Source organism: Pistacia vera, unplaced genomic scaffold (assembly GCF_008641045.1).
Source record: "Pistacia vera cultivar Batoury unplaced genomic scaffold, PisVer_v2 Contig252, whole genome shotgun sequence".
Lineage (NCBI taxonomy): Eukaryota > Viridiplantae > Streptophyta > Magnoliopsida > Sapindales > Anacardiaceae > Pistacia > Pistacia vera.
In genome coordinates, this window is record NW_022196060.1 from 197,200 (window position 1) to 269,288 (window position 72,089).

The following is a 72,089-nucleotide window of genomic DNA, read 5'->3' on the forward strand; positions in this document are numbered from 1 at the left end:
TGATGGGTCGACTTAAAATAACGGTTTTGTTGTTCGCCAAAGCGAAGGTGATAAAACGCGTCATAGGCATAGTAGAGCAGTACACATATTATGTGTAGTGGTGACATGTAGTGTCCACTCTAATGATACTGAGATCACACTTGAGGACAATGGTTGGAGCCATTGAATTGTGTGATTGGCTTGTTGGCTTTTTCACATTGAGGTGATAGTGGGAGCTATCAATTGGTGTGGATTAAGTTTGTTGGCCTACCTAATCAAACCATTTTGGCTTGTTCACCAAAGCGAAGGTTTGAAATGGGCAGGATGGGGTCTCGGTCCACTAGGAAAGCCAACGGGGCTTTCCCGAGTTAATAGTGGAGGGCTATTGGCTTGAGTAAAATAGTGGGAGTATCGTTTAATAAAAGACCATATTAAATAATAATGAACTTTATAATAACTTTATCTTTTCTGCAATTGTAGATTCACCAAAAATGAGCATTATGAACCTACGACCGATAATCGAAAAAAAGAAAACAGGTTGGATGGATCCAATTTCCGAACTGGCATCATAATCTTCGGATATACTAAGTCAGAAAAGAAATTGTATACCTTGAAAAGCCATACATGGCTGAGCATGATCCTGATGCCACTCAGGAAATTAGGAAACTTATCAAAAGTTCCTTGATGATGCTGATGCGTACATGCTTGATGTTAGCATCGATGACACCTATGCTGCAAAAGCAGCATGAGAATATGGATGCTTCTTCATAATTCTACACCCAAGGAGCTTTATGAAACAAATGCTCGACATGAGAGGTACAAGGTGTCGAAAGCACTATTTGGGAGTCGTCTGACTGAGGGTGCCCAAGTTGGTCCTCATGTGCTCAAGATGATCGAGCACATAGAGAGGCTTGAGACTTTGGGATGTGGCTTGGATGCAGAATTACAAATGGATTTAATTCTGCAATCCTTGCCTAACTCTTATGCTCGTTCATAATGAATTTCAATATGAACACGATGGGAGAAAACCCTTTCAGAACTTCTGAACATGTTGAGGACTGCAGAGCAGGACTTGAAAAAGTCCAAGCCTGTTTACTGGTTGCTGCCAGTAAAGCAAAGTAATGGCAAGGGTAAGGCTAAGGCCAAACCCACCCAAGCCTAAAGGACAGGTTGCTCTGGTCCTGAGAGTGGCATAGGAAGGGCAAGGTAGTCTGCTTCTTTTTGGCAAGCCTGGCCACTGGAGGAAACACTGCAAGGCTTTCCTCGCAAGCAAGAAGAAGTCAGAGGCTACGACTTTAGGTACTTCAGTTGAGATTAACTTCTCTCCCTCAACATCGGGCATGGACACAGGATGTGGTACTCACATTGTACTGATGTGCAGGGACTAAGGCAGAGTAGAGTGCTCGCCAAGGGAGAGGTGGACTACGAGTTGGAAATGGAGCACATGTGGCTGCATTAGCTGTAGGGACTTATTGTTTATCTTTGCCTACAGGTTTATTGTTGGAACTAAATAATGTTATCACGTACCTTCTATTTCTAGAAATATATTTCAGTATCCGTTTGGATAATATGGGGTATCATTTTGAGATATCTAATGGATTGTTGTCCTTTAGTTTGAATGGTATTCTATTTGGAATTGCAAGGTTATATAATGGATTATATGTTCTTGATTTAAACAATAAAGATATCTCAATATTGAAACCAAGAAAGCTAAACATAGCGATCAAAACCAAACATATCTCTGGCATTGTAGATTGTGTCATGTTAATAAGACTGCATTGCAAAACTTCAAAGGGATGGAGTTTTGGCCCCTTTTGATTTCAGTCATTTGAGGTATGGAGTCATGACTTTAGGCAAGATGACCAAGTCTCCTTCACAGGACAAAGTGAAAGGGCTATGAACTGTTAGGCATCATCCATAGTGATGTATGTGGTCCACTAACAGTTGAAGCCAGAGGTGGATATTACTTCATCACATTTACTGATGATTTCAGTAGATATGGTTATGTCTACCTTATGAGACAATAAATTGAAGCCTTTGATAAATTCAAGGAATTCAGGAATGAAGTACAGAATATGTTGGGCAAAAGTATTAAAGCTCTTCGGTCGGATCGAGGAGGTGAATACTTTAGCTCGGGCTTTTCTGAGTACCTGAAGGAATGTGGGATAGTATCACAACTCACCCTCCTTATACACCCCAACACAATGGAGTGTCAGAAAGGAGGAATAGAACCTTACTTGACATGGTTAGGTCCATGATGAGTTTTAGTGATTTACCTGCATCATTCTAGGGTTATGCCCTAGAGACTGCGACTCACGTTTTAAACCGTGTGCCGTCAAGGCTGTAGATAAGACTCCATATGAGCTATGGAGTGGGCAAAAGCCCAACTTGTCTTATCTAAGGATTTGGGGTTGCGAAGCTTATGTTAAGAAATTGACTTCGAACAAGCTGGGCCCAAAATCTGTAAATGGAATTTGGGGGTATCAAAGGAGACCAAAGGATAACCATTTCTACCACCCAGAAGAGCGCAAAATCTTTGTTGCTCGATTGGTGTCTCCTAGAAAAGGAATATTTTCTAAGAAGTACTAGTGGGAGAAAAGTAGAACTCGATGAAGTTCTAGAACCACAAGATATACTAGACGAAGGACGGGATGATGTACCACAGGAAGTGGTTGAGCATCAGAGGAGGGTACTCCACAACTTGTGGATCAAAGTGAACCACCTCAGGTAGCACAGGAGCTCCATAGATCTGGGAAAGTACGCCATGAGCCGAGAGATACGGTTATCTCGTGACTCAACATGGTGACGTACTAGTCTATCAAACGATGAACCCAGAACCTACGAAGATGCTATATCGGATCCAGATTCTGTTAAATGGCTTGAAGCCATGAAATCGGAGGGACTCATGTACCCGAACCAAGTGTGGTCTCTGGTGGAACCACCTGAAGGGATAAAACCCATAGGGTGTAAATGGGTCTTCAAGAAGAGATGACATGGATGGCAACGTGCATACTAAAAGCAAGGCTGGTTGCCAAAGGTTTCAAACAAATTCATGGCATTGACTATGAAGAAACCTTTTCGCCGGTTGCCATGATTAAATCCATCCGGATTATGCTTGCAATTGTTGCATATCATGACTATGAGATTTGGCAAATGGATGTGTCAAAAATGCTTTCGAGTGGAAACCTTGAGGAGGATGTGTATATGACACAACCGATGGTTTCGTTCTTGATAGTCAAAACTATAAGGTATGCAAGTTGCAGAGATCCATTTATGACTCAAGCAAGCTTCAAGGAGCTGGAACATTCGTTTGATGACGGCGTAAAAGAATTGGTTTTATCAAGAACGAAGATGAGCCCTGTGTCTACAAGAAAGTGAGTGGGAGCGCAGTAGCATTCCTAGTGTTGTATGTCGATGACATACTTCTGATCGGGAATGATATACGAACTTGCAGTCGGTAAAAACTTGGTTATCCAAGTGCTTCTCCATGAAAGATTAGGGAAGAGCCTACATCCTTGGTATAAAGATCTATCGTGATAGTCCAGTAGGTTGCTTGGCCTAAGTCAGAGTGCTATATTGACAAAGTATGAAATGATTCAGTATGGAAGATCCAAGAAAGGATTCTTCCGATGTCACATGGTGTTATCTCTCTAAGGAATTGTGTCTAAACACAAGATGAGAGAGATAGGATGAGAGGATCCCATATGCATCAGCAATGGATTCATCATGTATGCCATGCTATGTACCGGATTGATGTCTATGTGCTTTGAGCACTGTAGTAGATATCATCGTCCAGGTGAGCGTCACTGGATGGCTGTCAACAATATTCTTAAGTACTTGAAGAGGACTAAGGATATGTTCTTGGTTTATGGAGGGGAAGATGAGCTTACTGTAAAAGGATACAGTGATGCTAGTTTCCAAACGGATAAAGACGATTATCGATCGCAATCAGGGTTTGTATTTTGTCTCAATGGCGATGCAGTGAGCTGGAAGAGCTCCAAGCAAAACACTGTAGTGGACTCTACAATGAAGGCTAAGTATATTACATTGTCAGATGCGGCCAAGGACGCAGTCTGGATTAAGAAGTTCGTCATTGAACTTGGTGTGGTTCCTACGATTGTTGATCCTATAGACATCTATTGTGACAACAATGGAGCAATTGCTCAAGCTAGGGAACCACGGTCTCATCAGAAGTCCAGACACATACTCAGACGATTCCATCTAATAAAAGAGATAGTTAAGCGGAAAGACGTGCAGATTAGTAAAGTACATACTGACGACAATCTTGCAGATCCACTGACAAAGCCTCTGTGGCAGCAGAAGCATGAAAGGCACTTGAAATCATTTGGTATGAAATACATGAATGACTGGCTATAGTGTAAGTGGGAGATTGTTAGAATAGATGCCCTAGAGCCAATCAATTATTGTGGAATTGACTCTTTGTAATAATGTTCATTAATCAATAATAAAAGGCATTTTATTCTATATCGCGTAAATCATTATTATTGCAATATGTATTGATATATGTCCTTAGAATGGTAGAACCGTGACGAGGGTATCAAGTGTTTCAAATCTTGATAGTGAGAACCCTATGAGCACATATGGTGGCCATTCTAGAAACGTCCGTAGCCCCAGTATTATTCTGAAGTAAGGGCACAGATAATACGGTAAGGCTATCATAGTGTTGAACGACCCTGTCGAAAGGCAGTGACTGATCTCACTTGTCAAGGTTGTTTGGTGACAACCTGGTGCAACACATGGGTGCTGTTGTAGGCGGATATACCGCAGCAAGTTCACTGGACTGACCACACAGAGGATTCTATATGGATGGTAACCCCAGTGTCTATGGAACAATCCTCTAACGAATGGTGGTGCATGTGATCCTTAGATTGAGATCACCAGAGCGCCTTGTGCACCAATGGTATAGTTTGACACTAGTCTAAAGCGGTTCTATTCAGAGCTATCAGTACGGTGGTGATTGGCTATATCAAGAAGTGTATCAAGACTATGGGGGATTGACAAAGGTCATCACTCGGGTACGGGAGAAGTTATCTTCATGGCGCAATTCGATATGGCAATGACACTGAAATTGTGGCCACAGGTGGATTGAGTTGTTGCTCTATCCAGATTAATACGGGTCATTGGTCAAAAAAATGAATATATAATATCGAGATTAACGAAGGTTGACACTATTCTATGCCTTCGTCTCGTCGAGATAACGTATGATGAAAGGATCATATTGTACGGTAACCATATCGTTGACAGGTAGCTACTTTGCTAAATCCGAATCTATCGGGTGGCCATGATGCTTGCTAGGGGCCAATCTTGGTCTGTGTATTAGTGAGACGATTAATTGGTGTAATCGCGATACATACACTACGGTATGATGAGGAGCCTATGGGTCACACACATAAGATAATTTAAGAGCCAAGAAGAAATAAGGGCGTTTTCGTCTTTTTGGGCATAGGGGTATTTTGGTAATTTCACAGTGCAATTAAATTTGCTGAGGTCGTAGCCTTTATTTAATTTATTAAAAAATTAAATAAGTGAAATTACGGTTGAATGTGTGTTCGCACATATTAAATAAATTATCATTATTGTTAATGTGTAATATATATATTAAATATATTAATTAATTTTAATTGAAATAATGTGAAATAAATAAAATATCTAATTTGGGAGTGTTGGCAACATGGGGTGTTTGGGTTGGAGTCCAAGCCCATTCCATGTGGAAGAGGGCAACTTGGTTTGCCTAAAAAAGAATAGTTTGTGTGTTTTAGTATGAATTTAATTTTGCCTTTTTGAAAAAAAAAGAAAAAACAACACCCCATACACTCTCCCACGCCCCTTCACTGTTCCATTGAAAAACGAACATTTTGTTTTCTTCTTGATTTCTTAAGGCAAGAAGGATCTAGCAAATCCCCTTGGTCTTGTGTAATTGTCTTCGTGTGGACCTTACGGTTCGATTACACTTGGATCGGTAGCAAACACATTCAGAGACAACATTGGTGGAGCCTCCAAACGGGTATGAATCTAAACCTTTGGATTTTTTTTTCTGCAGATTCTATAAATATAAACTGTAATTCTATGCCCTGATTTGGTGGTTTAAGGAACGATCCATGGTTGTAAATTTTTGTTTTCCGTGTGGAACGGGTCGTTTCCTAACAGTTTCACTATCAAGATTTGAAACACTTGATACCCTCATCACGGTTCTACCATTCTAAGGACATATATCAATACATATTGCAATAATAATGATTTACGCGATATAGAATAAAATGCCTTTTATTATTGATTAATGAACATTATTACAAAGAGTCAATTCTACAATAATTGATTGGCTCTAGGGCATCTACTCTAACAACCTGATCCCCAGAGGAACAATCCAGCTACCAATCACACTCGGCGACTACGACGAGGTGACTAGAGTTACCGAATTTCTGGTCGTGGACTGCCCATCGGCCTTTAATGGAATCTTGGGGCGACCTCTATTGAGAAGCTTCAAGGCGGTCACTTCCATTTACCACCTCAAGATGAAATTCCCCACTCCAACAGGGATAGGGGAAGTAAGCGGATCGCAAAGCGCATCTCGCGAATGCTATATAAAAGCGGTACAGATGGCAGACAAGGGAAAGGGCATTTCACGATGTGTACCTCGCCAGGCTATGGCAATCAGTCGGATCAAGCCACAGCCCGATCCAGCGGAGGATAACATAGATCCACGAGTTCAGGAAATTCCTCCTAGTGGCCCGGTTGAGGATTTGACCGAAGTTTCGGTTGATCCAAAAGAGCCAAGCCTAGTATTAAAGATTGGGAGCTGTCTCAACCCTCAGCTTGCTTCCGAGCTGATAGACTTCTTAAAGGAAAACATTGACGTGTTTGCCTGGTCGCATACAGATATGGTCGGGATCAGCCCGGACATTATCTTCCATTCATTGAACATTAGCAGTTGAAGCCAGACCGGTTCGCCAGAAAAGAAGAGCGATGGATCCAGAGCGGTACGCCACACTAAAATCGGAAGTGGAAAACCTCCTCCGAAATGGGTCCATCCGAGAGGCGCTCTACCCGACCTGGGTCGCCAACCCGGTCCTGGTAAATAAGCTGAATGGCAAGTGGCGGACCTGCGTTGATTTTAGCAACCTCAACAAGGCTTGCCCTAAAGACAGCTTCCCTCTGCCGAGGATCGACTAGCTCGTTGATGCCACCTCAGGGCACGAGCTGCTGAGCTTTATGGATGCGTACTCGGGATACAATCAAATCTCGATGTACGGGCCGGATGAGGAGCATACGTCCTTCATTACGGACCGAGGGCTATACTGTTACAAAGTTATGCCTTTCGGTCTCAAGAATGCGGGTGCGACCTATCAGAGGTTGGTCAACCGAATGTTCTCCGACCAGATTGGAAAGACAATGGAAGTCTATGTGGATGATATGCTGGTCAAATCCCAGGTCGCCTCAGAACACATTGCGCATCTCGCTGAGATGTTTGACATTCTCCGACTCTACAGAATGAAGCTGAATCCTCTCAAGTGTTCGTTCGGAGTGTCATCGGGAAAGTTCTTGGGGTATATGGTTAATCAACGGGGCATAAAAATAAACCCCGAGAAGATCCAGGCCCTGCTCGATATGGAGAGCCCGATCAGCAAGAAGCAGGTCATGAGTCTAAATGGGCGGATAGCGGCACTTAGTCGCTTCATATCAAGGCTGACAGACCGCTGCTTGCCATTCTTCAATGTTCTGAAGGCGAACAAGAAATTCGAATGGACTCCCGAATGCGAACAGGTATTCCAGAGTATAAAAGAACATCTAGGGAAGCCACCTCTCCTCTCTAAGCCTCTTCCACAGGAAATCCTGCTCATCTATCTGTCCGTCTCTCAGTTCACGGTCAGTGCAGCTTTGGTGCGGGAAGAGGAAAAGACGCAGTGGCCAGTCTATTAGGCAAGCAAGCGTTTATCGGATGCCGAGATGTGGTATCCAGAAATGGAGAGACTAGCCTTTGCTCTGCTGATCGCGTCCAGAAAGCTGCAACCTTACTTCTATGCCCATACAATCAACGTTATGACTAATTACCCCCTCAGGCAGGTCCTCCAGAAACCAGAAGCCTCGGGTAAGCTGCTCAAATGGGCCATGGAACTGAGCCAATTCGACCTGAAGTACAAGCCCAGGTCAACCATCGAAGGCCAAGCTGTTGCAGACTTCATCTCAGAATTTTCCTATCTCCAGAGCGAGCAACAGCGCAACGAGGTCGTGCAAGAAAGTATGTAGAACCTGTCGACCTAGAACCTCTACGTCGACGGGTCATCGAACAGGAAAAGAGTCGGTGCAGGTTTCCTCCTAGTAAGCCCCGAAGGGGCTTGAATTCATGGTATTCTCTGGTTCGGGTTTAAGGCGACCAATAATGAGGCAGAATATGAGGCCCTGCTCGCCGGGTTGCAACTTGCCAAAGAAATGGGTGCAACCGCGATCAGTATTCACAGCGACTCCATGCTGGTCATCAACCAAATTTTAGGGGAATACCAAGAAAAAGAAGAGAACATGGTCCGCTACCTGAAAGAGGCCAAGGTCGCTCTGGGGTCATTAAAGCATTTTGAAATTACTCAGATCCCCAGAGACAGCAATTCTATAGCCGACGCCTTAGCAAAGATAGCCTCTTCGTTGGACTCAGAGGTTCCAGACAGCATTCCTGTTCGTTTCATGGCTGCTCCGACTATCAACTCAATCGAACAGGCCGTGAGCATGACTCAACCGGATTCCTGGATGACTCCCATTTTTCAGTACCTCAAGGATGGGACTTTGCTAGACAACAAGGTCGAAGCAAGGGTCCTGCGAGCAAGGTCTGCTCGCTACACACTCATCGGGGACCAGCTGTACAGAAGGGGATTCAGTACCCCTCTCCTCCAATGTGTAACCAGTGAAGAAGCAGACTACATTATGAGGGAAATTCACGAAGGGATCTGCGGTAATCACACAGTTGCTCGGTCTCTCGCGAACAAGGTTGTTCGTTAGAGATACTATTGGCCCCGGATCCAGGAAGATACGCACAATTTTGTCAAAAAATGTGACAAGTGCCAACGGTTCGCGAATATTCCACAAGCCCCCTTGCACGAGCTGATAACAATGTCTAGCCCCTGGCCATTTTCCATGTGGGGGATCAACCTTATCAGTCCCATGGCAGTTAGAAAGGGAGGGGTCAAGTATGCTGTGATCGCGGTAGATTATTTCACGAAATGGGTGGAAGCCGAACCACTGGCCACGATCACGACCAGAAAGCTGAAGGACTTCGTTTTCAAGAATATAGTATACCGCTACGGAATTCCCCACACCCTTATCTCGGACAATGGAAAGCAATTTGACAACGAGGAGTTCAAACAGTTCTGTGACGAGCTGGGCATCCATAAAAAATTCGCCTCAGTCGTCAGACCGCAAGCAAATGGCCAAGTTGAAGCAGTCAACAAGACCATCAAGCACACTCTAAAGGCCAAGCTCGGGGCGCCCAAAGGAAATTGGGCTGACGACCTCCCCGAAGTCTTATGGGCGTACAGGACAACTCCAAGAACTTCCACCTCAGAGACCCCTTTTTCGCTAGCCTATGGTTGCGAAGCGATGATTCCTGTAGAGGTGGGAACTGGTTCTCTTTGGAGGGACTTGTACGATGAGGTTGAAAATGAAGCACTTATGAGGGCAAGTTTGGATCTCGTTGAAGAGCATCGCAGCAAGGCTTCGCTAAGGATAGCAGCCTACCAGCAGTGAGCAAAGAGGTTTTTCGATTCAAAGGTCAAGCGAAGAGACTTCCAGGTTGGGGACCTTGTGCTAAAGAAAGTTCTCCTTGGGACCAGAGAGCTGAGTGCGGGGGTACTAGGACCTAACTAGGAAGGGCCGTACCGGGTCGACAAGGTGATCAGACCGGGGACTTACCATCTCAAAAGACTGAACGGTTCCAAAGTACCTCGAGCTTGGAATGTCGAACACCTCCGCCCATACTATCAGTAATCCCGAACTCATCTCTCAATCAGTTCATGTTAATTTCATTTTTAATGTAAAGCTTAATTTTGTTCGCTGGAAACAATTCATATGTGTTCTGTTCGCGTGTAAGAATTCGCATGTAATATTGCTTATGTAAAACTGAATTGTAAATTGAACTTATGTATGAAAAAGCAAACTGCAATTGAAAAGAAAATGTATTTTTATTTATGTACAAACAAAAGTTAGACTCGAATTACAATGGAGTCGACTCATTACACTACGGCTGGTCGGGGGGATCCTTCGAACCAGAACCCCCTGCCTGGTCGGGTCGTTGGGTGGCTATGACTGCCTGATCGTCTTCCTCAGCCATGATCCGCAAAGTCTCTTGCCACCCCTCCGGGAGGTCGAAAATTTCCATATTTGGGTTTCTTAGTCGGAGGGTATAAATACACCCGATCGCCCAGTCAGTGGCCTTTTCCTCCGTCTCCTCTGACTGAATCCGCATTTCCTCAGTCAGTGAAGCAATCTTTTCCCGACTCTCCTAGAGTTCGGCCTCAAGAGCTTGCCTCTGCTGTTCGGAGGCCTCTCTTTCCTGTTCAACTCGCTGGGCCCATATGGAGGTCGCCTGGATCTCCTGGTCCTTCTCCCCGACCACTTTGGAGAGCCTGGCGGTTGTCCTTTGGAGTTCCTTCACATCCTCCACGCGTTGCTCAAGCTCCGCCTTTTGGAAGTCCACCGTTCATAAAGCAGCATCTTTTTGACTCAGATACCTGTTCGTCGCATCAAATGCTTGTGTTCTTTCGGCTTCGACGGACTCCAGGCTTTTCTTGAGCTTCGCGACCTCCTCCTGTAGGTCGCTGGACCCTTTACAGCTCCCAGCCGAGTCCTCTCCATAGACATCCTCATTGCAAGTAGAGCCTACAAGCAAGAAATGGTTAGAAATGAACCAAAAAGGAATTTTAAGAGCAGCTCGTTTACCTTACTCAGATGCTGGAACGACGTGGTCATCAGGTCATCGCCCGTGTCAGCGAACTCATCGTAAGACTCCGATAGTCCACACTCGAGTAGAGAATAGACTATCGGTTGCAGGTACTCGGGCAGGCTTCCCACCGAGTCCAGCACTGGTATGTCCTTTGCCTTGTCGGCGGTAATCGCCTCACTTGCAGGTTCCTTGCCCGACCTCCTTGAGTCCTTTCGCGACCTCAAGGGCTCATCCTCGGATTAGGTCTCAGACTCTTCGGCCTGAACCTGTTTCCTCTTCTTCGACCTTTGGGCCAGAGCCTTACGCCTTGGGCGCGCTGGTGTTGCCTGAGTGACCTGTTCTGCCCTGGTTGCTTCATGCACAAGGGGCTGTGAAAGTGCGAAAGTTTGCACCGGTTGCGCAGGAATGGGGCAAGCAGCTTCGCCGCTCTCTTCCTCCTCGATCGAGGGAAGACGAACGGTCTCAGCGAGGCTGCTCGGACTCCTTCGGGGGCATAGCTTCTGCATGCAAGTGCGTTAGTAAACAAAACTACTCCGCGAGCAGGAAGGAAATCGATGTAACTTACCTTCTAGGGGCTCTAAAGACGCTTTGCTATTGAAAAAACCGTACTTCCGCAAGTTCGCGGTTGTCACGAGCTTCCTCGCGTCCCGGCTTTCCTCAGGAAGAACTCCAAAAGATATGAGCCTGTCCGGGTCATCAAGTAAGTCTTGGCTGGTCGTTCTGTTAACTGCAAAAGAATATAAGTCGTTATCATAAAGCATGCGAACAGATTATATACCTAGCGAGGAAAAACCTACTTGGTGTCTGGAATGGTAGTAGCCGTCATAGCTGAAAAAGAAAAATTTCGTCTCGTAAGCCCCCGCGTTGCTGGGATAGCTATGTATTCCCTCGGTGATGGTAGGTCGCCGGGACAAGTAATATGAATCCTTGTCCCTACTCTTTTTAAGGTAATAGGCGACACCGAGCTCCACCGCCGTTGGCTCTCCCAAGCCGTTTTTGCAGCACGCGATGTACATAACAACGGTGATGACATACGCGTTTGGTGTGAGCTGCATCAGTGCAATCCCGAAATGATCCAGGACCGACCTGATGAAAGGATGGAAGGGAATCGTCCCTCCACCCTTGAAGATCTCCTCGGAGACCGCAGCAAGGCCGTCAGCAGGATGCCGTGACGACTGGGTGTGGTCGAGGAACACCTCTGCTTGGACATTGAACTGTTTCCTAACCCTGTCCAGCTCTTCTCGGGTGAGAACCGAGAAGACGTCAAGGGATGGGTCATCGGGAACTTCCCGCGAGGACGAGCTGGCTCCTTCCTCGGGTCTGGATGTTGACGGTTCCATTCCAGTCTGCAACACCGACAGACACAGTCATTTAGGCCTTCGTATTTTGTCCCGTGCGGCGGTAGGGGACAAATTTCTAAAACCCTAATAGTAACTCGAGCCGCCACCCACGGCTCGAGTCCGGCAACAGTGGCGCATCTCTGGTGGAACACCAGGAGACCCAACGCCGTAGCCCACCAACCAAACAAACAAAAAGAAAGAAAGAAAATCTTACCTTCTGGGATGCATAACCGGGGCCGAAACTCGTTTCAGTCGCCTGAGAAGCGCCGATTGGAAAAGGATAATTTCTGGTTTGCAAAGGCTTATCACTCGAAGCAAAAGGGATTTTCGTGGCCTCATCTGAAAAATGTGAGTTTTTATATGGACTGCGAATCGACGGTTACTACCTCTCGGAACTGAAACGACGGACTTCTCTCTCTCCCCGCATTTAATGCGCCCCACGTCGCATTAAATGCCATGATGGGAGTCATCGTTTCAAATGCGTCGTGCAGTTAAAGCTGTCAAAACGATGCCCAGTCAGCACAACGCATTTAATGCTTCTGGCAGACACTGCAGCGCGTGCAAAGCGCCTGACAGCGTGGATGCAGGTTCATTGAATCTTTCCAAGGCACGTAAAAGAGCGTCCAACGAGTCCAGGTCGTTAAAATGACGATTGTCAGGTCGTTTGGGCAAGAATTGTGCGAGGTCGTGTTTGCCGAAGGTCGTGTCCCGAGCTTCTTCCATTAAGGTCGAAGCAACCAAAACCTCCAATCGCGGCATGACTTAGTTTCCAAGGTTCGATCCTCAAACCTTACAAACTAGGGGGCTTCTGTTATGCCTGAGAAATCAAAGGCTGACGTGGAAGTTGCGTGACGAAACGTGACCTGCTCCCGTCAGAACGGTAAGCACACGTCAGGCCTGCCAAGTGCCCTAGTGCTCCCACGTGTCCGCTAACCTGCTCCAAATCGCGTAAAATTGGCTTGGGAAATGGGTAATGGGACGTAAAGCCGGATTACATCCTGACACACACACCAACCCAAGGATTTAATGATCATTACACACATTTAGCTGGGTATAAGAAGAGGAAGACCCCTTCATTAAGGGGATTGGATCATTTTACATTTGTACTCTCTCTCTAAACAAAGCTTTGTACTTATTTTTCAATCATTTGTAAGTCAGTCCGCTTTAGCGACCTGACCCACCATATTAATACAAATCAGTGGACGTAGGATTTGCTACCTTAGCATCCGAACCACTTTAAAAACTCTCGTTACATTTATTTCATATTGACAATCCATATTCACGTGTGTTCCTAGCCCAATCAACACGGCACACGTGTCAATTAGTTGGTGTCTAAATCACGCATTAACACACCTCATCGTCATCGCTTATAGTGAAGAGAATTTCTCAACCCGGATTGCTTCCATTCTTACATTACTTCTTTTTTAAATTTTTGGTCCATTTGATTTAGAGAATGTTGTATTATTGAAATGGTAGAGTTAATTATTTTTTTTTTTGAAATATAAAATTTGGGGAAGGTTAAAGATTTTTTTTTTTTTTTTTTTTTTTAAGTTTCTATTCTCCCGAATGACCATCCATGTTATTGCTTCCTACATTATATGTAACCACATTGACTTGAAATTCGTGTTGTTTCAGCTTTTTTGTGTGATACATTTTAGAAGTCTGAGCATCTCTGTGACGTAATAGGATTTGAAATAGAGCTGTGGATGATGAGTGGTTCGAAGAGCAAATGTGGATCTGCATTACACCAGCTTTTGATGGATAATTCAAAGAATCGGCTCAATGATCTCCAAGAAAGATTAGTAGTCTTCGGATAGCCAGAAAGGATGGCCGTGTAAATGACGTGGTGGTGTTAGAGGGGCAAGTCAATCAGATTCTTCGAGAGTGGAACTCCGAGCTCGGTGCGCCATCTTTAATAATTTTTGAATCATTACTAGTTCTAATTAAATCATTTGTTTTGTATTAATACACCGTCAGTCAAACCGCTGATTTAATTTTTTTTATCTAAATTTATAGCAAACAGCAGTTAATGAAATCATTGATTCTGACAATATTTAATTGAGATTTTCTGATAATTGGATTATAATTAATAAAAGAAAAATAAAATAAAATAAAAACACCTCAGTCCAACTTCATCTTCTAAGAGTGTTGTTCTTCACTGAGTTTGGAGTACAGAAAAGAAGCGTCAAGTACAGAAGATTCCATGCGGACAACTCACGAAACTTGTTTTCAGAGTTTATTTTCTACCATTAAACACGCATATTCGAAGTTCTTTGCGTCGAAAAGCGGATTATTTGTGTGTGATCATTGTCTAAATCAATAAGTAAAATAATATAAAATAAAAGATAGAGAGAGAGAGAGAGAGAGAGATGATCTTGCCATTAGCTAAGCTAGGAACTCTTGCACTGAGAACTTTTTCCAAACACACAGCCAATCGTGGGAATGCTGCATTCAGCCCAAATTCTGCCAGTTCATTATCAACGTTGCCCAGGTTTTCCTTTTTTCTCTTTTCTCCATTTTTGGTTTTGTTATTAATCTGGGTTTATCTTGAATTTTGCTCTTCAGTTTTATTTTTTATTATTTTTTTTTCCAAAATGTACTTGTCTTTTGTGTTTCATTCGTTATTAATTTGAAGATGTTTGTGAATATTTCTTGTAGAAAACTTACCACTATCTTAATTTGTTGTTATGACTTCATAATGTTTTTATGAGCAAATAGACATGTTCCCACCCAAGGATTGGCGAAATGAACAGTTTCCACCTCTAGTTTCATTTATTTTAAATTCTCACCCTTAAAAGTAACATAATCAATGAACTTCACATATATAGGGGTATAATTACCAAACTGCCCTCCCATCTTCTTCATCTCCCACTCCTCATCTCCACTACCACTGCTGCCACAAAGCCACCATTGATGGTGACTTTTTTACAAATAGATGGTAGGCACTGATGGGTGAGTGGAAAATGCCCTCTCTTTTTTTCAACAATCTGTCTCCCCAAATTCAACAAATCAACTTCAATCAATAGCCAAACAAACTCCAAACAAAAACTCTTGCAAAATCACTCCCAAACAACTCCAAAAATCAAATCAAAGCAACCAAAAGTAAAGTAAAGAACAACCTATTTTGAAGTTCCTTCGCCACTCATGACTCGTCGACGCACCGTCGCACTTCCTTTGCCATTCCCATCGTTGCCATGACTTTTGAAATTCCCTCCCAACAACCCCACCCAAAACCAACCCACCACCTTTCCTTTGCTGTCGCAAACACCATCCACTAGCTAACGCAAAACCCATTCGCGAACGATAGTTTGCACGACACCTATGCGCGCAAAGAAGGCCATTGCACCTCCTCTCCCGCAGCTCCCACTCCCGTCCTCCTGCACCCTTAGTCAACCTCATCACCCAGCTGTTGCTGAACACATCTCACGTGCCTTCGCGCGATAGGGTTTGTTTTTTTGGTTCAAATTTGATTGGAGAAATTGATTGAATGCAGTTTGTAGGGATTTTGAAGTGTATTTGTGTGTGGATTGAAGATTGAATGCAGTTTGTTGGCATTTTGAAGTGTATTTGTGTTGTAGATTGAAGTTATTGGTGTTGATGGTTGTATGGGCCAAAAATCATATTGGACTTGACGAGGACCAATAACATCATAAATATGTGACGACCCAAAGTCTTGGCCCAATGCCGATTGAGACCACACTTAAAATACCTTGGGAATTGCCTACTCTATCAGTTAGGCCATCCCCTAAGTTAAGCTGAACTAAGTCCAACCTATTCGCCAACAGCAGTCCATAACAAGAATTAGAATCCTAATCAAATTCCTCTTTTAATAAGATCTCGGATCTCAGTCAAAGAGGAAAACCTGAACTGATAAAGGCGAAAAATCCAATCTCTTTCTGAAAAGAGAACTCACCTACCAAATAGGACTTAGAGTCCTATTAGAATTCGAACCCCTAAGGTCCACTATATAAACAGGGGCTGACCCTCTCTCTTGGCATTCAGAAATCACCCAAAAGCTTCAGCATCCGTATTCCCAAGTTCACCACATACTCCAACTTCCCTACATCACTAAAGATCCCCTCTGGTCATAGGGACACCCTCTGTAGGTCCATCAAGATTGGCAGTGGCTGGCCCCGCAAGAATCTGTCTTCTTAGAATTCAATTGTAAATTTTATCGTTTACAATTTGGCACCCACTGTGGGACCCTATTAATCAAATGATCCAAAGTGACCTACCATTTAGCTCTCTTCCATCTATTCAGCCGTCATGACCAACCATACGTAAAATTCAGCACCGGATGTAACGGCCCATATCAAAGCCCTCACTGCATTGGTGCAAGAAAGCAACGATAAATATCAAGCCCTGGAAGCCTAGAACGTCGCCATCTGCGCTAAAAATCAAGCTCTCCAGGATAAGGTAAGGCAATTTTACTCTCTGGATTGGTCATTCAACCAGCATCATCGTCCACCTCTCAACCCCCCACTCAACCCAGACAATTGTTCATAAGCCTAGACAGCGGCACCTTCACTGGTACCTACACAAATTGAGACTCGAACACTGCCACAGTTGTGGCCGATCCAACCCAAGAAGAAATTATCCACCCCTCAACCAACCTAGCTGCTGAAACACACGCCTAAATTGTGCCTTCCCAGCAGTTGAACACTCCCTTTACACTTTAACAAACACACCCGATGCAATTGCTAACCAACACCACTCCCTAGACCATATCGCTCGGCATGGCCATCCTCATCAACCCAAGAGTATTCCCTCAATTCCTTCACAACCTTAGCGCCCCTACACCAACCGCTTTTGAACAAACGTTAACCAAACGACTAGCCGAGATGGAAGCCTTGATCCAACGTATCCCAAGAGTGCTAGCACCCCTAAAAAAGAGTCAACCCCAAAGCTACGCCGAGTCACCATTCGTAGATGCCATTGCCCTTTCAAATATGCCCTGCAAATTCACCTGCCCCAACATGAAACTGTATGATGGAACCACCGACCTAGATGATTATATAGCCTCTTACAACCAAAGAATGTTCATAGGCATAATACCAAGAGATCTTCGTGAGGTGTGCATTTGCAAAAGCTTCGGCTCTAGTTTCATAAGACCAGCACTCCAGTGGTACACCAACCTCCCCAATCACTCCATTGCTTCATTCGCTCAGTTCACAGATACCTCCGTGGAGCAATTTCCCAGTAGCCAAAAACTAGAGAAATTATCTGGCAACCTTTGCCGGATATGGAAACACCGCAATAAGCCACTCCAAGACTATGTGGGACGCTTCAATTGCGAGAAGGTCTCGATCCCGTACTGCAATCAAGAGACTACGGTTGATGCCTTTAGGAAGGGCCTTCTCCCTGACGAAGAGTTATACAAGGAACTCACCAAGTTTAACTAAAACACCATGGAGGATGTACGGGCCTGTGCTTGGATAGAGATAAGGTGGGAGGAAGATGAAGCCCATAGAGCCAAGAAAAACGCCTATGATGATCGCCGCTCTCGACGCCTTGATAGACGTCGTGAAATAAGACTAGTAGAGCCTTATCTAGTGAGAAGAGTTTTCATACAAGATAACAGAAGCCAACTAGATCACCCTCCAAATCGGCACAACGAGACTGGGTCCAATACACCACCCAAGTATAAGTTGCCCAACTACAACCTCAACATCAAGCCAGTGGAAGTGGTAACCTTGATGAAGGAGATGTGAAACGTGGTTAGATGGCCAGCCAAATTGAAGCATCCTAGAGTAAAGTGGGACACCACCAAATAGTGTGAATTTCACGGAGACCACGACCATAATATAGCTGAATGTATTGCACTTTGCCTCGAAGCAGCCAAGTTGCTGAAAAGGGGACATCTCCGTGAAATCTTGATAGACAAGGGGAAGAACACAGTGAAGAACAAAGATCACCAAATCACTCCTCCACCAAAAGCCCCTCCAACAGACGAAATGTACAGTGTTATATCAGGCATATCAGAAGTTAGTGGGGTAAGCTACTCATCGGCAAAGTGCCATACCCGAGTCGCAACTAACCTGTAGTTCCAACACTCAAGGTCAACACAATAAAGAGTCACCAATCTGACTATAGAATTCATGGATAACGAGGCAGTAACACTTTTGAATACCCACCACGATACACTCGTAATTAGCCTCCAGATTGCCAACATCATTGTCAGCAGAATCCTAATAGACCCCGGCTCCTCAACAAACATTATGTTCCTTGAAGCATTTAAGGTGATGCGATTGGATGAGTCTAGCATCAACCATCGCCCAACTTTCCTCGTAGGATTCAGCTTGGAACAAAAGTACACCATCGAGGAGATTGCCCTACTGTTCTAAGCCAAAGGGATCAACCATCAAACCATCTTCATGATATTAGATGCCCTCTAACCCTACAATGTGATCCTCGGTTGACCGTGGATTCATGTCATGCGGGCTATTCCTTCAACTTTCTACCAGACTATCAGGTTCCCCACTAAGTGCGACATCAAAGAGATAAATGGAGATCAAAAGGCCCCTAAAGATTGTTATAAAAATGCTTTCAAGACAAACAATGGCACCTTGTAGCAACTATAGACCCCTCCAACTGGAATAGCAGAGTCCGACCAACCAGCTATGGAAGAGTTGGATAAGGTCCAAATTCACCCAGATTTTCTAGACCGAAAGACACAAGTACGAGCCCAACTCTCACTGGATATTCGAAGAAAGCTCATCAATTTTCTAAAGGAGAACCAAGATTGCTTCACTTGGTCACACTCCGATATGACCAGGATCAACCCCGAAGCTATTGTGCACTGACAAAATGTCAACCCAAACTACCCTACCGTGAGACAGAAGAGAAGAATGTTTTCTCTAGAGAGACAAGGTGATTAATGAAGAGGTGGAGAAACTACTTAGCAATGGCTCAGTTTGGGAGGTCCATTATCCAAAGTCTAAACTGAATGGCGAATGTGGTAGTAGTGAAGAAGAAGAACGGGAAATGGAGAGTTTGCATTGACTTTACCAACATAAACAAAGCTTGTCCCAAAGACTCCTTCCCACTTCCCTACATAAACATGCTAGTGGATGCCACCGCCAGACATGAATTACTAAGCTTTACGGACATCTTCTTCGGCTACAACCAGATATTGATGCATCCAAACGACCAAGAAAACATCGACTTCATCACCAAATGAGGCATCTACTGCTACAAAGTGATGTCGTTCGGCCTGAAGAATGCTGGAGTCATTTACCAGCGACTTATGAACAAAATGTTCTCTAATCTACTAGGAGATTCTATGGAAGTGTACATTGACGATATGCTAGTAAAATCATAATTGTCGAGTAGCACCTTGACCACCTTCGACAAGCCTTCGAGGTGCTGTGGAAATAAAATATGAAGTTGAATCCAGCCAAGTGTTCCTTTGTTTATCTTCTGGCAAATTTCTGAGGTATATGGTGATGTAGTGTGACATTGAGGCCAACCCAAATCAGATCAGGGCAGTTCTAGGCATCCTCTCCCTAACCAGTATAAAAGACATGCAACGTCTCACAAGGAGGATAGTCGCCTTGAGCCGTTTCGTCTCCAAGTCGACAAAAAAATGCCATCTCTTCTTCACCACTCTCAAGAAGTCAAAAAAGTTCGAATGGACTCAAGCATGCGAAGAGGCATTAGTTCAATTGAAACGGTACTTAACATCACCTCCACTGCTCTCTAAGCCGAAGACAGGGGAACAACTCTTTACTTATCTAGCAGTATTAGAATTTGCCACATCTATCATACTGATCTAAGAGGAAGAAGGAAAGCAACTACCAGTTTACTACACTAGGAAGTCTTTTCTTGACACTGAGACTTGGTACAGCCAGCTTGAGAAACTAGCGCTTGCCCTAATTACAGCCGCATGGAAGCTATGACCATACTTTCAATGCCACTTGATCACAGTTTTGACCTCCTACCCATTGAAAAAAAATACTCTACAAGCCGGATCTCTCAGGTCCGCTCATCTAGTGGGCGGTGGAATTGAGTGAATTCGATGTCTCCTTCTAACCCCGCACTGTGATCAAATCTCAAGTGCTAGCTGACTTCATTGTCGACTTCACACCTAACACTTTTGTTCAAGCAGAGAGAAAGGTCCTATGTCTGATTGATCACTTACCCTCCAAGTGGATCCTAACAGTGGATGGCTCAAGCAATGTCAACGGTAGCAGATTGGGAATGGTGCTCATCTCCCTAGAAGGAGATACTTCGCAACAAGCTATTCGGTGCGAATATAAAGTAACCAACAATAAGGCCGAATATGAGGCGCTAATCGTTGGGCTCTCACTCGCCAAAGGAATGGGGATCAAAAAGATAGAAATGAAATCCAAAACTGGTTGTGAACCAACTCCAAAGCTCTTATCAGGCACGAGACGCCAAGATAACCTTGTATCTAAATTTAGCCAAAGAGCTCCAATCATCTTTTGAAGAGTTCACAACCACCCATGTCCCAAGGATCGAAAAATCCTATGCAGACGCCCTCGCGAACCTTTGTTCGGCTTTGAAGAATGAGCAACCAACAATGATCCTATTGGTACACGTACAAATATTAGCAATTGCCTTCGGTTTGGCCAAAGTTGCTATAGTCGGTCCAGACGAGTCATGGAGGACCCCCATCTTCCATTACCTATAGAACGACGAACTCCCCACAAACAAGAATGAGGCACAACAGCTCAAAGCTAAAGCAACATGATTCATCGTACATAAAGGCTGCTTACTCAGAAGATTGTTCTTGGGACCATACCTCAAGTGTATCACCCCTAAGAAAGCTAAGTGTGTGCTTGATAATCCTAGGATTATACTGTTTTATCTATGCTTTTTGGCTGGATTTTGGATACTTCTTCTTAAATTTGTGCTTGAATTGCAACTTAATTTCATATATTTTACGTTTCAAGCCAAAACGTGCAATTAGAGCAAAACCAAGCGAAATTGAGTTTTTGGACCCAGAATCAAGAGAATTTCAGGAATCGGGAAAATTCTGATGCGGATTGGAAGCACTATAAAGCTTGTTCCTATTGGGGATCACTAAGATTGAAGATTCAAGCAAAGAAGCAAGCGGAGGGTAGTTTCATAATTTCAAAAAAGTTCGCTGCGGCAAAGTTTTATTCTTTGCCGCGGCGAGAAAGTCTTGGATCAAATAGTTCAATAAAATCCAACTCGATGCTACGGCCAAATTTATTCTTCGTGGCAGCGAAAACTGCAAAATTTCTGTTTATTAAAACTGCGTGTTTTAATTATACTGGATTAGTCTTAGGGTTTTGGGGAAGACTATTTAAGAGGGACTTGTTCATTTTAAAGGGGGTTCGACACTGTTTGGAGGGGAGAGCAAAGGAATTGGAGATTGGAAGCCTTTGGGTTCATCAAATAGGGAAGATTTTATTCTTCTTTCGTTTTTCTAGCATGTTGAACTCTGTTTTTACAGTTTTTCTTATGATTTGCTTTATTTTAAGTATGAATTAACTCACTTTTGGGTTAGGATTTTGATGTAATTGGGATTTTAATGTCTAATCTATAAATTGATGTTGCTTTCACATTTTATTGCTTGGATTATGTATTTATTCTTGTTCTAATTGCAATTAATTGTTGAGCATGATGAGACTGAGAAGTGATTCATGTATCAGCATTTTAGAGTAAATACCATTCATTGATTTAACACTAGAGATAGGTTCAGAGATCCATGAAATCAATTTAGGATTCCACTTAGCTTAATAGACTTGGAACTATTAACCGTCAATTTGTAGGGTGCGAAAGTTAGTAGGGAGTAGAATATAGCCTGAGAATGTATATTCTGCAGATTAGGGTGTCCGATTTATAATCTTTGCATGTGAACGTAGAAGCAACAAAAATCGTAGACTAAACCAAAAAATCCTAGTGAAGTCAAAACCCTAACCGCTTTATTTTGAATTGATATTGCCTTCATTAATTAGATTTTAAATTACATTGTTGATTTTGTTTTAACTTCAGCTTAATTGTCTCCTGCAAATCCAACCATTTTTCGCTTACTCTAACTTGATACAAATTACGAAAATTAGTACTTAATAAACAATCCTCGTGGGAACGATACTCTACTCAACATTCTATTACTTTTTGCGACTAGTGCACTTACTACACATTGCATGTTGTAAAATAACGCATCAGTGCTCATAGAACTCCGCAAAGGTGAGTGTAGCAATCATGCTGGGGGATAAAGCCTCACCAACAGAGCATTGACAACTAGCTACTACTGGCCTACCATGCGCGTCGACTCGGCCAAGTACGCCAAGAAGTGTGACAACTGTCAATGCTTTGCCAAAATGTCACACCTATTTCCAGAACGACTCAGTTCCATCCTCACACCTTGGCCATTCATGAAGTGAAGGATAGATATCGTTGGAAAGTTTCCAATCGCATTAGGCCAAAGGGTTAACATGCTCGCGGTCACCGACTACTTCACCAAGTGGATAGAAGTAGAAGCCTTCGCTCAAGTCAGAGATCATGAAGTAAATAGCTTTGTGGGGAAGAATGTGATCTATTGGTTCGGCATACCAAAGGAAATAGTCACCAACAATGGCTCCCAATTTATCAATTCAGGCTCCTAGACTTCTATAGAATGTGGGGATCAAATTAAGCTTCTTCAGGCCGCACTATCCTTAAACAAACGGACAAGCCGAGTCCTCAAACAAAACCATTCTCTAGACATTGAAAAAGAGATTACAAAAACCAAAGGGTGTTTGGGCAGATGAGCTCCCTAGGATGCTATGGTTCTATCGTACCACGACATGATCATCTTTAAGAGAAACCCCACTTTCCTTGGCCTATGGTTCAAAAGCTGTCATTCTAGCAGAAGTGGTGATTCCCTTGGCTTGACTCCAATGGATGAACGAAGACACCAACAGACAACAACTTTATCATAATGTTGACACCACTGACGAACTAAGGGATCAAGCGTTATCCACAACACCATATACCAACAAAAAATGGCTCGGCACTACAACAAGAATGTCAGAGCCAGAGTCTTCAAAGTCGACGATTGGGTGTTGCGCCAAGTGTTATAGAACACAAGAGTACTAGGAGCTGGCAAGCTCAGCCTTACATGGGAAGGACCCTACAAAATCACCAAGGTTGTCAAGAAATGAGCATATCAACTACAAACACTAGAGGGCAAGAACATCACAAACAGTTGGAACACCGCCTATCTAAAAGCCTATCACTTCTGAAACTAATAGGCTTGGCTCTGCTGCCACTAGCGCCTAGTTATTCTTTACAATGGGGGACAAGGTGGACTTGTCCACTCCCCTCACTTTTGTTAGATGATTTTTCTCCAGTTTGAATTTTGTCATCATTTAGGTAATAGAAGTATTATTCAATTATTACAGATGTTTAAGTGTTTTGATATAAAACGCTCCAAGGGCCACAAAGGACACTCCTTTCACAAAGTTATTCAAACAATCAAAAATCTGCAACATTTAGAAAATTTCATATATCAAAAGAAGAAAATAAATGGAGCTGAGCCCCTATCATAAAAAGCCCCATGGACTGAGTTTCATACTACTTAGTGCCCTCGGCACTTAAAACCAAAATGTGCACTTGGCACTCACAAAAACTTAAACAAACTTCAAAATTAAACGTCTTTAATGGCTGAGCTGCTTGGCCCGGTAACGTCCCTGATGGATTGACTCTTCGATGCAACTAATCCCTCAGCTAGCTCCTTTGATCCATCACCAGGCTCGCCCACTCGAGTTTTGGAAGCAACGAGTCCGTCTTCACAACCATTCGACCCAAGCCCGAGTCCCTACTCCACGAGGAAAGCTTTATACTTCGCGATGTCCTTGTTCAGCTCCCATTCGCCATGTTTCCCCTCCTTATACTCCTCCATAAGCTTCGAGTGAGTCTTTAAGACCGCTTCAATAGAAACAGTCTCCAGCCTATTGCTGAGGGAGACTCTCTTGATCTCTTACTCGGCTCGAGCTTTCTACAACTGCCGAGTAAGATCCATGCGGTTCTTTTAAAGCTCATTCTCTCATTCCTGTCTGGCACAAAACCTGCTTTCTAACTCAGAGTTGGAATCAACAAGCTCCTTGTTGTGCCATTTCAACTCTTTATTCCTTCTCTCCTGCGAGGTGACCAACTTCTGAAGATGGGCACACTTGGAAAGAGCTTACAATCATAAAAAAGCAAACGAATTTTAGACAAGTGAAAAAATAATTGATACAAGATAAAATGAAATCAATTACCTGAAAGAACCGAGTCATTGTCTACTCGCCGCTTGCACAATACTAAGCCGCCCCAACTAGCGCTTATCCTCAGGAAGAGGGAAAGACTCCAAGACAGCCCCAACAAAGAATGTATCAAACGAGATGATGATCTTCACGCTATCGTCATCCGACACGACCACAGTCGCCGTCGGCATCACCTTTTGAGCAGGTAGAGAGACATGGCCTGGATTTGTCTTAACCGCTACAGAAGAGCTTCCACCCGGTTCCGTCCTCTTTCGCTTCTTCACCGACTCGGTTTGATGTTTCTCCCTAATTTCTTTAACAGTTGGAACCTTGAATTCACTCAACATCCTCTCTTCTATAAGACATAATTCCTTAGCGGTTAGTAGATGACGTACAGATCTACCAAAGATGAGAAGGTTGCTTTACCGGACCAATAAGACATACAACAACAGGTTCCCAAGTGAGACCAAGATACCTTGCTGTACCTCAAGGACGTGGCTCCACAAAGGGCTCCTCCGAAGGTTTGCCTTGTCTAACACTTGGCAATAGTTTCTTTCCTCCTTTGACAAAGAGAGGATCGCTTGGCTCTTCTCTTTGACATGGAGTCCCGGCAATGATTTGTTGTAGTTCAAATCTGCAAAAGAAGAAACAATGAGATTCAGTACTCCAACACTTAGCTAAAATTAAATATCCTCACTTGTCGTTTGCTAGAAGAAAGGAATGCCCTCGCTCCACCTTCCCTGAAGACCAACTCGCCCTTAACAAAAAAGTAATCATCTTTCCATTTCTTGTCATATGTCTTCAGTCCGGTTACCAGGTGTCTCCGATCGTGCCGGTGCATAAAGAGGTACCTACCTCTCTCCTTATTATGCTCATTCAAATAGTATGAATAGAGCAGATCCATAGCCTTGAATTCTATATGGAGTCGTGCGCATAAGCATTCGATAAACATGAGCATCCGCCACACGTTTGCCATCAATTAGCTTGGGGCGATACCATAGTGGCTCAAAACATCATGCACTAACCGAGGAATGGGGAAACACATCCCTTCTACCAAGGTCTACGCATAGATACTGATCCAACCTGGCACGAACCAGTCCACCCTCTCATGCCTAGGCGGCACCCTCATTTCGATGGAAGTTAGTATCTTGTATAGATACCTAAGCTTTGTAAGCCCCATTGGTTCAATTCGGGACGATGGATTATCTACCAACATCCCAATCTGGGACGGCTCTGCTCGTCCTCGCTACCACCACTGGTTGAGGGAACCTCACCATCACTAGCCCGACCCTCGTCGACAACATCTTCCTAGTCAGATTTGCTACTAGAACCCCATCATTTGAGTCATCGTCGCTCAACTTTGCAGCACGGCTGCTCGGCATGTCACCAAGATGAAAGGCAATGCTCACCCTCTTGGATGGATCCGTCTCATCACCTTCTGGGATCACCACTATGGTCAGCGCATCTTCGTACTTATTCCCTCCAGACATCACGGCCCGCATCTGATATTTTGACCCCTAGTCGACTCGGAGCTACTTAGTTACTCAGAGTTAAACCTTGCTCGTTGTTTGGCTCGGACCAATCCCACTAAACTTCTCTTCCCCAAAACAAAAAGAAAACTCTTCACCTTCGTCCTTCTCTCCACTATAAACCCAAAAATCACTTCACCCCCTAAAACCAGCCTAAAAATCCAACAAAACCACTTTTCCCTAAAAGTTCAAAACCCAGATTCAATGTAAACCCAAATCCCCCTAAAAACGCCTCTAAAATGCTCGGTTTTTACCTAGAAATGAGAAAGAAATGAAAAACAAAGAAAAATAAGCAAAAAACATGGACGGTGATAGACAGTCAAAAAATGAGTTTTTAAGAGCAAAAGTTCATCGGTGCTTTCTCTCTCAAAACAAACTCAAATGAAGAAGCTGAGTTCAAAAAACGAAGAGTTGTCACACTTAAAGAGTTTAGTCTACAAAAGACAGGTGGAAGAAAACCATTGGCAGTAAAAAGGCAGAGACTTTTCATTTTCCAGCCTAGCCTATGTCACGTGTAGATCACAAGGAGCAGAATACATACACTTTCATCATGGCGCTCAAGAACTCACTCATGCGATATGTCCGGCGCGGCTTGGTTATATCGGGTTAAACCCTCGATGAGAGGATTGAGTCCCAAACCTATGTGAATTCAGAGGAACCAACTACATCTCCTTTTGGCTTGGCCCTAAACAGCATATTCATATCACCAAATTTGAAACGACACAAATATTTAATCACATTCGCCTGAACCACCATAAGGGAGTGATCACCAAGTTACATCATTACTCCTTTATCCCTGTGATCCATGATAGGTCCACTACCAAGGCAGTACCGAGCGATGCCATTCTTTGGAACTGGCCAAAATGAAGTGGCATCCCGTTTGGCTCAGTAGATGCAATCCCCCAGCTAAACATTGTCAAACTAGGCGAGCGTCAAATGAAATTCTCTATAATCGCCTTAGATACGATCCTAATGATCTCCAATTCATTCGGCTCGAGCATTGAGATTGAGCCGAACTGACCTTGCCTCAAAGGCACCCTTAACAGTCAAGTCCTCCTCTCATGAGCAATGACCTATCCGTATCCCGAATACGAGTAATAGAATCTACTCTCTAAGCTAAATATCCTTTAACTTAGAGAGTGGAGGACAAATTGTATGGGCTAAAAATCATATTGGACCTGATGATGCATGTTTCCTACAACATGCATAAATAGCAAGTATACTAGTCGCACAAGTAATAGAGTGATGAGTAGAGTATCGTTCCCACGAGGATAGTGTTACTAAGTACCGATTTCCCTAGTTTAAGTCCTAATTGAAGAAACAATAAATTGGATTGATGGAAAATTAACAATTAAATATAAATTAACAAAATATAAATGAATGATAATGAAATTAAAGCAAAACCCAACAACTTAACTAATTAAACAATGCTAAAAAAATGCTAGGGTGTTGATTTCACCTAGATACGCTAACCCAAATCATAGAATCTATTACCCAAGTTCTAATTCCTTGATTGAAAATCGAATTCCCTAAGTTGTAAAACATACATTCTCAGGCTACATTTCCCTACTTATCCCTATTAAGCTTCCGCACCCAACAAATTGAAGATTAATAGTTCAAAGTCTTTTAAGCTTTATGGAATTCGATCTAGATTTCATAGATCGCTAAACCTATCTCTAGCGTTTGCTTAATCTACGGTATTTATCCCAAGAGGCACAATCACAAATCACTTCTCAGTCTCATTGTGAACAACACACATTTGAATGGTGATCAAGCATCCAAAAGTCATTAAGCAAAGAGATAAACACTCAATCATGAAATTAAAACTCAAAGTAAATCAATTCATATGAATTTGAATCATTGTATCAAGGTTACATCAAACCTAGCTAAAAAACTCAGTTCATACTCAAAAACGAAATAAAATAATAAAAACAAACTGAATCAAAATTCATCATTGAAAAACAAGCAAAAGATGGAGAAATCTTCTCTAATTTGAAGCCCAAATCTTCAATAATCTTCTCCTTCCATAAGCTGCCTCCCAAATAACGAACTAAGCCCCATTTCTCTTCCTTTTCACTCTGATTTATACCTCTCTCACTTAAGGATGAAGTTCTAGCAAGTTAAAACGCGTCGTTTTATTTTTACATCTGATGCAGGTTTCGCCGCGGCGAAGACTTTCGGGCCAAATTTTAGCATGATAGAGTCTGAATCTGGAAAAGTGTTAAACATATTAATTGTATCCCTTTCAATTATATTTCTGGTAGTTCAAGAATAAGCACAATCCGAGGTCTACAGCTCAAGTTATGGCAGAAATACTGAAGCACGTCCAAAGATGTTTTTCTTTAGTTCCCAGCGTACTTTTCACAACTTCAAGACAAGTTTTCACACTTGTGAAGTCAGAATTAGGAAAAACCCAAAACATGAAAGTTGTAGCTCTTCTTCTTAACTTTCCAAAGCTTCTAAATTCAGGTCATTCTGATTTTCCAAGCTCAAGTTACACAATTTACGCTCAAAACTGTCATTTATGCTAAAAATCATCATTTAGGCCTGCAAAGACAAATTAATAGAATTAGGTAGCAATTATGGCCCAAACTGTATGAAAAGTATCCTAAATCATATCAAAATTCAATGCAAATCATAGTATAAAATATGATTATCACCTGACGAGGACCAATAACATCATAAATATATGACGACCTAAAGTCTTGGCTCAATCTTGATTGAGCCCATGCTTAGAATACCTTGGGAACTGCCTGCTCTATGAGTTTGGTCATCCCCCAAGTTAAGCTAAATTGGGTCCGGCCCATTTGTCCACAATAATCCATAACAAGGATTAGAATCCTAATCAAATTTCTCTTTTAACAAGATCTCTGATCTCAGTCAAAGAGGAAAGTTTGAACTGATAACGGCAAAAAATCCAATCTCTTTCTGAAAAGAGAACTCACCTACCAAGTAGGACTTAGAGTCATATTAGAATTTGGACCCTTGGGGTTCACTACATAAACTCGGGCTGACCCTCTCTCTTGGCATTCAGAAATCACCCAAAAGCTCTAGCATCCGTATTCCCAAGTTCACCACATACTCCAACTTCCCTACATTGCTAAAGCTCCCTTCTGGTCATAGGGGCACCCTTTGCAGGTCCATCAAGATTATTAGTGGCTCGCCCTAGAAAAATTTGTCTTCTTAGAATTCAATTGTAAATTTTGTTGTTTATAATGGTGGAGTTTGAGGCAGAGGGAAGGGTTGGATTGTGAGAAAATATTGAGATGGAGGAGGGTTTATTATTTTTGGATAAAAAGACCTAAAATACCCTTTAGTCATTATATTAAAAGTTTTTTTATTATTTTTGGATAAAAAGACCTAAAATACCCTTTACTCATTATATTAAAAGTTTTTTTGTTAATTTAAGGTAGGAATCTGGAAAAAATGAAACAAGGGTGGAAACCTGCCATTTCACTAATCTTTGGGTGGGAACATGTCGTTTACTCTATTTTTAATTGAGGTTTTATCACAATGTAATGCTATATAATGTCTATTGATGTTGTGCAGCGGAAACACAAACTCTAACACTAGCTGTTGAAATAGAATAATAAAAACTACTAGAGCAAAATTAAATGGCCAATAAATGCAAAAATAAAGAACTCCAAGAATTTAACGAGGTTCGGTATTAGTACCTACATCCTCAGGCGCTGTAGAAAAACTTCACTATTCTTGAAGAATATTACAACCTTTTGGGCAATATTACAAACACCCAAAATAAAGAGAATCTAGAAAAACTCTAAACTATGGGGTAGTAACCCTTTACAATTGGAGTAGAAGAGAAACTAATTTTTGTGATGAACAACAATAGAACTTGGCCTCCTTTATATAGGCCCAAAATCCTAATCCCATTTATATTCCCATTTGATGTAGGATTACAAATTATCCCATTCTTATTTCACTAGGGGTGGGATTGCTAAATTCCTATTCCTTATGAATTGATAATAAGTCAATTTTCAACAAATCTCCACCTTGATGAATTAGCAACCTTCAAAGTTCTTCTGTATTCTTTTGACAAATTCTACAACACTTTCAAATGCACCAAATGGAGCGATCAAACTCGCAGGATGTTGATCAAGCTCAAACAATGTTTGACCTTGACCATTGTCACCACTTTTGTTAACATATCTACAGGATTCTCAGCAGTCCCAATCTTTTGTAGGCAAATTATTCCTTCACTAATGGTTTCTCGCACAAAGTGGTAACGAACATCTATATGTTTGATGCGACATGAAATACTGGATTCTTTGCTAAGTGAATAGCATTCTAACTATCAAAATAGATAGTGATTTTCTCTTGACTAATATTCAATTCCTCAAATAGTTCTTGTAACCAAATAACTTCCTTTACAGCCTCTGTAACTCCCATATATTTTGTCTCTGTAGTAGACAAAGCAACTATAAACTGTCAAGAAGATTTCCAACTTTGAGCTCTAACAAGAGTAAATAAATATCCCGTAGTTGACCAACGTTTATCCAAATCTCCAGTACAATCAAAATCAATATAGCCAATGGCAAATTGACTAAGATAATCATCCCTCTCAAAAACCAAACCAATGTCTATAGTACCTAAAATGTACCATAAACTAATTTTTTTATTTTTTTTTTGAAATCTGATCTTTCCATAATGAGTTCCTTCTAATGTTGAATCAGGCAAATCATCGATTTACAGCAAATATGCAAAGATGCATCTACGATCAATCAACTAATGTTGCAATACACCCCTTAAATGAGGAAAAGGATGTCCAAGCTGCTGCAGAGATCTTGTTGGTGAACTCTTTGTGTTTTCGGTAATGTTATATCTCAATTTATGTCCTTGTTTTAATTATGGTCAAAGATTAACTATTGTATCAAAGTACAAATGCTTGAATGCTTCTAGTGTAGGAATGAGTTTTAAAGGAAGGATGTTCTCAGCTCCATGTGTTATCTTGGTTGCTGGTTATTGATGCCAAGGTTTTAAGTTATGGCTCACATAGTGTGGTAGCTAACTGATATCTAAGTTAAGTCTTGTGGTCCATTGCTTCCTTACTCTAGTGGCCACTAGACTTGGGCTAGGAACTAGCCAACCTTGAGCAACTTCAAGGGATGATTTAGATTGGTCATGGAGACCTTGGGTGGAAATCCTTGACCTGGCTTGTTCTTGATGTCTTTTCCAGAGTTCAGTGTTTGGGAAGTATCAGGAATCCCCGTTGGGATACCCATAACTACTCAATAGGTGAAGGCATTGAGATTACCCATGCTTGGGTTGACAGCAAGCCTAGACTCTAGTTGGCCTAAATTATTAAGTTCAAGTGGGTAGGCGATATGCTGGTTGTCAATCTAGCTGGAATAGGTTGAGAGTTTTGGCTTTGTGACTTGAGTATGGGTTCTTTCAAATTTGATAGCCCGAAGTGTATGGAGTATGATTTTCTAGACATTTGCTTTCAAATTTGATGTGTGTTGAACATGTGCAGATAACACTGTTTCGTGACACTTTGTTAGGATTATTTTAGTATTAGGATAATTATGTTAAGTCTTTTATTATTATCTTTTATAATTACGTTAAGTCTTTTATAATTATCTTTGATAATTATGCTATTATCTTATTAGGATAGAATATGATTATCTTATTATCCTTTTATAATTATGATATAATATCTTATTAGATTTTAATTAGGTAATTAGAGTTCTTTTAGGAGTCATTTGGAGTCAAGCGTAAGGCTATATAATAGCATAAATCTAAATTGTGATTATCAATGAAGAATTTTGTTAATTAATCTCTCTGTCTCTTATTCTTGGAGGTCTTTTTTCCTCATTTAAACAAATCTTATCCCAAACCCTATCATTGGTGCTCTCGTTCCCTTTCCATGGCTGATCCTTGTCGCCTAATGGCTCTGGAAGAACTTGTCTCTCAACATGGGGCCAGATTGGACGCTCAAGAGGCCAAACTTGACTCCCCAGAGGGTCTTTTGATGGCTATTACACTAAAACTGACTACCATTGACGGCAAGTTAGAACAAGAACGAAGACAAAAAGAGCTCATGGAGGACAGTGATGCAAGTGGTGATGGCACTCCCTTGCCCGACTCGAGTTCTCATTCTTCTAGGTCTATGCCACCTTTTAAGCCTTTCCGATTAGAGGTGCCCTGCTTTGATGGCACGGAACTGCAACTCACGACCTTCTCCTTGGAACCCAAAGTCATTTCTCAAGTGGGCCACATCGACCATTCTACCTATTATGTCGCGGTTGTTGTCTGCCACAAGTCTACTGTTGACCTTCCCTTGGTCCCTCTGGGTCATAATAAAAACAATCCTCCACCACTACTACCAGCCTTCATCAAGCCTCTCACGTGTTCTGATCTCTCTCTAATGTCACTACCTGGCATCGTGTTGGCTCACGACAAAGGAACAAGCAACTTCTTTACCGTGCTGATTTTTTACCCCGGCAGTGGAACTTTTGTCATCTCTTTATTGCCTTGGAACTCATTTGCGCCTATGATTTCTTATGATGCAATATCTTGCAACCTTGAGGACAAGGTTGAACCGAAGGGGAAGACAATGTTAGGATTATTTTAGAATTAGGATAATTATGTTAAGTCTTTTATTATTATCTTTTATAATTATGTTAAGTCTTTTATAATTATCTTTGATAATGATGCTATTATCTTATTATGATAAAATTATCTTATTATCCTTTTATAATTATGATAGAATATCTTATTAGATTTTAATTAGATAATTAGAGTTCTTTTAAAAGTCATTTGGAGTCAAGTGTAAGGCTATATAATAGCATAAATGTATATTGTAATTATCAATGAAGAATTTTGTCAATTAATTTCTCCATCTCTTATTCTTGGAGGTCTCTGTTCCTCATATAAACAGATCCTATCCCAAACCCTATCAAACTTTTGGGGGATGTCCTTGACTCTGCTTTTAATAGGGAATTCTGTCTGTTTTAAATCCATAAATGAGGCGATCACTGTTGTTTCACTATTTTAACTCTAGAAGGCCAGATACAATAAAACTACATTGATCGACTGAAATACCGATTGACATATCCTGACTGACGTATCAGTTTTTTTTTTTAAGCTTTTGGGCGTGAATCTGACGTGTGGCATATGGCACGTAGACTGACACGTCAGTCAGGATATCTCAGTCGGTATTTCAGTCGGTCAATGTAGTCTTATTGGGCCAGATAACATGCTGAATAGTTCTCAATCCTTATTTAGCTAATGTAATATTTATGCTTCTCCCTATGAAATCACTTTCATTAAACTTATAACCAAGATTGGTCAGTTAATGAAGATATCAATACCTTGTACAATATTGTGCATGAGAGATAGTATAGACAAGCCTACTTGGCAGTTGATTTTGGGCTCCATACTTTTCATTTTCATCTAGGGCAAATGGCTTGTTGTAGTCCTATTGTATTGATTATCTCACTGTNTGATTATCTTATTATCCTTTTATAATTATGATAGAATATCTTATTAGATTTTAATTAGGTAATTAGAGTTCTTTTAGGAGTCATTTGGAGTCAAGTGTAAGGCTATATAATAGCATAAATCTAGATTGTGATTATCAATGAAGAATTTTGTCAATTAATTTCTGTCTCTTGTTCTTGGAGGTCTATGTTCCTCATATAAACAGATCCTATCCCAAACCCTATCAAACTTTTGGTGGATGTCCTTGACTCTGCTTTTAATAGGGAATTCTGTCTGTTTTAAATCCATAAATGAGGCGATCACTGCTGTTTCACTATTTTAACTCTAGAAGGCCAGATAACATGCTAAATAGTTCTCAATCCTTATTCAGCTAATGTAATATTTATGCTTCTCCCTATGAAATCACTTTCATTAAACTTATAACCAAGATTGGTCAGTTAATGAAGATATCAATACCTTGTACAATATTGTGCATGAGAGATAATATAGACAAGCCTACTTGGCAGTTGATTTTGGGCTCCATACTTTTCATTTTCATCTAGGGCAAATGGCTTGTTGTAGTCCTATTGTATTGATTATCTCACAGTATGATCTGTATCCTTTGTCCTCTGCATCCAAAATCTTGGTATATATAACTTTGAATGATTCCTGTGGTTTATGTCTAGGTTGCAGTAGCTGCTGTAACTTTTGAGGTACAAAGAAGTGACAGATCTGAAGCAAGAAAAGAGGAGCAGCGCAAACAAGAGTTAGAGGTATAGATTTTCTTTTATGTAAAAATTTCTTAGGTGTTCATCACATGGTGTCTTATTTACTCTCGCTCTCTCTTACTCTATTTTTCATGAGTGTTTGTTGAAGTAGGAAGCACATCCGTCAACTCATTTATAATTCTTGGTCTGATAGCATAGGAATTTTTATATTCTTCATTCCATGTTAAGCTGATAACTGTTACTCATGAGATTGCTGGAAATTATGACCAGCTGTGTAAGCAATAAAAATAGAATTATAAAGGCCATTTGGAGAATTCACTTTGTGTTAGCATATAACCCCAAGTGTTGTTCATATAAAGATGTGCGCATATATGGAAAGCCAAAATGCAGAGTTCAGATATCTTATCTATGAAATGTATGTTGAAGCCTTGTCTCAACCTATCATGAGGTAGAAAAAACAAAACAGTGTAGGGGAGGGATATTCGTCTTTTAGTTCAGCAATCTTTAATGTATTGCTTTAGGCAATGAAGCAAAGAGATGAAGATTTAGCAAGAGAAATTGAGCTTCTTAAACAGAAACTTGCAGAGCTGGAAGAACTCTCTAAAGGACGAGGATTAAGTGGATTATTCCATATTAGGCATCCTCATCATACCGACAATGAAAAGGAAAAATCCACCTAATCGCTGCAATACTGAGGTAACCTGAGCTCCCCTTGTCTAAGAATGAGATATATTTAACTACATTGGTTTCGATTTGTACTGGCTAATGTTATTTATCCTTTTTCGTCTTGTTTTGCAGGAAACAGGAACATTCAGAGAACAGACTTTTTCTGAATAAATTATCAACAACAGAGACTCACTATACTTGGCAAGCTGACAGAATTCCTTCAAAAGCATAGTATATAACACCATGTCAATTGCTTTTACATGGTATTTTGATTAACGAAAAGCATATGTTTGATCTTTCTTTCAATTCTCACAGTCAATTTGACGTCTTGTGTTGAAATATGAGGACTGGACGTTTCTTGAGGGGTAGATTAATTTCTTAGAATCTCTTAAATAGATGTAATCAAATCCAAAGATTGTATAGCCATGACGCCCATGACCCAAACAGTTATTGGAATCTTATAGGTGAGAGTGCAATAATGGAAATTTGTGTTAATTTTTTTATATATAAACTCGGAACCTTATACTGTCAGTGTAAATACTAATGATACAGGTATATATAGGAATAAGAATTTTAAAATTATTTTTATGTGTTATGTTACATATTAAGAAATTTAAAAGTTAGCAATAATCACTTATCATTTAAAGAATTAATTATTTCTTTATATGGTAAATATTAAATATCAATTTGCTCTTGTAAAATGGAGAGTATTTTTATTTTATTTGCAAAAGTTTAAAGAAAAACTGAATTTTATAGTTACAATATAAAGTTAATTATTTTTACTATTGGATAAAAAAATATTTCCTGGAAAATTGAAAAATAAAGGCGTAAAGAGTGTGAGAGAAGTAAATAATAAATACGAAAGAGATAGTTGGAAGCCGCCATCTTTATTAATTTTCCCGGGTTCCTAGCTGATACACCTCATCGTCATCGCCTATAGTAAAAGAGAATTTCTGAGCGGCATTGCTTCCTTCTTACATTACTTCTTTTAAACCTTTCAGGGATCCAATATTCCATTTGATTCGTTTTGTAACTATTTTTTTCTTCTGCTTTATTTCTTCATCGTTTTTGCTTTTTAGGGTTTTCTGTTACTCGATCAAAACAGTGGAAATACTAGAAAATAAATCACTGAGAGGGGGTGGGGGGTGGCGCTGGGCTTTTACTTTTATTTTTCGATTTGTAAAGGGTCAGTTTTTAGGGAAGATTGATCATCTGTTTTTTCGTTTTGAAAAATAAAATTTGGGGAATGTTAAAGATTTTTTTTTTTTTTTTAAATTACATTATCCCGAATGATGAACCATATGAGATTGAAAATTTTAGTTTGTTATTGCTTCCTACATTATATGTAACCACATTGACTTGAAATTCTCGTTGTTTCAGTTTTTTGTGTGATACATTTTAGAAATTTGAGCATCTCAATGTGACTTAATAGGATTTGGAATAGAGCTGTGGATGATGAGTGGGTCGAAGAGCAAATGTGGATCTGCATCACACCAGCTTTTGATGGATAATTCAAAGAATCGGCTCAATGATCTCCAAGAAAGATTTAGTAGTCTTCGGACAGCCAGAAAGGATGGCCGTGTAAATGACGTGGTTGTGTTAGAGGAGCAAGTCAATCAGATACTTCGAGAGTGGAACTCCGAGCTCAGTGCGCCATCCCCGGCCTCTTCATTACTTGTCTGTATCTACAATTCATCAATTTTGACTATTTTTGTCTCAATTTTTTCAGCTTTTATTAGAAAAATAAATAAAATAATATTATCCTTTGTTATTGCTGTCTCAAGGATTATCATTTGTACGTTGAATAAATTAACCTTTGATGCGTACCAAAGTTTTTTTGATGGGATCGAATAAGTTGGTAATCTTGAATTTTATTTTATACTCATAGGGATCTCTTTTGGGCTTTAACGAACCTTCCATGGGTAGAAATTTAACTTGGTGGGAGATAGTCTTGGATGAAAATCTTTTGTCATCTATTTTGGTTCTTCTTTTGATAACGAAAATGCAACCAAAATACTGGATGGTACAGACTATTTATAGGACTTTCTATTGTACTCTAGAAACAAGTTATTTTTTATGTGTGTCAGAATATTTTTTGGTGGGAGTTGTGTAGGGTGGTAGTCTTGGATCGTTCTCAGATGACATAGGCCGTCTGTTACAATTAAGCGAGGAGCAAGATGATGCCACTAGTCCATTGGCAGAACTAATGTTGAAGCCTCAACCTGATGTTCAAGGCCTTCATCCTGGTGCTATGACAACATTTCAAGAGGTGAGCTTCGCCTTCCGGTGAGGTCATTGTTAAGAGGAAGGTGTAAAATAAAATTGTTTCTGCTTGTTGTCTTATTTTTATATGTCACTTCTATTCTTTTGCTATAAACATTAGTTTCTATTCCTTTGGAAGGAAGACAAAAATAACGTTCGAATCTTACAGTATACGATTTATTAATTTTCAAAATAAATTTCAATGTCATATTTTTCTCAATTTTGGGTGTGTAAAGTTGTGGATATCAAATTTGGTTCAGATGGTGTGAATCAAATTATCTATATATGTAATTCTGTGAATGAAGTTATATTGATAATTAAATATTCAGTGTTGTAATTCTCTGAATAAAGATGTATTGATATTTAAAAATTTAGAGTTGTAAGAGGGAGAAAGACCAAAACATGCAAGGTCCCACAACTCAAATCCTTTGGGTGGTGTATGCCTTTCAAATAGGTATTTTAGAATTTATGATTTAATGAGTCTTGAAACCATTGGGGATTTCATTAACATGTAAAATCTGTACTTACTGATCTTCATATTAATGATTTAAAGACTTAAACTCAGGTTCATCCCAATGCAACCTATGCGTTTTTATAACCAAAATATTGTTGTATCAGGACTATTTGGTGAACAATGAGCTGCAGGAACATTGTTTCCAAGGGTCCGATGGATGCAAAGGCTCCACCTTAGGCATGCACAACATTGTAGGTGGTGTCTCTGATATAACTTCTCAGTTAGACTACAGCCAGTTAAACTTGCATCAGGAATTAGAGCATGGGCTTCTTGTTGGTGCCTGCTGTGGTGAAGAATTTGAAAAGGATGCTGGATCCAACATTCTGCTAAATATCTGCCCACCATCTGCTTTCATGGGCCCAAAATGTGCGCTGTGGGATTGTACAAGGCCAGCTCTAGGATCTGAGTGGTACAGGGACTACTGCAGCTGCTTTCATGCTACTTTGGCTTCAAATGAAGACTCTCCTGGAAGGACTCCAGTTCTGCGACCAGGGGGCATTAATTTGAAGGATAATTTACTTTTTGTTGCTGCTAATGCGAAGGCACAGGGTAAGAATGTGGGTATTCCTCATTGTGAAGGGGCCGCTAATACAAAATCTCCATGGAATGCTACTGGTAAGCCTAAGTACCTTTTTCTTTTTCCATCTTTTCTTTGGTTTCCCAATACCTTGCAGATCCATCTTGAAGCTTGATTATATCCATTTATCTAAATCTGATGCTATCAATGGAATGCAGTTCTGTGTCATGCCTGTAATTCTGTCTCTTACATAATCAGTCTTCTGTTTTGATATGACAGAGCAAGTTGTGTGTGTGTCCTTTTTGTGAGACTAATTAATTTCTTTTGAAATTGCAGAGCTTTTTGATCTTTTTTTACTAAAAGGGGAAACAATTAGGGAGTGGCTCTTTTTTGATAAGCGTAGAAGGGCATTTGAAAGTGGAACAAGAAAGCAGAGGTCCTTACCAGATCATAGTGGACGTGGTTGGCATGAATCAAGAAAGCAGGTGATGAAGGAATTTGGGGGGCAAAAGAGGTCCTATTATATGGACCCACAACCTTCCGGCAGTTTGGAGTGGCATTTATATGAGTATGAGCTCAACAGCTGTGATGCTTATGCATTATATAGATTAGAACTTAAGCTTGTGGATGAGAAGAAAAGTCCGAAGGTAAAAGTTACGAAGGATTCACTTGCTGATCTGCAGAAGAAGATGGGGCAGCTAACTGCTGAGGTTCCTGCTGATACTAGATCCTCTGTTAAGGGCAACAGAAAGACTAATAAAAATGTTGATAAAAACGTTGACTCTGCAAAATTTAATTCTTCTCCAGGTGACATTACTTCGACCACTGAAGTTCTACATCAAGGTTCAAGTGGTATACACAAGCTTCTTGCGGACAGTTTAACTGACGATTATGACACATATGAGCAGCCTAGCCTTGATGAAGAAACAAATTAATTACCCAGCTTTAGAAATGCTAATTTGCTGCAGGGTGGTGATTCATAGTCAGAATTTTTGTTTCAGTGATTGATGTTGCAGGGCAACATCTTCTTTAGCTAAAGGGGAAAACTTCATATTGTAGTGTAAAGATACCCCCCTGGAATTTCATTATGGCAGCTGGTGAGAACTGGAATTGCTTATAGATAATTGATGTATAGTGTAGTAGGCTATCCCTATATCTCACACTTTCCTCCATGTGGGGTCAAAGTTGATGCTGACAATAGTTGTCAAATATGTATATGAAAAGTTAACAATCTGCCGAAATTGTTTAATCTCTGCATTTTGAGATAATTCATAATGTGGGTGCCAAAAAATGTTTGAAAATTTGCTGGGATTCTTTATAGGTTCTATATCAAGTACATGGGAATGATATACTGTCTTGGCAAGCTATCACCTTTCTCAAGTTTTGAATTGATGTCTTGATAGTATTGTTATTTGCATTTGCTTTTCAGTCTCATGCTGTATGATGTTCACCTTTTACTAGTTGTTTCTATGTTGCTCTCAGACGCACAAAATACACAATCCCATACTCCAGCAAAAATCCTGATATTGATAATATTATGTCGAAAGCCTGTCGGTAGTTTATGGCTTGATATATCTGCAATACTATTTTTCAGTTCATTTTCTGTTTTCACTGGTTTGTACACCTCTTTTCTGTGAAAAAATGTTGTGAGATTAGATTGTGTACCTAACATTGCTCTTTTAACAAACACAAAGAGATTGGCTGGCAAGTTGAGTTCAATAAATTGACACTGTGATCTGCAGTTGATTTGTGTAAGAACACCTGGCATTCCTTAACGTCAAAGTATCTTTATAGTTGTTTTTCTCATTTTAACATTGGAGTTTTATTTGTTGAACAGTGAACACCCGTAGTATAAGGTTCAATGCAATTGATATTTTATCTCGTCTCCTGCTGATTTTAGACCATTAAGTGAATTAACTACTGTATCTTACTTCTCTTTCATAAAATGTTTTGTCAAAATATACACAATACGGAAACAAAAATATTTCTTTATTTTTATATGAATCTCAGATCCAAATTGATAAACAACTGACATTTTCTGTTTTTACAGTTTTTCTTTTTATCAATTTACTTTGTAGTTTGACAAAACAAAACGATGGAAACTTTAAAGCTACATTACTAATTTCAGAAAGATCAGCAAATCTTTATTTAGAATCATCTTTGATGGTGGATTGGTTGCTCAAAGGGGAACAGTGCCATTCTCTTGACCCCCTATTTTATTGTGTACCAAACCAATGCACCTTTAATTGTGTAAAAATGAAAAATAAAAAAAGCCCAAATTCACTATAATCTGTTTTACAGAAAATACTTTCATCACAATTTAAATAGCGGAGAGTTCAACAAGCTGCTTACGCTGAAAGCAGATTGCTGCGGCTATATAAGAGAGGAAGTAAGATCGTAAATTATTGATGAACTGCATACCAAGAATTTGCATCAATCCAGTTAAATGCTATAGGGCTTAAGAAAGCGTCAGGAATGCCGAAGGAACTGACCAAACCAAGTGCATGTGGTCGCACTTCACTACAGAGTTGTATCACTTCTTTTCTCACGGCAGCATCATTTTCCTTTGACAAGTAACCATATCGGAGAAACGCAGCATCTTCTTCCATACGTGTTAAAGCATATAATGATCTCAACAAACCTAGTACATCCTGCATAAGTAAAGCAAACACCTACTGATCAGCAACTTCTGTTTCACTTTTTCAATTAATTTGGTATCATATGATATAGGAACGTTATGTTAATTATATACAAATCGATATATATATATATTTATACTTTTCACAGAACCGAGATTCTAAGTAGAATTATTAATACCCACAATCCTTAAGCATCTTTTATTTCAGTATTGTAGCCCCGAAAATGTCATCTGGCCACTAACATATTCGTTTTCCATCTAGAACGTAGTTAGGTATTCCTTTTCATTCAATCTTACCTTAGAAATTGATTCCTAACTGCAGTTCATTTATAATATTTTTACTTATTACAAAATATGACACCTTCTATATACTCCTCCAAAAATTGGACAAATGGATATCAGAAACTGGTTCTAGATTCCAGTCAGAGGTCAGTGTAGATAGTATACAAGAAAAAAGCTGTTATTATTTACCTTCAAAGAACTAGTTGTCATGGTTGCCTCAGCCTCGATAAAGGTTTGCAGTATTAATCTATCTGAGAAAGCTCTACCCAAGTCTTCGGCAAGCTGGTAACTCTGGGTGTGGCAAAGTGAAAACAACAATTAGAGAGAAAGGGAAATGCTAGGAGAAGCAGTTGGCAAGTTAGTAGCATAAGAGCCTACTCACCAGAATGAAGGCGTACTGTTTACTTTGTCCCTTAACTTGATATTGTGATACTTCCGCAGCAAAACGACTCAACAGGTCTCTCTCCCTTAAGCAGAATGCATCCATCTGACATGCACAGAGGTTAGAAACATTCAAAACCTATTTAAAATTGCAATAATAAAAGCTCAATCATCTTACTTGAAATTGTCTGCTCCTGAGGAGAGAGCTTGTAAGCTGAGATGAGATTATAGGGCAAGGCTTATTCATATGTTCTAAACCCAAACCTTTAAAAGTATTATTTCTCTTCTTAGCTGCTACATATTCAGCAAGAAGCGCCTTGCTAACCTATATTCACACATTTAACTCATAAATACAATTGGTTCACAGTGAGATTTATGGAGAAAGTAAAATTGAGAATAAATATAGTTCCATATTAATATTTAGCCATTGATCAAAACAAATTAAAAATTGGTACAAAAAGCTTACAGAATTAATATGAAAACCAAAACTGAATATTGCAATATGCAGATTTTCAATTAAAAGAAACAAGAGGATTATTAACATGCAATCAACATAAATAGCAGGCTATTATCAGTACTAAAAAGTCTAAAATCTATAATCTACTAAAGGTCAAACATGGAGGAAATATAAACTAATTCAATAAAAGATCAAGTGCAAAAGTCTTCTTACTCCCCAACGCTTTTGGGAAGGCTATTAAACAAAAATTCATGTCATTTCAGACGACGTTAAGTTAGAATCTAACATTTTCTCTGATACCTATTCCTGTCTCCAACAAAAAATGTAGTATATAGATATGCAGGTCACTTGTAAACAATTAACAGCGATATGTTGCAATTCTTTGTCATAATTTATAAAAGAGAAGACCATAGACATTAACCTGCTGCATCAGGACATTGTTGTCCCCTTCAAAAGTAGATTGCACATCAAATTCACTTTTCAAATGACCAAAATGATTTTCAGTCTTCAGGCCTTGTCCTCCACATGCTTCACGGCATTCCTAAAAGAACAGTAGTCTGAATCAGACCACTTAACATGAATGTAAATAATCTATGTGTAGTTGCAGTCCCTGACCTGTAGTGTTCGCTGATTGTGCCAGGTAAAAGTAGCCTTGAATGCACTTGAAATAACATGAATGGTTTTGTTTGACTGAGGTGTCCTATTCACATATATCATCTTCATGTGGTTTGCAGCAGAACTCATAGCATATCTGTTGCAGAATCAAGAATGGGGAGGAAAGGGGGAGGATAGCAGCAGAAATAACACACCAGTTTATTAGTTAAGATCATCAACAGACAGGTCCAGTATAATTACTTCTATTCAAATAACACATATTACCGAAGCAATCAGGATAATATATGAGGATCCACTAGGTGAAAAATATAGACACTTTCAGTAGAATCAAACTCTCTACTTTGCAAACAGATAATTAGTCAATTTGGAAAATTTTGTAGATGTGTCAACACCAGCAAATCCAGTACTATATATACTTAGTTCATACCAGATATTATAAATGTAAGGGAAGAGAAGGGAGAAAAAACTTTAATACCAAAGTTTCAATAAAATTTAATTTTCACAATACAAGTTATCGAGATGCTTACGTCTTTGCAAGGAGAGGCAGTAGTCGCCGTTGATGACTGGGATAATCAAGCAACAAGATTTCAGGCCCATTTGGTGTAATAGAGAATGCCCGCCTTGATAATGCATACCTTATAGCTATTGATAAGCCAATCTAAAAGGAGAAGAATGTTAATTTCCAATAGTTCATTTAGTTTGTCAGGATTACCTGCTTCCCTGGCCCAAGAATTATATACAACTGCAAAAGTTTTGCAACTGAAGGGAGAGCAGATTTAAAATCCATTATTACCTTTGATATGTGCACTGCTGATGATGCTATATTTACACGACCAGATGTTAAAGGGGCCATGAAAGCTGCAAATCTCTGAAAATAACACATATATATAAGAGTTTAGAAAGTCATCTTATCGGATAAATTAAGCTAGAAGAAGATAACAATATGCCATCTATCAGTAAGGTAATTACCTGATCTGGGTCTTTGATTGCACTAAGATATTCTCCATCAGGTGAAACATCAGCAACTGAATTCAACAAATTCTCCCTAGGGATTCGGACATTGTCAAACCTGAAAAAATTCCAAAACTTTTGAGTTACATCTTAACTATAGAGAACATAACTTTTTAAGGTCATTCAAACATAAAGCAGAGCAGTTCAGCTACAAAAGTCTTATAACTCTTACCAAATTCGACCATTATCAACACCATTCAACCCAATTTTATGACCACAATCAGCTATCCGGATATTATGACAGATTTTACCATCTGCATCCCTGATCTGGCAAATGAATGCATGAACCCCTTGATTTTTCCCATTAATTTCAAGCTGTGAAAAGACCACCGTATGTGTTGCATGCTAAAAAGGCAAAACAACAAAAACTATGTAAACACAGATGCTGCAAGTACAATTTCTACCGATGGCATGGGAATCAAACTGAACAACAAAAAGTGACTACCAAATCTTAAAGAAAGAAAAATTTCTTACATTGGCTGCTCCACCAATACAATATTTTTGAGCTGACTCACAAGGAGTGTTTATAACAAACTCTCCAGTGTTTGAATCATAAGTGGTAACTGTTTCAATTCCTTTAACCTAAAAATAACAAACCCAACACAAAGTTCAAAAATTAAGAACATAGAAAGATTCCACAAATCAATTAACAACCTTGACATACATACATTACTTCCATGTCCCAACTCCGTCATTGCAAAGCAACCTTTTACCACATAATTCTCAGTGTCTTTCAGCCACTTGTCATGGTGTCGCTTCGTCCCCAAAAACTTTATGGCCCCACCCCTGCATTCAAAATCCAATTTTTGTTTTTTTTAATAAAAAAAAATACGCTTGTAAGAATTAATCGTATTACAAAATACAAAATTTAATTACCACAATGAGAAGTGAACACCCATCTTGACGCTGAGCGAGTGGTCGAACATTTCAATAACTTCAGCTTGAGCTATTTTTCTCAAAGCAGCTTCGATTCCTTTGCCGGTAAGCCAGCCTTGAAAAACCCCTCTTTCAAACAAGTAGGCAATTCTCTTCATGGTCATCTCTCGTTGCTGCTCCATCGTCTGATTATAATCAGGCGATACAAACACTTTCTCTCCCACTTGCCTGGGATTGAACAGTTTGCTTTGTATGACCAGATTGTACAACCAGTCTCGGTCTTCCAAGTTGTGACCATCCAGCAGTTTCCGCATTTCTTTGATGTCAAAATGTGAAACTTCAGTGAGTTCTGGGGGAGAGAAGCTTAAGCAGGCGTTTGCGGAAATAATATGAGGAGAATTTGATTGCAAGAGATGATCGCTGATGATTTTGGTTCGTTGAAAAGCTCTATCCATTGTTTTTGCGAGATGAAATGTGAACGGAAATTACGCAAGTTTGATCAAACTTTCAAAGGGATTTCTTTGTGAACGAAGGAGTTGTTGTGATTTTAAGCGCGCAGGGGAAGGTGGGACTTGGGAGGTCCAACCACGTGGTAGTTAGATAAATACAGTTGGCCGCTATTAAAGGCAGCGTTTGGTGACTGTGCACTGAATTCTTATACCAAATTACGTGCCACGTGGCTCAAACCAACCACATATCACATAAACAAATATTTTACGAGTGAACGGCCGTTTATCAACTATGGATGATTGCTCACTGTTATTGGATGAAAGTTTATTATATATGAACATTCGTCCATGCAAAATGAACTATGGACTGGTGTCCACCTATAATGGACGTTCGTCCATAGTTTTATTAATTGTTTGTGGGTTAGCCTCCACGTTACCGCAATTCAGTGCGGGCCATAACCCCAGGCTTGCCCCTTTCCTCTACAACTACTCCACCCACCAACTCCATGGAGTTTTTGAGGTTTGTTTCTTGTCTCTCCTATTTTAGTTTATTTACAAATATTATGATTTCAGTAACTATTGAAAGATCTGTGTTATGCCTAGAAAAGTAGGGCTGATGCAGAGCCCTATCAGCGTAAGCGGTCAAAGCTTAGGTAAATCCTACAACCGTTCAGAAACAGCCACGTCGCACGCTAACGCAAGCGGCATGCTCCTGCCAGTGCAGTAGGTGTGCGTCAAGCTGGTGAAAGGCTGGAGAAGATCCACGTGTCCAATCCTTGCAAACGTCGAGTAAATCACTCGAGTAGGTGAACAACGGGACGCAAGGAAGGATTTGTACGGCAATCTGACCCACTCTCTGATTTAGTAATCATTACCTCAATTCATCCCACTATAAATAGAGGGTTCCTCTCCCGTTTGTGTGATTAGCTAATTTCTCTCTAGAATAGCATATACTCTCTCTCTCTCTCTCTCTCTCTATCTCTCTCTCTTGCAACCTCTTGTAAGTCAGCTCGCTGAACGCGACCTGACCTCAAATATATTAATACGATACCAGTGGACGTAGGATTCGCTTATTTAAGCATCCGAACCACTTTAAAGACTATTCTTCTTCTTCTATTCAGTTCAATACCCCCATACACGTGTGTCTTCTGAGTCAGCTCAATATTTCCCACATGCGTTTAGTTGGTGTCAAAATCCAGCATCAACAGTTTGGCGCTAGAAGGAGAGTCTGATTTAGTATTCGTCCTTCATCAAGAGAATCTCTAACTAATCGGTCCAACAACAAATGGCTCGCCGATTCGAATCTGAGCGACCTAATCATGGTGAGGAAGAGATCCCCTAGGTACAAGAGGACACTTCATCCGAAGTGACCCCAGTCCCGTAAAATCTCGTAGGGGATATCCCTTCAAGCTCACGGCTTGATTCACCCGTCATGAGCTACCTGGAGAGGTTCAACAACACTCTCCAAACTGTCAACCAAAGGCTGGACCGCTTGGATCGGGTCGCACCACCAGAATCAAATAAGACGGTGCCACCGCCAAAAACGCCTGCAGGTCACATAAAAGCACGGAAAAGGGCGATAGGCCATGCTGCGCGCACTATAGCACGTCAAAGGAAGGGAAAGTCGGTGGTAAACAACGGGCCTAGAGGCTCCGAGGGACCAGTGAACACCGACCGCACCCCGGGTAGAATACCCGTGGCACGCCAACTCGATGACAAGTCTCGACCCGAGCTATCCCATACCACATTGCGCGAGCACTCCCACAAAAGTGTAAGGCGGGGAGATTCCCACTATCACCAAAATGACGACTCCGATCGTCGTCGCGCGGGAAGTTCCTACCGTCCGCAGGTCGGTTCGCACCACCGTGGAGGTCGAGAAGGTTCCCCAGACCATTCAGTGCCATCGCACTACTCTAGCCAGCGTGTGTCAAGAGCGGTCAGAACTGCCAGCCGAGGCGAGGAGGAATCCAACCTTCGAACTTTCCTCAACCGCAATCGCGAGGGTTGAACCCGACTGGGGGAAAGCAATCCCCAAATGGCTCCACTGCCTCAAATTAAGGAGCTACAGCTAGCTCTGGATCAGCTAAAAGCTCAACAAAATGAGCGAGGGCAGGTCGTAGAGGCGTCTCCCTTTTCTCCAGTTGTGTTAGCCGCCCCTCTCCCATCCAGATTTAGAATGCCCGATATATGGGCGTTCGATGGAAACTCTAATCTACAGGATCATTTGTAAGAATTTAACGACCTGATGGAACTTCACCAAGTTTCTGACTTGGCAAAATGTCGTTGCTTGGCAGTAACTCTAACTTCTCATGCCAAGCGATGGTTCAGGTCGCTCCCAACGAGATCGATCAGCTCATGGAATCAGATGAGCTCGACATTCTTGAGACACTTCCAAGCGAACATGAAGTTCTCAATGCTTTTGAGCTACGTCAGCAACATAAGGCAAGAGAGGGATAAATCCCTCCAATCTTACATCGACAGATTCCACAGGGAGCTCTATAAAGTAGTTCATACTCCCGAAGAGTCCGTTTGGACTCTCATCATCGCGGGAGTTCGTCCACAAACAGATCTGTGGAAGAAGCTGCAATCAGAGGACGATGTTTCTCTCATCCGCTTCTACAGCTTTACGGAGAAATACCTCCATATTGAGAACTCTGTGGCAGCACTCAACCACCACGACCACGGTCCTTTGGGCAGTACGCTAGGTCGGGGGGAAAATATGAGGGTTGATCGCCGATGGGCTGACGATGATCAGCGAAAAGGAAAGAAATAGCGGTTTGAGCCCAAGAAGTCTTATGCTCCAGTTCCTCGTCGCGATCGCGATAGGAATCAATATACCCCTTTGAATGCATCTGTCTCGGCCATTCTTGACAAGTCAGAAAAGGTTGGCCTGCTCGAGAATCTAAGCGCATGAAAAATCCCCCTTCAGCTAGAAACAGTAAAAAGTATTATCGTTATCATCGGGACAATAGGCATCACACCGATGAGTGTCGAGCTCTCAAGTAGACAATTGAAGACCTTATCAAGCAGGGGCATTTCAAAGAGTATGTTGATGACTCTGCTCCCGTAAAGGAGAAAAATCGAGAGAAACTAGGCAAGAAGCATTGTGATCGCAAGGGTATCTTTAGCATGGGGATAATCTTTGGGGGACCACACCTCAGAGGAAACTCGTGAGGTGCCAAAGAAATATATGCTCACGCAGCCCATCATAACCCTATCCGTGTAATGAACACAACACAGCGACCATCAAAGATTCGCAGAGAAGAGGAAATCACCTTCTCTAAAAAAGACCCAGTCTGATTGCATCATTCCCATGATGATGCTCTCGTCATCACGCCCCAAATAGGGCTCTGCAACATCCACAGAATGTTGGTGGATAACGGAAACGCTGTGAACATCCTGTTCCAGTGAGCTTTCGAAAGAATGAAATTGGATGAGGCCGATCTGAAGCCCGCCTCTATCCCCCTATATGGTTTTACAGGGGATCACCTGATCTCCAAGGGAATGATCTCGCTTCCAGTCACGCTGGGTGACTTTGACGAGGTGACCAGGGTCACTGAATTCTTGGTAGTGGACTGCCCCTCCGCTTTCAATGGCATCCTAGGGCGACCTCTTCTAAGAAGCTTTAAGGCAGTCACTTCGATCTACCATCTCAAGATGAGGTTCCCCACCCCGACAAGGATAGGGGAAGTAAGCGGATCTTAGCACGTATCTCGCGATTGCTATGTAAGGGCAGTGCAGATGGCGTGTAAAGGGAAAGGCATCCCCCGTGGCATTCCCGAACAGGCAATGGCGATCAGTCAAATCGAACCACAGCTTAGCCCAGCCAAGGATAATATGGATCCCAGTATCCAGGAATGCCCTTCCACTAGGCTAGTTGAGGATCTATCGGAAGTGTCAGTCGACCAGAACAAGCCGAGCCAAGTGTTAAGGATTTGAAGCAATCTCGACCCCTAGCTCGCTACTGATCTGACCAGCTTCCTCATAGAAAATATTGATGTGTTCGCATGGACGCATGCTGATATGGTCGGGATCAGCCCCGAACATCATTTGCCATGCCTTGAATATCGATAATGAAGCCAAGCCGGTCTACCAGAGAAGAACAGCGATGGATCCAGAGCGATATGCTGCCTTGAAAATCGAGGTAGATAATCTCCTTCAAAATGGGTCCATCCAAGAAGCACTATACCCGGCCTAGGCTGCCAACCCAGTTATAGTGAAAAAGCCCAACGGCAAGTGACAGACATATGTTGACTTCACCGACCTCAACAAAGTCTACCCAAAAGACAACTTTCCCCTACCCAGGATCGACCAGCTTATTGATGCCACCTCCGGGCACGAGCTGTTGAGTTTTATGGATGCATACTCGGGATACAATCAAATTCTAATGTATGCGCTGGACGAAGAGCATACCTCCTTTGTTATCGATCGGGGGCTGTATTGTTATAGGGTCATACCCTTCTGTAATGACTATTTTCTACTCGTATTATCATAAAATATTCATAGTAAAATACATGTAAAATAGCATAAATAGTTGGGCCCAAATTTTTCTTTTATTAAACATACACATTCTTTACACAAAAAGTTATATCATGTACAAAAGCATTAAAACAAGGTGGACAGTGTAGCCATTTCTCTTCACTTAACGACGCCCATCCGACTGTGTCCTCACCTAGATCCTGCAAAACATAGAAAACATCGGGGTGAGCACAACTAATGCTTAGTAAGTAAATCAGCTACTCATCTATCCCCGTAACTCTCTCTCTGATTCTTTCCTTACATGTCCCGTTTACTCTCCCTTTTATAATTTTTCTGATTTCTCTTTCTCGTAAATCTTTTCTACTAACTCTCTTTAGTAAGTCACGGCCCCATCTGATTAGAGGCACGGCTGGGACTCACTCCCACTCTACATGACTTGTACTCATTCTAGCTGATCGAACTCGGTTATGCATGGATTCAAAACCCTTGGCCATGTGAGTACATAATCTCTCTCTCGGGTAAACTCGGGTATAGCCCTCATCCACATGCACTCTCACGGGCTACACCACTTCTCTCTGATACTCATGCCGCTCTCTCAATGTGGCGTACATGCGGGAATACTCTACCCATTACTCATGGGTTCCCCATCGCACAACCTACTCTATTCTCTTATCTAGCACTACTTTCCCTTTATTCTCTAGTGCTCATACTCTTTCTTTCTCTCCACTCTTAGAGTAGTTTAAACTCAATTTCTCTACTTTCTTTTTCTAATGCATAACTATTGCATGATTAATGCATATAGATGACTCATGCTCATTAATGCACATATGAGATGCATTTATGCTATGTAGCAAAAAATTAAGGCTTTCTACTCTTACTCATGCTTCTCTTGAGCATTTCATCATACAATTCAAGTGCATATAAAGCTCTACTTAAACTATAACTTTTCTCTTATCTTTAATCATCCAAAATGGGAGAAAAACTCCCTCATACACTCTAAATCCCTGTCAAAGGAAAACACTTCTATAAAGTTTACTCAAATCTTCCTTCAACCTCAATCAAAACTCACTCAACATCATAAAATCTTAACACTTCTCATAAAGGAAAATACTTCCAACAATTCAACATGAATACTCATCTCAATTCAATTCATCAACAAGCATAATACAAACTCATACATGCATATATCTCTACTTAATTTCTACTCAAAAACTTATTCAAATCTCAACTTGGTTGAATTTACTTACCTTGTGAAAAAGTGACTTCTCTAGCACTTTTCCTTTCCCTTATTGTCTTGTCTTCTCTCTACAACTCAAAACAACAACAACCATATAAGGCTTTAATATAACTATAAGAAACTCACATCTAAAGCAAGAATCCTTACCTTAGGATGCTTTAGATGATATTTCTACTCAAAATTACTCAAAAGCTCTCTTAAATCCCTTAGAAATCTTGGAACAATTGAAAGCAAAAAAGGAGAGAATTGAGAGAATGGATATGGCGGGGGAGAAGAATGAAATGAAGGGTTTATTACACTTAGCCCTTTTTAGTTCATGAGAAAATCAACACTTCCCAACTTTGCCCTTGATCTTCTTTAAAAATTCCATCTATATCCTTTGATTCATTACACTCACACCCCCATACTAACCCATTCTCCACGAAATTTCCTTACATTTTACCCCCATCTTTCCTGCTAATTAGGGGTAGAATGGTCATGTAACCCTTATGGAAAAATATCTAGAACTCTCAATGCACATTTTAGTCTGCTCGTCGCCGCGACGAAGACTACTCTTCGCCCCAGCGAAGACTGCAAATCCAAAATTCCTTAAATCTCAACCAATTTCAAGGCAAACACTCAACCAACTCAACACACAAACTCAATTAAAGCTGAATCAGTAAACATTTAAGCAAAACAGCAAATCTTAAGTACGTACCTCAAGTGGGGCGTTACACTTCGGCCTGAAAAACGCTAGAGCAACTTACCAACGGCTGGTTAACCGAATATTTTTCGAGCAGATCGGGAAGTCGATGGAAGTCTAGGTTGATGACATGCTAGTCAAGTTGCATGTCGCTTCAGAACACATAGCACATCTCGTTGAGATGTTCGACATGCTCCGGAAGTACATAATGAAGCTCAATCCTTTCAAATGCTCATTCGGAGTATTCTCGGGAAAATTTCTGGGGTACATGGTTAACTAGAAGGGAATAGAGATCAACCCCGAGAAAATCCAAGCTCTCTTGGCATGAAAAGCCCGACCAACTGAAAACAGATTCAAAGTCTCAATGGGCAAATAGCGGCACTTAGTCGCTTCATATCGAGGGTAACAGATCGCTGCTTGCCATTCTTCAATATACTCAGGGCCAATAAGAAGTTCGAGTGGACTCCCGAGTGCGAACAGGCATTTCAGAGCATTAAAGAGCACCTCGGAACACCACCTCTTCTGTCTGAGCCTCTCCCGCAGAAAATTCTACTCCTGTATTTGTCCTTCTCTCAATATGCGATCAGTGCAGCTTTAGTTTGGGAAGAGAGCAGGGTTCAATGGCCAGTTTATTATGCGAGCAAGTGTATGTTGGATGTCGAAATGCGGTATCCGGAAATGGAGCGATTAGCTTATGCCTTGCTAATCGCCTCCAGAAAGCTGCGACCTTACTTCCAAGCCCACACAATCCATTTAATGACCAGTTACCCGCTCAAACAAGTCTTTCAGAAGCCAGAGGCATTGGGTAAATTGCTCTAGTGGACCATGGAACTAAGTCAATTCGATCTGCAGTATAGATCAAAAGCAACCATCAAAGGGCTAGTTGTTGCCGATTTCATCTCTGAATTCTCATATCACCCGATAAAGGAATTCGAGTAACAAGCCAACGAACTCACCTAGGAAACTGTTCAGAACCTGTCAACCTGGAGCCTATATATCGATGGATCATTGAACAGGAAACGGGCCAGGGAAGGCCTTCTCCTTCTGAGTCCCAAAAGGACTCACATTCATGGCATTCTTCATTTCAGGTTCAAAGCAACCAACAATGAGGCCGAGTATGAAGCTCTGCTCGCTGAATTGCGGTTGGCAAGGGAAATGGGATCAACCGCGTTCAGCATCCACAGCGACTCCATGCTGGTTGTCAATCGCATTTTGGGGAATATCAAGCCAAGGAAGAAAACATGATCGGCTATTTGAAGAAAGCTAAGGTCATACTCGAGCTGTTTAAGCACTTCACGATCACGTAAATTCCTAGGGACAGCAATTTTGTCGCGGATGCCTTGGCAAAGATAGCCTCATCGCTGGATTCGGACACACCAGAAAGCATTCCTATTCGATTCATAGAGGCCCCCAGTATCAGTTCGCCCGAAAAGGCCATGAATGTAATTGAATCAATCTCCTGGATGACCTCCATCATTCAGTATCTCAGAGATGAGATCTTGCCTAACGACAAGGTCAAGGCAAGAACCCTGCGAACAAGAGCTGCTTGTTACACACTCATAGGAGATCAGCTGTACAAGCGAGGGTTTAGCGTCCCTCTTCTCCGATGTGTAACCGATGAAGAAGCATATTATATCATGAGGGAGATACATGAAGGAATCTGTGGTAATCACACAGTCGCACGATCCCTCACCAACAAGGTTGTTCGCCAAGGGTATTACTAGCCCCTGATTCAAAAAGACACCTACAACTTTGTTAAAACGTGTGACAAATGTCAGCGGTTCGTAAACGTACCGCGAGCTACTTTCCACCAGTTGGTAACCATGTCCAGCCCCTAGCCATTCTTCATATGGGGAATCAATCTCATCAGACCCATGCCAGTTGGTAAAGGAGGAGTCAAGTATGCGCTGGTCGCAGTAGATTACTTCACCAAGTGGGTCGAAGTAGAGCCATTGGCCATGATCACCACCAAAAAACTCAAGGACTTCGTCTTCAAAAATATTGTGTACCGCTATGGGATTCCTCATACCCTTGTCTCTGATAACAGGAAGCAGTTCGATAACGAGGAGTTCAAGCAGTTTTGTGACGAACTGGGTATCCATAAGAAGTTCGCTTCAGTCGCAAGGCCACAAGCAAATGGTCAAGTTGAAGCTGTCAACAAAACCATCAAGCACACTCTGAAGGCCAAACTTGGCGCAGCCAAGGGGAATTGGGCTGACGACCTTCCGAAGTTCTCTGGGCATACAGGACAACTCCGAGAACCTCTACCTCAGAAACCCCTTTTTCGCTAGCATATGACTGCGAATCAATGATCCCTGTAGAGGTAGAAACCGGTTCTCTTTGGAGGGACCTGTTCAATGAAACAGACAACGAGACTCTTATGCGCGTAAGTCTAGATCTAGTTGAAGAATATCGTAGAAAGGCTCAACTAAAACTTGTAGCCTATCAGCAATGTACGAAAAGGTTCTTCGACTCTACGGTCAGAAGAAGAGATTTCCAGGTCGGCGACCTCGTTTTAAAAGAAGTCCTTCTTGGTACTAGAGAACCAAGTGCGTGAGTTTTGGGACCGAACTGGGAGGGCCCATACCGCATCGCCAAAGTGATAAGACAGGGGACTTATCAACTCAAAAGGCTGAATGGTTCTGAAGTACCGCAAGCTTGGAATGCTGAACATCTCTGACCATATTATCAGTAATCCTGAACTCAACTTTTCCTTGTAAAGATTTTACTTTTCTTAATCTTTGTAAATAACAAGTGTATAATTCTGTAATCATTTTCCCATGTATATAATTCTGTTCACATAGACTTGTTCCAATGTTATTGTAAACAGTTAGAATGCGATCTCATGTATAACATATAGGGTATGGAAATTGTAAGTACTCATGAAAGATTAAGAAAGACATGTATTTATTCATTGATAAAAGGGAAAGTACATAAGCGAGTAGGAAAAAGACTACAAAAGTAGATCATTGATCCTCGTCCCCAGGTCCCGGAGAGGCGACCTCAACATCTTTAGGCTGGTCACGGATCACCTGATCGGGTGCGAGCTTCTCTGGGACGTACTCTGAATGCTCCTCTTCCAGGTCAGGTCCCCGAGTCACTTCCTCATCCTCGACCTGTGCCATGGAAGCAAGTTCATCCCGATACTCGTTAGGAAGGTCGGACAGATCCATCACAGGGTTCTTCGGTCGAAAGGCGAAGATGGACTGAATCGTCCATTTTGCAGCCCTCCTCTCGATCTCCGCCTCTTGTTGTTGCATCTCCGCAGTTAGCGAAGTGACGCGACTTCGAGTGAATTGGAGCTCGGCCTCAAACGCCGACCGCTACTTCTCAGTGGTCTCCCATAGCTCACCTTTTTCCCACTCTGCTCATAAGGTCCGCTGGGAGGTCGTTTTCAACTCTTGGTCTTTCTCGCTAGCCTCCCTGGTGAGTCTAGCCACTGTCCTCTGGAGCTCCTTTATCTCCTCTCTAGGCTTCTCCAGCTCGGCCTTCTGAAAGTCCACCGTGCAAAGTGCAGCATCCCTTTCAGATAAATGCTGATTCCCCTGAACGATGGACGAGTCTCTATCTGCTCGTGCGGCCTCTAGTTCCCTCTTGAGCCATGCATTCTCTTCCCTTAGCTCAACCAATCCCTCAACAGCCCCCAGCTGAACCTTTTGTAGGGACAGGTGCATGGAGAGCAAGGCCTGCGTAACGAAGAGAATAAAGAGTTAGTCCCTACTAAAAAAGAAAGTATAAGTCCTTGCCGAGGATAGCTCATTTACCTTGCTCAGGTGCTGGAAGGACATGGACATCAGGTCCATGGGGTTGGAGGCCACGAACTACCCGAATGCCTCTACGAGCCCGCACTCCAGCAGGGTAAAAACCACTGGTTGCAGATTATCCAAAAGTTGCCCCATCGAGTCCAGCACGGGTGTGTCTATGCCCCCAACAGGTAGAGTTCCCTCTGCTAGCTCTTTGCCCGACCTCCTCCCGAGGATTGCGGCCTCCCTTTTCCTTGTCTACGAACCCTCAAGGGCAATGGAGATGTCGGTCATGCCCCTAGGTGGCCTTCACTAGCGGAACGATTGGTGAGGCTACGACCTCTCGGGTTGAACGCCCAAAGCCTCCGTTTCGGACTCCGACTCCTTGGTCTAAATTTGCCTCCTCTTCTTCGGCCTCTAGGCCATCGTTTTCTACTTCCAGTGAGCAGCCAAAGGATGGGGAGCGCCCGCAGGTCAGACCGGAGAACCCGTCGGTGTCCCTCTAACAGGGGGACCGTTAGGAGCTGCTCCAGCTAGTCCAATGGCACCAAATCGAGGGAAGGCAAATTGCCTTGATCGCGGCAATTTGGACACCCTTGGAGGCATGGTCGTTGCATGCGAATATCATTAGCAAAACAGTTCGCTGCATGAAAAATCTAAAAATAAGCTAAGGTTACGAAGCTTACTCGATGTGGTCTCTAGGGTCGCTTTGGAGTTGAAGAAACTGTACTTCCGCAAATTTGTGGTTGTCACTAGCAATCTTGCATCGCGACTCTCTTCTGGCAGAGAGCCGAAGGTAGTGATCCTGTCTAGATCCTCGAGGAGTGTTAACCTGGTCGTTTTGTTAACTACGAAGAAACAAAGAGCTCGGTAGCGAAGAACAAAAGTAAGTTCGCAAACTCAAAAGAAAAGAGAACCTACTCGACTCCTGAAAATGGAAAATGCCATCATGACGAAAGAAAAAGAACTTCGTCTCGTCTAACCCTATGTTGCTCGAGTAACTATGCATTCCCGCTTCGATGGTAGGTCGCTTGGAGAGATAGTGAGAATCTTTGTCCTTACTCTTTTTCTGAATGTACGAGCAACCGAGCTCTAGTACGGTTAGCTCACCCAATCTGTTTTCACCGCATGCAATGTACATAGCCACGGCTATCATATACGCATTCGGCGTGAGCTGTAATGGTGCGATCCCGAAATGATCGAAGACTGACCTAACAAAACGGTGGAAAGGGATCAACCCTCCACTCTTGAATATGTTCTCGGAGATCGCAGCCATGACTCGTGGCAGACTCCGAGCTGTGTGTACCCTATCTCGGAAGACCTCCACACTGAGAGCGTATTGGTCTACCACCCTCTGAATCTCCTCGGCAGTAATTATCGACAAGATCTCTTTAGGGGGACCTGTAGGAGCATCCTGCACAAGGGAACTGGTCCCCTCCTCAATTATGGTCATTGGGGAGTCCATTCTTCTGTAGTCTGAAAAGAAAAGCGACATGCAGGGAATCACTCAGTCCTCGTACACTGTTTCGTAAGATGACATGGGGGAGAGCAAAAAGGTTCCTCCCTTAAACCCTAGAAAAACCCTAACATAATATTTTTTTTAGCCACCATCGAATGGCTCAAACCCAAGGAGAATATTTTATCTCTGATCAACTACTGGCAGACTGTCATCGCATGGCAACTATCGAAAGCAAGAAATAAAAATAAGTGGCAGAGAAACCATCCTTACCTCTTGGAATGAGAAGATGAATCCTCTTGCTTCGAATATCAAATGCACACCAGTCTGACAGACAAAGAACCAAGGCTCACAAAAATTTTTGCTCTCTCTGAGAAGATCAATATTGTGGCATTACCTGAAGTGAGCTTGGGGTTTTATAATGAAGGAAGTGGTGCTTTGGTTTCCTGAAGTCAAACGACGTTTGGGTAGAAAACGCATCTGACCGTTGATCGCCACCACGTTCGCAAATCAATGAAGAATAGTGACCGTCATGCTTCAAAAAACCAAATCGTCATTCCCTTCCATTGAAACACTCAAGTGACGGCACGTTTCCCTCCTCCACATTAAATGCGCCCACATCCGTATTTAAAGCTCTGATAGGGAATGTCGTTTCAGAATGGCTGGCACTTATTGCGCATAGGACACGTCTATCAGAGCAAAATATATTTCATTAAATGTCTTAGCTACAAAAGTGCAACGGATAACATCTGAAGAGGTCGTTATATATAACACTCTTTGCCTTATCTCAGTCGTGAAGCGACGTGATTCCTCGTCTTCAGCAAAAAATTCTGCTAAGTGCAATAAGGTCGCGGACCTTGGTCAAAAACTAGTCATCGTTATGGCACTAAAAATGGTCTAAGAATAGGTCGCTGACCCTAAGAGTAAGCCATTTCAGGTTGCCTATATGAAGACGTTTCTTCGACCTCTTTGCAGTCAGGTCGGATCGATCAGTATCTCTTCAAACGCATCAAATCAAGGCGTAATATGTAGTTTCCAAGGTTCGATTCTCAAACCTTAAGAACTAGGGGACTTCTGTTATGCCTGAAAAAGTAGGGTTGACGTAGAGCCTTGTCAGAGTAAGCGGTTAGAGCTTAGGTAAGTCCTGCACTGTTCAGACGCAGCCACATCGCACGCTAACGCAAGCAACATACTCCTACCAGTGCAGTAGGTGTGCGCTAAGCTGGTGAAATGCTGGAGAAGATCCACGTGTTCAATCCCTACAAATGTCGAGTAAATCACTTGAGCAGATGAATGACGGACGCAAAGGATTTGCATGGCAATCTGACCCACTCCCTGATTTAGTAATCATTACCTCAATTCATCCCACTATAAATAGATGGTTCCTCTCCCGTTTGTGGAACTAGCTAATTTCTCTCTAGAATAGCATATATATATTCTCTCTCTCTCTCTCTTGCAACCTCTTGTAAGTCAGCTCGCTGAACATGACCTGACCTCAAATATATTAATACGATACCAGTGGACGTAGGATTCACTTATTTAAGCTTCTGAATCACTTTAAAGATTGTTCTTCTTCTTCTATTCAGTTCAATACCCCCGTACACATGTGTCTTTTGAGTCAGCTCAGCATTTTTCACGTGCGTTTAATTGGTGTCAAAATCCAGCATCAACAATCTGAAACTTCTTGTTTGCGTAATGAATTGGGATCTGTTTTAACTTGAGGATGAAGATCAGTTTAGCTTAGTGTTTCCTTTAAATGTTTCAATGAGTTGTACATATTTGATTGACATCCATTTGTTTTGTTTGTTTAGGTTGCTAGTTTTGGCGGAACAAACATTGATCCAACAATCTGGGAGGACAAGAAATGTCCCGGCAAATCACGCTTTCCGGCTCAGGTAAATTTCATGTTGATCTCTTTGGATTGTCTTCAGATTAATTGCAGGTCTTTAATCTTTGTAGTATATTTCATTTGTTTCTTTTTAACATCTTTGTTTGGGTACAGGTCCGAGTTTTCAAAAGAAAAAATTGTACCCCACTGGAAGAGGACTCATTCAGGCCAATTCTCCACCACTATGATGGCCCCAAGTTCCGCCTTGAACTTAATGTGCCAGAGGTAATTTACATGACATGCTCTACAACTCAATGAAAACAAATTTGCTATGTTAATGGGAATTTGCTTGGGGTTCTAATTTATCATGTTGTTCATTGCTTTACAGGCACTTTCACTCGTGGACATATTCGAGGAACAAGACCTTGAAGCAATTAACCAAAACCCAACAATCCTCTACTAATACAAATACACCAAATAGTGAAGAAATAGAGTATGTTGAAACAATGCAAAGAAAGAAGAAATAAAGTAGGGATTTACAATAATGCTACGGACATCAGGACTGTGCACCGAATTTTTACACTGAATTTTTACACCGAATTACGTGTCATCACACTCAGACCAGCCACATATCACTTTAATAAATATTTTGCGAGTGAACATTCGTTCATCAATTATGGACGACTGTTCACTGTTATTGGACGGACGTCCATCAAAGGTGGATGCCCATCCATGCAAAATGAACGATGGACTCCCGTCCATATTATATGGACGGGAGTCCATTTACTATGGACAGGTGTCCACCTATAATGGACGCCCGTCCATAGTTTAAATTTAAAAACAAAAATCATGGACTCCCGTCCATATTCAATGGACGGGGGTCCATACTGATGGACGGGCGAACACCTTTAATGGACGCCCGTCCAAACTATAAATTAAAAACAAAATTAATAGATGCCCGTTTAAATGTTATGGACAGGCATCCCTTAATAATGGACCGGCGTCCACCGTTATTGGACGTCCGTCCAAACTTTAAATTTAAAAAAATTATGCTCAACTTAATGGACAATTTGAACGGGCATCCCTTAATAATGGACGGGAATCCACCTTGAGTGGATTGCAGAAATTTGTATTCCCAAACCTATAAAGAGTTATTCTTGAAGGCTCCTTATGCCATTCACTGAGATCAAGGCTTTTCTCTAATTCATCTTACACTGCTCTTCATAGTATCATTACCTTCAAGAACTGATGTAACTCCATTTTTCGTGTGCAGGCTGGCATACATATTTTTGGATAGCATTTGTAACTTTCATTGTAAGTTAACCAACCATACAATTCTATTGTACTACAATTCTTCTGTTTGATTTATTACAATTTGTGTGCAACTTTTGACATGCATTTTAGGACTGTATGCACTTGATTATATTCCTATGCCCCAGAATTCAGTTTAATGCATTGACTGTATTTCAGCTTCTACTTGCTGCAGGGACTAAGTTAGAGCACATAATAACCCAATTAGCGCATGATGTTGCTGAGAAACATGTTGCAGTTGAAGGAGATTTGGTGGTTCAACCTTCTGATGATCACTTCTGGTTCAATCGGCCTCGGATTGTTCTCTTTCTCATTCATGTCAGTCTTTTCCAGAACTCTTTTGAACTTGCATTTTTCTTCTAGATTTGGGTAAGAATGCGATACTATTTATACTAAAATTATCAGTCTCTCAATTATAGATAAATGGTAACTTTACGTGGTCATATGTTTCAGCTTCAATATGGCTTTGACTCTTGCATAATGGGACAAGTTTGTTTTATCATTCCTAGACTTGTTATTGGGTAAAATTATAAATGTGTCTTGCAGCAAGAGGATGAGGCCTAACAAATTGGAGTCTCACTCTCAAAAGAACTTATGGTTATTGCCGGAAAAGCTCTTCAAACTAATATCACTAAACTCGGGCCATTAGTTCTTCCAATGTCAAAGCAACTTCTATTCGTTGCAACATTAGTCACTGAAAAACTTTTTAAAATGAACATCAAGTCATACATTCCCAATTTCAAGTTGGCTTTCGAACATTTCTGTATATATGTAAGAGGAAGAGTAGTGTTAGATGAATTAGAGAAAAGCCTTGATCTCAGTGAATGGCATATGGAGCCTTTAAGAATGACTCTTTACAGGTTTGGGAATACAAATTTCTGCACCTTCTACCTTGAGTGGCGGACGTCCACTCAAGGTGGACTCCTGTCCATTAAGTTGAGCATAATTTTTTTAAAATTTAAAGTTTGGACGGGCGTCTAATAACGGTGGATGCCGGTCCATTATTAAGGGATGCTCGTCCATAACATTTAAACAGGCGTCCATTAATTTTTTTTTTAATTTATAGTTTGGATGGGCGTCCATTAAAGGAGTTCGCCTGTCCATTAGTATGGACCCCCATCCATTGAATATGGACAGGAGTCCATGATTTTTGTTTTCAAATTTTTTAAATTTAAACTATGGACGGGCGTCCATTATAGGTGGACACCCATCCATAGTAAATGGACTCCCGTCCATATAATATGAATGGGAGTGCATCGTTCATTTTGCATGGATGGGCAGCCACCTTTGCTGGACGTCCATCCAAAAACAGTGAACGGTCGTCCATAGTTGATGAACGGCCGTTCACTCGCAAAATATTTGTTAAAGTGATACGTGGCTGGTCTGAGTGTGATGACACGTAATTCGGTGTAAAAATTTGGTACATTGTCCTGGTAACCATAGCATTATTGAGGGATTTATAATATTATGGGAGTAGTCTGTTATGTTATGTTTTATTATTTGTATTTTTAATTGAAAGTGTGGATGGGCGTCCATTATATGTGGACACCCGTCCATTATTCAAGGACGGCCGTCGATAACATATGAACGGGTATCCCTGAATTTTGTTTATAATTTTTTAAATTTAAAAAAAAAAATTACTATGAACAGGAGTCCATCATTCATTTCGCATGGACGGGCGCCCACATATAATGGACTCATGTCCAATAATAGTGGATGGTCATCCATAGTTGATGAACGGCCGTTCACTCACAAAATATTTGTTAATATGATACGTGGTTGGTCTGAGTCACGTGACACGTAATTCAGTGTAAAAATTCGATGTATAGTCCCGATGTCTGTAGCATTATTGTGGTTAAGTAATGAATAATATGTCATTAATAGCTCTCTCTTATAAATTTTTTCTCATAACCTTATCGTGCTAGCTTGTAATTGGTTAGTTCACAATGGGTTCTGCATGGGTCTTACTAATTAATTGTGAGCTAACCAATTACGTATTGTCACGTCAGGGTTATGGGAGAAAGTTTGTGAGATAGGGTTATTGGTGTAGTATTACTCTTAAGTAATATTTAATTGAAGCTTATTATAATGCAAGTAGATTGTTTCATACTTGTTAAGGAGAAATGCTGATACACCTCACATAAGGTGTAATTATTGTTATATGAGTAAAGGACATGTTTCCACCCAAGGTTTGGAGAAATGCCAAGTGTCCCCTTGTAATACTTTCTTTCTAGCTAGTATACTCGTAAAATAATCAATAAAACTCATTAAAAATATATATAAGAAAATACACATATAAACAAGTAATAAAGTATGGGCCCATATTTAATTTTTCTTATTTACAAAATATACTCAAAATAGCAACGTGACAGTGTAGCCCAATCCCTTCCACTGTGTGACATTCCGAGTGACCTCAACTCACCTATTACCTGGAAAAACATTGAAAACAACGGAGTGAGCACTAATTGCTCAGTAAGTAAACCCGCTATGCTACCCTTCTCTCTCCGTTGATTAAATCCTGAATTTTATTTCCTTGCAACTCATTTCTCGAGTATTCTTTATCCTTTCTTTGTTCTTCTCTCTATTCTTTCTCTGTTCTTTCTCTATTCTTTCTCATCCTTTCTCTGTTTGTTCATTGTTTTTCTCTCAATTTTCTAATTTTTCACTACTCACGATAATGAGCATGGTATTATGAATATTTATGATGCAAATGCACAAATACATAGATTATGCATTTTCATTTCTATTTTTCTTATTTTGTTTTCTGTTTCTTATTCTTTCTTTCTTTCTTTCTTTCTTTTCTAGTCTTTCTTTCTATTCTTTCTTTCTTTCTATTTTTTCTTTCTTTTCTATTCTTTCTTTTCTTGTCGATCGGACTCGGTTGAGGCATGGATTTGGAGCCTTGGCCGTCTGAGTGAATTCTCTAATTCTGGGTACAGTCCTCATCCACACGCACTTCTAACGGACTGTACAATTCTTCTTTCTGAATTCTGAGGCCGCTTACTAAGGGCGGCATGCATGTGAGACTTTGTCACTCACGGGCTCCCCATTGCAACAACCTTCTCTTCTTTTTATCTTTTTACGCTTCTTTAACTAAAATTTCAGATTTGAATATCTTAATATTCTCATTTCTTTCTATTTTCTCTTTAACATATTTTAGTGTTTTTTCATGCTCTTATGAATATGTATGCATGTAGATGGTTTCATGCTTATAACTCTTTCTAAATGCAAATGTTTAAATGCAAGGATGCCATGTAGCATAAAAATAAGTTTCTCTCTACCATCTACAAACTCATATCAATTCATAAATGAATAAAACTCATGCATACACTTCTCTTGGACATTTCATCAAACATATTGCATGCATAATCAAACTCTAATTTGANCCAACCAAAAAAAAAAAAAAATCCAAAAAAAACTTGAAAAAGGAAAGTGTTTAATTACCAAGACGAAGAACAAGTGCAGAACAGGAGTCCAGAAGAAAAACACCGTGAAGACGAAGAAGACGCAGTAACGCAGATGGAAGACGAAGAAGATGGTAATGGCTGCCTGGGTGTTAAAAAAATTTAAACTTCCCCAAATGTTTTAACCTAAAACGTGAAATTTTTTTTTTTTTAATTTTAATAACATTATGGACTGGCGTCCATAGTCCAACCCTTATGGACGGGCGTCCATTCAGTATGGACGCCCGTCCACAATGAATGGACGGCCGTCCAGTGTTAAAAATTAATTAAATTAATTTTTTTTTACGAATTACTTTTGGCCCTCCATAATGGAATTTTTTTTTTTTTCATATTTGGGTGAAGGACGGGCGTCCATTATTTGTGGACGCCCGTCCAAAATTAATGGACGGCCGTCCCTAAGCTTTTACAAATTTTTTTATTTTATTTTAATAGGGACAGGCGTCCATATTATATGGACGGCCGTCCCTCGCATATGGACACCCGTCCATATTTATGGACGCCCATCCAAAATTAATGGACGACCGTCTATAATGGATGAACGGCCGTCCCTAAACTTTTACAAATTTTTTTATTTTATTTTAATAGGGACGGGCGTCCATATTATATGAACGGTCGTCCCTCGCATATGGACGCCCGTCCATATAACATGGACGGGCGTCCATGTGAGTGAACGGCCGTTCACTAGAAAAAAATTATAAAGAAATGGGAGAACGCGTTCCACGTCGGCCGGTACAAAAATTCGGTGCAAATATTTCGGTGTCCATAGTGTTATTGGTTATTTAAATAAGTATGAAAATAAAATTTTAAAATAACCCTTAAAGTCTCAAAATAAGTTAAATAACCCTCCATCGAAAGGGAGGGATGGTGAGTCTCCGGCAAGAGGAAATCAGCTAGAAAAAAAAGCACCCAAACAGGACAAGCTAACGTGCGTCACCTCCTGCTAAAATGGGTGGCTATTTTGGTGAAATGAAAAGAAGGTTGGAGAGGATGGTGGGGATGTTGCTGGTGGTGAGGTGGTTGTGGCTGTGGAAGCTGGTGAGGTGGTTGCGACCGTGGAAGGTGTTGTGGTGGTGGCGGCCGTAAAAGGCGATGGCGACGGCTGGGAGAAGGTTTACGAGAGTGCAAGCTGGAGGGCAGGTCGCTGATTGCGACCTTTTATCGAACAGGTGGTGTTCAATCGGAAAAAGGTCAAAGGAGAGAGCTTCCGGAGGCGTCGACAACCGGAAAAATTTAACAAGTCACAAACACTTCTAAAGAATCTCAATTTGCGTCCAAACATCCAACAAAATCAACCCAAAACAATCCTTCAGACTCAAACAAAACCCAAGGAAAATGGCCTTCAAGATGGTGAAAATGGAGCAAAGAGGGTTGGGGGATAAGTGTGTTTTGGAGAGGGTACACCGGGGAGTGGAATGGCTGGGTAGAGGGCTATTTTCGGTGGGAAGGGCGGTCGAAAAAAGTTTTGGAAATGGGGTTATTTTCTAATTCTATTAATTTGGGGGTTAAAAGTAATTTAAAAATATTTTGTCAAGGGCAGTATGGTAATATCATTTTCTGTACTTATGTCGGAATCTAAAAGTTGCTAACAGTGTTGGTTTAAGGGTAAGAATATGAAATTTATGAAACTCGGGGTGGAAAATGGGCATTTGGCCAAATCTTGGGTGGGAACATGTCGTTTCCTCTTAACGCATCCATAAAAGGAGTTAGATGTAAAGCGTTTTATGTCCAAATGCAATATTGTGTTAATCTTTTTTTTTTCTTTTTTTTTTTTTNAACAAAGAAGATTCACAAAAAGTCAGCAGAAGTAGGAACACAAAGTAGGCGAGGAAGATTCAGCATTCTAACAGGATTTTTACTTTGGAAAAGGGGTACTTTTACTATATGGTACAAAATAGCCAAAGATGATTCACAAAAAGTCATCAGAAGTAGGTAAGAAAAACACAAAGTAGTATTAGAGAAATGAAAGTAAAAAAAAAAAAAAAAAAAAAAGGAGTTCAGCAACTGGAGATTCAGCCGTCAAATGGAGAAGACGAGGCGAACGGAGTGGAGAAGTCAAGGATTTCAGACAAAAATTGGAGAACAAGAGGCGGAAGGAGTGGAGAAGTGGACAGCAATTGCATCGGCGGCGGTGGGGTTTTAGTGGTTTGGGGATTTTGTATGGATAGTGACGATGGAAGCGGAGAAATTAATTAGATTGTTTATTTATTTATTTTACTTTTTTTAATTTTAAGGGTTCAAACAATTTGAATTTTGGGCAAAATCTAATTTTTTTTTTTTTTTTAAATAAAACCGGGTTTGGGGTTTTGTGTTTCTTTAATTTTAGATTTAGGGGCTTTTTAATTTAAATTGTTTACTTTTGAAATTTTAAACAGAATTGTTTGGTTTTCAATTTGTTTTTTAAATAAAATCGAAAAATCGGTTTTCTGTATTTCTATGGACCAAAACCGAACCGGTTTACCGAATAATCGAAAAACCAGTTTGGGTGTTGGGGATACGTCTTGCCAAGAACTTATCGAAGTTAACAATCTTCGTTGGAATAAGCATGGAGTAAGTGTCAGAGTCAGTGAGTGAGTTGTCGTCGACTGAAGGGAGTGATAAAAATGAGAACTTTTTTTCCACTATTAAAAATAGGTCGATTATGAGGGTTTGCACAAATGAGTGAAATAGCGGATAAACATAAGTTTTAGGGAGAAAAAAATGTGGGAATTGATAATGAAAAATGGGCGGCCAAAAAAGGGGGGAAAAGTTTTAAGGCAATTTTTTTTTTTTTTTTTTTAATATACTTAATCCTTCACAATTAAAAACTATCAAGAATTAAGAATACAAGAACAAGATTCGCAAAATTTATTTTTAACAAATTCTTTGACGGTTAATAATTGTCAAGAATCATCTAAAACGGTCAAAGATTATTTTAAATTCTTGACAATTCATAAACTATCAAGAATTATAATTTTTAACAGTTTTCGAGAACAGTAAAAAAAATCTATCAACTTATTCTGTTAAGAAATAAGGTTTTTCTAGTAGTGAGGATTGAAGCTCTTCGCTAATATGATGTTGGCATCAATGATTGTGAACAAATTGTTTGAAACATTGGGAAATTTGATGGATGTAAGATCTATAAGGAGAGATGAAGATATATTACCGGTAATTTGATTGGAAGAGATATTTAATTGTTGAAGTAAAGATTAATTTGTAAAGCAGGGAGGCAAGGTAACCCTTATATCATTATAGTCTAACTTCAGGGGAACTATTTTAATTACCCCTTTTATGATGAAGGGCTATGAGGATTCAAACCAATATATCCATCTTCACGTCCGGTTTTAACAATTTGCAGTTTAAAGCTTCGAGATGAATGAAAATATGGACAATGCAATAATTTGAACAGATTGAATCCTTATTGAAGCTGGCATCCATTTGTAAAGTGTTTACCCATTAGTTATGAAAATGGATCACTAAAGTAAGAGAAGTTATCTCTTTGTGGAAGCATCAATCATATATAGTTCAATTGAAGTGGCATTAAACTTATAAGTGTTAAGCACCTCTTGTGGCATTATGGAGTGAAGGATGGATTTAGGAGTTAAGAGACTAAGAGGTCTTGGATTCAAATTGTAGCAAGGGCAAGAGATGGCCACCAATTATTATACCCACAAAAAACTTATAAAGTGTTTGAAATCCAAATTTTCCACAAGTAATGAGAAAATTGGAAAATGCTCCAGATCAAATGCTCGAACAACAGAAAGAACTTGTTTTCTCTAGCTAGTATGCATAATTTTTCTAGCTAGTAAAGAAGACGTTATTGGTGGAAAAGTAATGATTTGAGTTATTGAAGTTTGTCCTGAACGAAGATCTGTAGCATGAAGCACTTCTTTTTTGTATAGTATATAGCTTAGGGTGTCCCTTAACTAGTTAGATGTGTTTTGGCTTGAAAAGTCCGAAGGTAAAACTGTGAAGAATATTGGGGGTCCAAATCTAACAAGTGGAACNTTCAAAGTCATAAGAACTGGAGAGATTTCTTACACTCTCTTTACTTACTTTTGGGGCAATTTGCTGGCGTCTTATCTTTTCTCCGGTAGTTGAACCCGAGGACCCGTGATGGTTCACCGTTTGTATCCGGTCATAATCATGCAGTCATTGGCTATACCAGGTGAAAAATAATTATACCGAATTTTAATTATTTCCATGATTAAAAAAATAAGAAAATAGTTCATAGAGTCATAGTCATAGTGTTATAGGCCACATAGGCTTATAAGGAGAGAGAATAAAAATGGTGTGGTGCCAGCTATGAAGTTGAAGGATCAAAGCTTTGTCTGAGGTCAAAGCTGGCAAATTTTCTTTTAGGGCTTTGTTCTCTCCACGGCCTTCCCTTATTTACTCTTGAGAAATCTGTACAGATTTTAAATCAACCCCTCTCTCTCTCTCTCTCTCTCTCTCCCCACTTTGCTCCCATTTTCTCTATCTCCTATATATTTCTTCTCCTCTTTTATTACAAAACAGAAAAATGTATATGCTTTGAGAGAAAGAGGGAGAGAGGTTTGGTTTTCATGGTTGATTCTTCCGCAACAATAACAACATTAACAACTACAACCATGGCTACTTCTCCTTCTTTAACTTGTGGTGAGAAGAAACACTGGTGGCTTAGCAACAGAAAGGTAAAGGACGTTTAAGCCTTGATCTTGGTTTTATTTTATGCATTCTTCTTAAATTAAAAGTTTAATGGTTTTATTGATTCATATATACAGGTTGTAGATAAGTACATTAAAGATGCCAGAAGCCTTATTGCGAGTCAAGAGCAGAGTGAGATCGCTTCTGCTCTCAATCTTCTTGATGCCGCTCTTGCTCTCTCTCCTCGCTTTGAACTCGCTCTGGAACTCAAAGCCAGATCTTTGCTCTATCTAAGACGATTTAAGGATGTTGCTGATATGCTTCAAGACTATATTCCTAGCCTCAAAATGGCTAACGATGACTCTGGTTCTGTTTCTTCTGATAGCTCCTCTCAACAGCTTTCAAGAGAAAGAGTCAAGCTTTTGCCTTCTAGTGACTCGTCCGATGATTCACTGGGCCGTGATCCATCTTTCAAGTGTTTCTCTGTCTCGGACTTGAAAAAGAAAGTCATGGCTGGGCTCTGTAAAAATTGCGAGAAAGAAGGGCAATGGAGGTAATTTCAGTTTTTGTTTCTCTGTTGCATTGAATTTTCAGTATTTTTAACGTGTTCTGTTCCTGGGGTGGTTCTTTTAATGACGCCATTAAATATACTAACACCAGAACACATTTGTTATTGGTTTCTGTAATTGCATAGCCAGTCCTTACAGATTTCAAACTATTGAGTTTTGACATTTAAATTTGTACAAAAACAAATGCATTTTTGTCAACTAATTCAAGTCTTCACAGACAAGAAACTATCTTTTGAACCAACTCTGTGGTGTCGAAAGGTTGAAAAACATTAAAACAATTTCATCAATATCTTTTGACAATCAATTGGCCTAGCCAGCTAAGCCAGAATAGTACATTTGACTCTAAAAAAAACTTTGAGGGTATTTTCGTAATTAGAGTACAGATTCCTGAGTTGATTTTCTTAATCAAACTCGTTCTTCCATTCTCTAACTCGGTCGACGGAAAGTTTTTGCAGGTACTTGGTTTTAGGTCAAGCATGTTGCCATCTAGGATTAATGGAGGACGCCATGGTTCTCCTCCAGACCGGAAAACGCTTGGCGACGGCAGCATTCCGTCGTGAGAGCATCTCTTTATCCGATGATAGTTTCTCTTCCTCTAGGTTGCCGATATCGGTGTTCACCAACAGCCATCACCACACACCACCTTCAACTCCTCCACGCGTTTTGACCGAGTCAGAGAGCATATCCCAGTTGCTCTCACACATAAAGCTCCTCCTACGGCGTCGTACCGCAGCCATCGCCGCACTCGATGCAGGTCTATACTCGGAGGCCATACGCCACTTCAGTAAAATCGTTGATGGGCGTCGAGGGGCCCCACAAGGGTTCTTGGCTGAATGTTATATGCATAGAGCTTTTGCTTATAAATCCTCAGGAAGGATAGCTGAATCTATCGCTGATTGTAACAAGACTTTGGCTCTTGAACCCAGTTGCATTCAAGCGCTTGATACTAGAGCCTCGCTTCTTGAGACAATACGTTGTTTGCCGGACTGTTTACATGATCTTGAACACTTGAAACTCTTGTATAATTCAATTTTGCGTGATAGGAAACTTCCGGGACCTGCTTGGAAGAGACATAACGTGAGATATAGAGAGATTCCTGGGAAACTATGTGCATTGACCACCAAGATTCAAGAATTGAAGCAGAGAGTTGCTTCTGGAGAGACTGGTAATGTAGATTATTACGCTTTGATTGGGTTGAGACGTGGGTGTACACGATCTGAGTTGGAGAGGGCACATTTATTGTTGTCCTTAAGACACAAGCCCGATAAAGCTACTAGTTTTATTGATAGGTGTGAGTTTGCAGACGATCGTAATCTTGATTCTGTTAAAGACAGAGCAAAGATGTCTGCATTGTTGTTGTATAGATTGCTGCAAAAGGGTTATTCAAGTGTTATGGTTAATATTATGGATGAGGAAGCAGCTGAGAAACGGAGAAAGAAGGCTACAACTGCTTTGCAAGTAGCTATTCAAGTACAACAACAACAAACCCAAAATTCCAAGTTGGAACCGGAACTGAATCAATCTACTACTGCTACGTCTATGGAGATTTCTGGTTCTAATAGAATGAGTTCTACAGAAAACAATGGGCCAACGGCTTCCAACACAAATAATGTGTACCAAGGTATATTTTGCCGAGACATAGCTGCAGTTGGAAATTTGCTATCGCAAGCTGCGTTTAACCGTCCACTTCAAGTGAAGTATGAAGCACTGAGCTGCTGAAATTTTTTGCTGGGAAATTTGAATGAATTAAGTGAAAGGTTCTTGAGATGTTACCGGCAGTGCAATCTCTGGTTCAATTTCTCTGTTTTTGTACAAAAAAGATAAATATCAAAGGTTGCCGGGAAATTTTGTTGTCTGTTATTCTTCCTTATCTACTACTCCACGTGTACATGTACAGAATTTTCACTATCGAATTTCTACTTTTGGATTTGGTTTTTGCTTTTTAGCTTAAATTTGAAGTCATTTTCATTTCACTTACTTTAAAATTTTTTTGTTGTACAGAGTACAGTAGTTGATACTTGATATTAATTGTGGGCCTTAAGATGTGGTTACTTTATCACTGTTGATGCACGGTTATAGAGAAGCTGGCTTTGGCTTCTCTCCCATGTCTTATCTGTTGGCATTTATTTTTTCTCTGGTTAGTTTATCCAATCACTGACAAATCTGACATTCCACTAGATTTCATTAATTTTCTACTTCCACCAAACCTGTCCAGCCACGTACTTTGGTAAAAACAAATTAAATCAAATGAAAATGGGATTGGTTATGAGCACTCCCTCTTGGTTGTCGAGTGTGAAAAGGGGTAATGTCAATTCGACTACTTACATCCACATCAGGTAAAATGTTTTTGCCTTATTCAACAGATTTAGGGAAAAAGAAAAAGAGAAGGGAAAACGTCTAATCAAACAGTCGATACATGAAAACAAAGGCATTTAGAAAGGTTATGTCTATTCACGCTATAGGAGTTGATCATTAGCATTTAGCTGTTTGAGTAATTTAACACTATTTTCTTCTCGCAGAAGTAGTGTTGTTTCATTCTGACATCGATCAAAGTGTGTACTGTGGAGTATAATAGCAAATTCAATCAGCTTTAAAGAAGGTTGTTGGCTTGATATCAATTTTATCGATCTAATATCTTCTGTCCTGTCCTGTGCCAAACAGAAAGCCTGTGATTTCTGCAACATGAAAAGGTGGCGCATTAATTTTTCATCTCCTTTTCTTGTCTCTTTACTAGAAGGGATTTGCCGGAAAAATTGATTTTGGTATCTATTAATTATTATTGCTTTCCCAATTTACAATTAATTGTGTTTTCTGAAACAATATTTTATGGCTTTGTGATTTGGCACTGTTTTTTTGACTTCATTTTTTCAGTGTTCAATTAATACCCCACGCAACCGTCATCATGTGTCAAAAGGTATTCTATGTTATAAAATCAATTGGAATGATTTCTTCTTAATTATTTAATTTAAAAGAAAAAAAACTAACCCAATATTCACTCATTCAATATCTTTGCTTTGAAGAGAATTCAACAATCCTTATTGGTTGTTTTTAAATTTTGAGGATGAAGTCATTCTTAAATTAAAAAAAAAAACAGATGCTGTTTTGATCAATAAACCAAAAATGAAAATAAAGAAATAAAAATCAACATGGTATGTCATAATGACAGCCAACTTCCAAGCTAGCTTCCACTGTGCCTGTGCATGTCTCTGTAACACATAAAATTAAATATTTACTTGAGGAATGTATATATGATTACTGTTGAATTTTTGAGCTTCAACTATACATAAGGCCAGAAGAAGTTGGATGTATGCTTTAAATAGCTCCGCGTGACAATACATGCACCACCTACTCATTATACTATTCTAAGATGCGAACTGAACTGCCCATTGGTGATTAATTTAAAACCCCCACATGCCTTGCATATCTCTTGATCTATTTTTATTTTTTTTAAACTATGGAAGTGGCAAGGTATGTATGAATATGGGAGCCAGTTATATTTCTTGGTTTATTTATTTATATTTTTATTATCTTCTGGCGAAAGAAAAGGGTTTTGCACGAATTCTCACGAGGCTACCAAATTGATTTTTTTATTTTAATATAAGATAGTCAAGCATCTCTAACTTCTATTTGAGAATTATCAACAACTTGCACTTTATAATTATTTATCTTCTGTAATGTCAATATTATCCTCCTGTTTTGAATGAAAAATAAGGGTAAAAGAGTAATTTAGAAAATATTGAGATGAAAAGAACACGTGATGTTTGAATGTTGGAAACATTGGAAAGAGGAGAAGTCGTGGCCAGATATGATGATGCCAGCGATAGCATGTGATAGTATCATGTGCCTTTCAAACTCACACAAATCATAAGAG

General features: G+C 40.6%; 3 protein-coding genes and 1 pseudogene across 5 annotated transcripts; 3 read left to right on the forward strand and 1 right to left on the reverse strand.

Moving 5' to 3' along the window:
• The first annotated feature begins 14,633 nt into the window (after positions 1-14,633).
• LOC116132439 lies at positions 14,634-35,151 on the forward strand (annotated as a pseudogene).
• A 572-nt stretch (positions 35,152-35,723) lies between these two features.
• LOC116132427 (transcription factor VOZ1-like) lies at positions 35,724-39,526 on the forward strand. 2 transcript variants are annotated; one of them, XM_031418072.1, is made up of 5 exons: positions 35,724-35,846; positions 36,278-36,522; positions 36,959-37,114; positions 37,726-38,236; positions 38,475-39,526. In XM_031418072.1, exons 2-5 carry the CDS (start codon positions 36,298-36,300, stop codon positions 39,071-39,073), a joined length of 1,491 nt encoding a protein of 496 aa, XP_031273932.1. In that variant the 5' UTR covers positions 35,724-35,846; positions 36,278-36,297; the 3' UTR covers positions 39,074-39,526. The 2 variants fall into 2 exon arrangements, with proteins under 2 accessions (XP_031273932.1, XP_031273933.1); XM_031418073.1 differs by lacking the exon at positions 35,724-35,846 and having other exon boundaries at positions 36,226-36,522.
• Positions 39,527-40,260: 734 nt separating this feature from the next.
• Positions 40,261-44,971, reverse strand: LOC116132435 (acyl-coenzyme A oxidase 3, peroxisomal-like). Of its 2 annotated transcripts, XM_031418081.1 has the most exons (13): positions 44,399-44,970; positions 44,191-44,308; positions 43,997-44,104; positions 43,695-43,867; positions 43,481-43,580; positions 43,305-43,379; positions 43,039-43,169; positions 42,512-42,647; positions 42,318-42,437; positions 41,618-41,764; positions 41,441-41,545; positions 41,248-41,349; positions 40,261-40,789 (listed from the first exon to the last, which is right to left on the reverse strand). In XM_031418081.1, the coding sequence occupies exons 1-13, from the start codon at positions 44,851-44,853 to the stop codon at positions 40,541-40,543; spliced, it is 2,019 nt and encodes a 672-aa protein (XP_031273941.1). In that variant the 5' UTR covers positions 44,854-44,970; the 3' UTR covers positions 40,261-40,540. The 2 variants fall into 2 exon arrangements, with proteins under 2 accessions (XP_031273941.1, XP_031273942.1); XM_031418082.1 differs by lacking the exon at positions 41,618-41,764 and having other exon boundaries at positions 44,399-44,971.
• Positions 44,972-67,386: 22,415 nt separating this feature from the next.
• Positions 67,387-70,147, forward strand: LOC116132434. Its single transcript, XM_031418080.1, has 3 exons — positions 67,387-67,696; positions 67,787-68,202; positions 68,674-70,147. The coding sequence occupies exons 1-3, from the start codon at positions 67,589-67,591 to the stop codon at positions 69,935-69,937; spliced, it is 1,788 nt and encodes a 595-aa protein (XP_031273940.1). The 5' UTR covers positions 67,387-67,588; the 3' UTR covers positions 69,938-70,147.
• Positions 70,148-72,089: the final 1,942 nt, after the last annotated feature.

Excerpts from the sequence above, each read along its gene's own strand:
- LOC116132435 (XM_031418081.1), bottom strand. The coding sequence starts at position 44,853 with ATGGATAGAGCTTTTCAACGAACCAAAATCATCAGCGATCATCTCTTG. Across the intron at positions 42,438-42,511 it reads ACAATCAGCGAACACTACAG|GAATGCCGTGAAGCATGTGG; the intron begins GTCAGGGACTGC and ends CTGTTCTTTTAG. Across the intron at positions 40,790-41,247 it reads TGACAACTAGTTCTTTGAAG|GATGTACTAGGTTTGTTGAG; the intron begins GTAAATAATAAC and ends TTACTTATGCAG.
- LOC116132434 (XM_031418080.1), top strand. The coding sequence starts at position 67,589 with ATGGTTGATTCTTCCGCAACAATAACAACATTAACAACTACAACCATG. Across the intron at positions 67,697-67,786 it reads GGTGGCTTAGCAACAGAAAG|GTTGTAGATAAGTACATTAA; the intron begins GTAAAGGACGTT and ends TCATATATACAG. Across the intron at positions 68,203-68,673 it reads GAGAAAGAAGGGCAATGGAG|GTACTTGGTTTTAGGTCAAG; the intron begins GTAATTTCAGTT and ends AAGTTTTTGCAG.
- LOC116132427 (XM_031418072.1), top strand. The coding sequence starts at position 36,298 with ATGATGAGTGGGTCGAAGAGCAAATGTGGATCTGCATCACACCAGCTT. Across the intron at positions 36,523-36,958 it reads CCCCGGCCTCTTCATTACTT|GGTGGTAGTCTTGGATCGTT; the intron begins GTCTGTATCTAC and ends GGAGTTGTGTAG. Across the intron at positions 38,237-38,474 it reads ATCTCCATGGAATGCTACTG|AGCTTTTTGATCTTTTTTTA; the intron begins GTAAGCCTAAGT and ends TTGAAATTGCAG.